Below are 72,089 nucleotides of genomic sequence, written 5' to 3' on the forward strand. Positions count from 1 at the left end.
TGTATAATGACTTGCAATGAAAGCCCTCTTCTTTACCAATATTATATGTTCAAGATTTATTATGCAAACAGGATCGAGTTCGAGCAAGCGCTCGCTCGACCATTTCGCCTACGGGCTACATTATTTCGAGTTCGAATCATTCACTCGACTACTAAGCCTACGGACTACTCTTATTTCGATTTCGAGCAAGCACTCACTCGACTATTACGCCTACGGGCTACATTGCATCGAGTTCGAATCATTCACTCGACTGCTAAGCCTACTGGCTGCTTTTATTTCGAGTTCGAGCAAGCACTCACTCGACTATTACGCCTACGGGCTACATTATTTCGAGTTCGAATCATTCGCTCGACTGCTAAGCCTACGAGCTGCTTTTTGTTTCGAGTTCGAGCAAGCACTTACTCGACTATTACGCCTACAGGCTACATTATTTCGAGTTCGAATCATTCACTCGACTACTAAGCCTACGAGCTACTTTTATTTCGAGTTCGAGTAAGCACTCACTCGACTATTACGCCTACGGGCTACATTGCATCGAGTTCGAATCATTCACTCGACTGCTAAGCCTACGAGCTGCTTTTATTTCGAGTTCGAGCAAGCACTCACTCGACTATTATGCCTACGGGCTACATTATTTCGAGTTCGAATCATTTACTCGACTACTAAGCCTACTGGCTACTTTTATTTCGAGTTCAAGCAAGCACTCACTCGACTATTACACCTACGGGCTACATTATTTTGAGTTCGAATCATTCACTCGACTACTAAGCCTACGGGCTACTTTTATTTCGAGTTCGAGCAAGCACTCACTTGACTATTACGCCTACGGGCTACATTGCATCGAGTTCGAATCATTCACTCGACTACTAAAGCCTACGTGCTACTTTTATTTCGAGTTCGAGCAAGAACTCACTCGACCATTATGCCTACGGGCTACATTATTTCGAGTTTGAATCATTCACTCGACTACTAAGCCTACGGGCTACTTTTATTTCCATTTCGAGCAAAACTACTCACAAGGCTCGAAGGCAACAGAGATTTAAATTCAAACTATCTATTTAGTTTGAAAGGCTATTTTTCTTCAAAAAGAAGAAAGATTTATATTTATAATTTTTTTGTACAGAGGCGGCTACTCTTCCAAAAGGAGGTTCTTTATACAAAAATCGAAAGCGGTATCAAAAGAACGCAGCGATCGACCTAAGGCCCTAAATGACTCAATCTTCATAGGAGGTCGTATTCTCGGCATCGCCCTCGTCTTCAGACTCCCCCGAGTCATCGGAGTCCTCCTCAAGAAAGGCCAACCTCCGAGCTTTGTTCTCCTCAGTCCTGGCGACTTCAATCTCGGCCCCAACATCGAAGCCCTGAACTCTGACCTCCTCTAGAGCCTCTCTCCGAGCCTGCCACTTTGCATGTTCGACCATGCTCGCAGCTTTGGCTTGATTAACCTCGACATCGATCCTGAACTGAGCCACTTTGGCATCGGCTATCTTGTTGGCCTCGACCACTTTAGATCTAGCCACTTCGAGTTCTTTGGCCAAATATGCTTTATCTAAACTGGCCGAATCCAACCGATGCTGAAGCTCTTTCATCTTTTCGATCAGCCTCAAAGCATTTTCTTTCGCAGATCGAAGTTAGGCATCTGACAGCTCTAACTGAGCTTCGACGGTTTCCTTTTTCGAGGCAAGATTATCCATACACTTTTTAAATTCTTCTGCCTCAACCAGTAGCGCATCTACCTGTGAGTTAAGCCGTCCAATCTGCTCGATCCTCTACCGAACCTGAAGAATCGTATCGTTAGAGGTTATCTCTTTTTCATCTTCACTATCATGGAACATTCGGAATACCTGCTCAGCCATCTCCTCATGTTCTTCCCGAGTCACTGTCAAATCTGCTCGAAGTTTTTCACTAAGAAGCTTGTACGTCACTCTTCTCAGTGAGGCTCCGAACCTCGACGTCATGCTCTTACCTGATTCGAAGAAAGGCCTCGTAATGTAACACCGAAGCCTTCAAACAAAAGGAGAAACATTAGAATTACCTGCAACTATGTGTAAAAGAAGCGACAAAAACGCCATCAGAGTTACCCGATTCAAAGCATGTTGGGCCTCGTTGAAGAGACAGGCGGGCCCCACCGCATTCATCACTGATTGATCTTCTTCGGTCACTAAGGACCGAAGGTAACTGGCAATCCCCACAAGGGAAGAAAAAATTCGGGTATCCGCAGGTGTGGAGAGCACTATCTTCCGCCTTCGGTCGGGATCGATACTCGGGGCCGGAAATCGGTCCACCAGTTTATGAATCGATGAAGGCTCGGTGGAGCCCGACCACGACGCTTTTTTGGGTACCGGTATTCCACCAAAACCGGTAACCTCCTCCCAGGCACCTGACTCGAGCCCCTCCAGAAAATTATGGATATCGACCGACTCCTGAATACCCTCATAGGACCGATCCTCCAACATGACGGCCTCTCGAATCGTGGCATCTGAAATTTGAGGGGATCCGCCAATGTCAACTATCCTGAACTCATCCCTTGAAACATATTCTACTGCCCGAGAAGATCCACCCTCGGTATCCCTTCCAATCATCTTAGCTCGAGAAGGGATAATCTCGGCTTCTTCTTGTTTTGGGATTATGGCCAAGGTTCCCTGATCTGCTTCCACCAAATTGGAAGACTGTTGAATCACAACATTAGCCCGTACGCAGGCTAAATTCTCCTCTCCTTCTTCGAGCTCGTCCCTTGAATGGCGGACCGCTTCCGAAGACATAACACCAGAGCCCCCCTTCGGCTTTCGAGATCTCTTAGCCGGTTTCTTCTTTTCCGAGCTCGGGGAGCCCGATACGTCTTTTCTCTTCCTTTCTTTCACCTGCTTCAGGACAGGAACTTCTTCGCCACTAGATGGCGGCCTCATGACTACATCTTTTCCAAGTCCTACAAAAGGGAAGAGGGAGATTTACCATACAAATTGATGAAGAGACAAAGCCGACAAAAAGATTTACCATGACTGCTGGCCTCCCATCGACCCTTTGATAATTCGACCCAAGCATGCTCGGAGTACGGTCTCTGCAACACCAGGCTTTCAACCCATTGTCTAAGATCCGGGATCGGTTCCGACATTCGAGCTACGACTGTGATAAGGAAAAATGGATCAACAAAATAGAAAGCAATTACAAAATCAAAACGGGCAAAAAGAAACGTTTACTCATGGCTCATATTCCATTTCTCGGGAAATGACAAGTCATCGGGAGGGATCAGATCCGAGGTTCTGATTTGAACAAAACGGCCCATCCAACCCCGATCCCGGGTCTCGTCTATGCTCGAGAATGACGCTTTGGTTGCTAGGCGAGCAAGCTTGATCAGCCCTCCTCTATAAAGTCGGGGACTGTAAAGACGCATAAGATGATCGAGGGTGAAGATACGCCCCTCGACCTTGCTCGAGAAAAATCGAAGAAGAATCACTATCCTCCAAAAGGAAGGGTAGATTTGGCCGAGGGTCACATCGTACCTCTTACAAAAAGCAACGATGACAGGGTCTAGGGGTTCTAACGTAAAAGGATAAGTATAAACACTTAAGAACCCTTCGACGTAGGTAGTAATTGATTCATCGGGCGATGGGATTACTAAGAATTTATTATCCCAGTTGCATTCTTGTATGACTTATTCGAGAACTTTTTCGGTGATTGAACATTGGTACCTCGACATCGGCTCACACCGACCCGGTCTCGGAGAAGGCTTTTCAATTTTAAAATCACCTACGGTCGAACACCCAACTGGAACGAATTCCTCAGGGTGGGGCTCTTCCACATCCTCTCCACCAGCAGGTCGAGATGAAGAAGCGGTCTCTTTTTGCGAAATAGTTTTAGATGTTTTTGCCATTTAAAATTTCGTAAACAAAGAACGAAAGTATTTGGTGTTCTAAGGAAGAGTTTGAAGTAAAACTCACAGGCTTACAGGCAGAAAACTCAGAAAAGACGAAAAGGAACTTGCAAAATTTGGAATATTGAAAACGTAAAAATGATGAATGGTGAAAGGAAAGGCTATTTATAGATTGAAGCAATGACGGTTCAATATCAGAGGTGGCCGACCACCGTCTGACACATTAAATGCCTCGGTAAAACCGAACCGATGGGACAGCTATCACATACATCATGGTCGGGATCGATGAAAATGTCAGTATATATCTGATCGAGTTGTTGGGAAATCATATCGTTTCTCGCCACATCCTTTTCCGAGAAACGAGGGGACTATCTGTATACGGTCAAAACCGATTTGGGTCAGTCGTACGGACTGATCGAGACGATAATGTTTCGATCAAAAGATATCTGCATGACAAGCTCGGTCGAGATCCGAAGTAAGAGCGGCGAGCTTCGAGCTCTAAGATCGATCAATGACAAGCTCGATATCATTATCGAGCCCATATTCAAATCGAACTACGAGGCAAAGCGGAGATTATCGAAGATGTATGGACCGACCAACACTCACCCCGAATACCGAGACCCCGAGTCAGAATCGAGCTCGGGCTAAGGCCGAGGGCTCGATCCAACACCAAGCTCGAGCCAGTATCGAGATCGCAGATTAGGGCCGTTGCAACCGCACTATGGGAGAGCATCTTGGCGGAAATCGAGGAAAAGACAATACATTGTGGACTCTCCACTAACGTATTTTTTTATTGTATATAACGTATGATCCCTCTATTATAAAGAGGGACATGGATTGTAAGCAAGGAGGACACACTGTAACAAAATATCACTTTTCATATTGAAAGATATCCCTTTGTGCTTGTTTTACTTTATCTTATTCATTCTTTTTGCTCACTATTTGCATTCTCATAATCAAGAATACACATATCTCTATTTCTCTACACGATTTATATCAAATTGTATCGCATATCCTTAGAACCATACACAAATCTAACGTTATCCGATTTTTCCGGTCAACAATAACATTTCAGGAACCAACAGTCTTTTTACTACGTACAAGTTCTTTTAAACATAAGACAAGTTAAAAAAAGAATTCGTGTTAAAAATATTAAGATTTTGACTATCAGAAAGTAAAAGTTCCAAATGTATTACATAGAGAGCTCAATTTTGTATAACTCAAAAGGTTTGGTCAGACTTTTTCCTTAAGATTTAATACAGCCTTTATCTATTTATTCTGCAAATGTACAAAGTTCAATGGCCATTTGTTCACACTTGCATGGAACTTCCAAATATTCTTGGGACAACATATCTTATTATAAGTCCAGTAAAGAAAGGATTGGGTGCCAAATTAAACAAACTTATATGATAAAGCAGAGATTCGAGACAGAAAACAGATTCTGTCCTGGTTGAATAAACAAAGGCATAAAACAATAAAGCAACTCTTAAGATTCCTTTCTTTTTGAATAAACACAATTAACAAAAGAAAAAGGAATTAAGGAAAGTGTTCGTCTGGATTTTAAATAATCAGAGCAAATCAAAATAATGTGATAACAAAAATAAAATAGATTCACACCATAGCAGAGGGTTAATTATTTTCATTACTCCTCAGGAACAAGGGGAAGACGCTGAATTTGAAAAACTTAATTTTGGCAACAAAAGCAAAGAAGATAAACTAGGGATCTTCCTCCATCAAGTATTAATCAACTCATATTTTCAACACTTCTAGAAGAATTAATGAGTTTGTGTGTTAAGAACATCCAACTACATTCGATCATCATTTTCCTAAAGACCTTTTAATAAATACTTTTAAAATTGACCATCAATCCAACGCGTTAAATTATTTGTTCTTTTAACCTTTTGTGTTTGTAACATACATTTTCGAGTAAATAAATTGCAAATATTTCAACATTGGTAAGCGACGAACGTGTTTAGCTTAACCATACAACTATAGTTAGCAGTTAGTTAGAAAAGTTATACGTATATAAAAGTAGACATTCCATTGTACAATGATCAATTAATAGAAATGAAATTCCTTTCTTCCCCAATTTTCTCTTCTCTGTTCTTAGCTCCCAAACTCTGTCTCATTCCACAAATTTAACATGGTATCAGAGCGGATTACTAAGCGATTCTAGGGATTTCTTTGCAAAGACGAAGCAAATCGAGAGAATCAGCTTTAATTTTCTTAAATTTCTTCAATTTCTTTCAAAATCGGGAACGACGATTTTGTGATCGGAACCCTAATTTTTGCTTCAATTGCGTAACTGCGTAATTGCTTCAATTCCATGGCGATCGATGACAATTTCGGTGATAGCACCACCGCAGCAACACCGACTGGAACTATTCTCGACCATAATCACCCACTCTACTTGCATCCATCTGATGGACCAGGTTCGTTGTCGATTGGTTTATTATTAACTGGAATGGAAAACTACACATTGTGGAATCGAGCTATGAAAGTAGGTCTTCTAGGAAAGAATAAACTCTGTTTGGTAGACGGTACTACCTCGAAAAGTGATTTTGGACCAGGATTAGCTCACCAGTGGGATCGTTGCAAAGCCATTGTTACTTCGTTGCTGATGAGTAACGTTAATTCACGCCTCCTTACCGGTGTTCTGTTCTCAGAAAATGCTCAAACTGTTTGGGCACAACTTAAGGAACGATTTGACAAAGTAAATGCTTCGAGGTTTTATTACCCGCACAAAGAAATTTTCACTTCTACACAGGGGATATCGTATATTTTCGTCTATTTTACAAAATTAACTGACCTATGGGCTGAGTATGATGCTATATTACCACCACATCCTGTTAAGGATTATGTTAAATAGTTGGAATTTCAGAGGTTACTGCAGTTCTTAATGGGGTTGAACGACGATTTTGAGCAAGCTAGAAGTCAGATTTTGATGATGCCTAATGTCCCTTCCATTAATCAAGCATATGCTATGATAGTTCAAGATAAAAGCAGAAGAATAATCTCAGGTAACCACTTCAACACACAGAGGACAGGTTGAGCCCACTGCCATGTTCACCACACAGTCAGGGAATAAGCCAAGGAAGAATTTTGGCGTAGAATGTGAGTACTGTCACTAGAAGGGGCATACAAAGGCAAGCTGCTATAGGTTGATGAAGTGTGAATTCTGTAACAAACCAAGTCATTCAAAGGAGAATTGCTACAAAATAGTAGGCTATCCATATGATTTTATGCCTAAGAGAAGAGCTAATGTAGCGTAGATAGAAAATAATGTCTCACAGGAAGCAAACAAAGGAGTTCCAACACACATGTTCACAAATGAACAATACTCTCAGATCCTGCAGCTATTGAACAAAAGCTTAATTGGTGAATCAAGTGGCACTATGGCAGCAATGGCAGGTACTTTTCTTTACAACAATATTAGTATTCTTAAGTGGATTGTGGACACACGAGCTATAAACCACATGATAGGAAATAAAGATTTATTGCACCATGGAACACAAACAGAAAATGCAGGTCAAGTTCAGCTGCCAACAGGGGATTCTGCCAAAATTACTCACATAGGGGATTGTCAATTGTTAGGAGGTGACACTATTAAGAATTTTCTATGTGTTCTTGCCTTCAAGTTCAATCTGTTGTCTGTCTCCAAGGTGACAAAAGACCTGAACTGCTTTGCTTCATTCTTTCCTACATTTTGCGTATTTCAGGAACTATTGTCTGGGAGGGTGAAGGAGATTGGTCGGAGGAAGATGGGTTGTACACCATGACCTCAGTGGAGTCACACAATAGGTTGCATTCTTCCAAAGCTTTTGCAGTTATCAAACAAGAAGATCCAGATATATGGCACAAGAGAATGGGTCATGTACATCTGCTAGTTTTTAGGAAATTACAATGTTTCAGAAATAGTATAGACTTTAATAATGCTCATAGATGTGAGATTTACCCCTTGGCAAGGCAAACTAGAATATCATTTCCAATAAGTACTACTAGAAGTGTTGAAACTTTTCAACTAATTCACATGGATGTTTGGGGACCATACAAGATTGCTACCTATAATGGAATAAAGCTTTTTCTTACATTAGTGGATGACTACACTAGATGGACTTGGACTTTTCTGTTGAGACTGAAATCTGATGTAGTTTTCATCCTTAAAAACTTTCTTACTATGATTAAAACTCAATTTGGCAAGTCTGTCAAGATGTTTAGGTCAGATAATGAAAGTGAATTTTTCAATACTCATTGTAGAGAACTGTTTCAGTTACATGGGATCTTACATCAAATTTCATGCCCTTACACACCCAACAAAAATGGGTAGTAGATAGAAGACATAGACATATTTTAGAAATTGCAAGGGCTATCAGATTCCAAGGTCATGTACTAGCTAGATTTTGGGGAGATTGTATTGAGACAGCTGTATATCTTATAAATAGAGTCCCATCCACTGTCCTTGGCAAAAAACAAATCACCCTTTGAGTTGTCGTATCACAAACAACTATCACACCTCCTTTTTCCCGAGGGGATAGGGGAGTTTTTTCAATTAAAGTGACATTAATCGAAATGAGATTATTTATTCAATTTCAGAGTCGCCACTTGGAATAATTTATGGTGTCCCAAGTCACCGGTTTATTTTAAATCCCAAATCGAGGAAATTTGACTATGTTCTAAAGTTTGCGAAACCAGAAGACCGGATAAGGAATTCTGTTAACCCGGGAGAAGGTGCGAGGCACTCCCAGTTTCCGTGGTTTTAGCATGGTCGCTTTACAATCATATACCTGGCTTAATTATTTGTTGAATTACGTATTTTTAGAACCTATGTGCGTTTTACCTTTTATCGCTTTTAATTGCTTGATTATTCATGATTATGGAATTATCTTGAAACGAGTCACGCGTACGTGTACTCTTTTTGTTTGGCGGGTCAAGAATCATGTCACGCGTACGTATACACAAATCACAACACTTTATTATTATTAAGGTTGTTTTGTCAAAGTCGCGCGAACGCGCACCTTGATTTATTTTGGAAATCGCAATTATATCACGCAAACGTATACATAATCACGATAATTTGATTCAGAGCATACCTAGAAGCATACTAACGATGTGAATTACTTATTTCCTAAGTTTAGGATTATTGCAAGGCCATGAGGTATGGATATAAAATTATTGTAGGACATGGTATAGTTTAACTGCTTTATTTAATGACTCTTTATGTGGATTATCTTGGTAAGGATAAGAATATAAAGTATGGATGAGAAGTATTTTCTAAAGGGCTCAGAGAGTGCAAATCATTTTAAACCCCAAAATCGAGTCCGACTTCATTTTTTCAACCTTAGACCCAAGTTTTATTTCATTCTTTAAGTGTCCAGCAACAACCAATGTCCTAAATAACTTGAGGATCCAAACTTTACGTTTCTAACACTATCGATCAACACTTTAAAATTGAGGTCAAATTATGTAATACTCATGACTAACAAAAACGAGACAAAAGTAATTTATAAATAAACAAAGATAACAAGATAAAACTAGAAGTAGAATAACATAGCACCTCGTCCAACTTAGCCTTTTACATCAAATTTACTCATTAGTCGTCGGGCCTCAAAATAATATGGATCAACTAATTTTTCTAATGGATATTCAAGATTAGAAAGGGTCTTAGCGAGTGAGTCATAGTAAAGAATCCATGGATCAATCATATAAGGCAAAGACATCAAAATTGCATTAAACTCATCAAAAACCAATTGTCATGAATATTTGCAGAAACTTAAGAACACAAAAGGGAGGAAAAGAACCTCGATTTCGATTCCTCGACGACAATACGAACCAACTTGAGGGACTTTCAAACCAAGGACCAAAGACTCAAGCAGCCAATCAGAAACCTCAACCGGAAAAACTCGCTGGTAAACTCGAAACTATGCAGCGGAGAAGCTAAAAGATGAGTTGTTTGCGACTGTTTGTCGAAGGAACACGGAGGTGTTCGGCGTTGATCTTTGCTGGGGGTTTTAGGTGGTGTTCGATGGACTATTTTGAGGTGATTTTAATATGGGTTTGGGTCTGATTTTGAGGTGCTTTTGCAGCTGGTTTTGGGGGAAATTTCAACTGTATTTTTGCAGGTATGGAGACCAGTTGTTGGTGTTTGTGTAATAGTGAGCTTTCACGGAGAAATTGGATTGAGGAGAGAAGACATGTCTGACAGTTACCATCTTTCACTACTGCAAAAATATTTCTTGGTAATCCAATCCTTCCTTCTGATTCTATCCTCTGGCCACAAGTCGTGACTTGAATCTTTCAACCTCTCCAGTTGCCTTGTACTTAATTTTGTACACCCATTTGCACTCTATAGCCCTTTTTCTTGGGGGTAATGGTACTATCTCCCAAGTTTTGTTATCCTCCAATGCATTTATTTCTGCCTGCATAGCCTCAATCCACCTTTTATCTTTTGCAGCCTCATAGTAGCGGTTGGGTTCTTGTTCAGATGAGATTTGAGATAAGTAGCTTTGATACTTGGGAGACAATTGATCATAGCCTATGACAGCAGCTATTGGATATCTGCAACTATTGCTTTGTGTAGCTTTGTCAGCTCTGACATAATTCTTAAGCCAGATGGGAGGCCTAGAAGTCCTACTTGATCTTCTAACATCATCAACAGGTGGTACATGTAGTTCAGTACTTGATCTTCTAACATAATCAACATGTGATACATGTAGTTCAGGAGTTTTAGTTGATACAGGAATTAGAAGAGACTGTGAATGCCCCTGGTTTGAATTAAGCATTGGTGAATTCTATGAAGAAGAGACAATGGATGAATCTGAGAATTATTCAACAGCATGAGCTGATGCAGGAGGAATGTAATTCTCATGATCTGCATTATGATGATCATGGAATGCTCTCATATCTAGATTATCTAGAAAAATTTGTCAGCCCCCACCTCTGGATTCTGAAAAGGAAATGCTACATCAAAGAAGGTTACATCTCTGCTGATAAAAAACACATTGTGCTCAAGATCAAGTAGCTTGTATCCCTTCTGAAGTGCTGCATATCCCAAAAACACACATTTCACAGCTCGAGGTCCAAACTTGTCAGTTTTAGGTAGTAAGGAAGCAAAGCACAAGCATCCTATGATCCTTAGACGAGATAGGGAAGGCTGTTTTAAGCACGTAATTTTTGACCCGCGCAACTTTTAAAAGTAGTATTTCAAAAATATTTACTTATTTTTATTTTTATAGGATTTTCCATCAACTTTTATTTTTATTTTTAAAACATAAGTTTAAAAACATAAAAATAGTTTATTCTTATTAACTAAGATTAATTAATTCAACGAGAAAGAATTGAATTTGGGCAAAATAATTTATTGGTGAAGCCCATTTTCGGACCTGAGCCCACTCCTCCCCTCAGCCCATTTACCCATTCCCTAACCCACAACCCTTTTATAATCCCTAAATTAAACCTAATTCCTGTACACTTTAACACCACCCAACAGACACACATACGCGAAAAGAGAACGGAGGAACGAAATAGAGATACAGAGAATTTGGAGAGCAACAACGAGAGGACGGAGAAACAGAGTAGCGGATCCTTAACATCACAGACTTTCTGCCTCACCATGAATTTAACTGAAGAAGTGTTCATGTGCATTCCACCTGGCTTTGTAGGCTCTAACAACAAGTCATTGGTATGCAAATTGCATAAGTCTCTCTATGGACTTAAGCAAGCATCTCGACAATGGAATATCAAACTTACTACAACACTCCTTGCCTCAGGATTCCAACAGAGTCACCTAGATTACTCCTTGTTCACAAAAGAACTTCAGGGCAGTTGGTAGTGGTACTTGTATATGTAGATGATCTCATTATCACTGGAGATAATCTACAGCTAATACAAGAGACCAAATCACAGTTGCAAGATAGCTTCAAGATTAAAGATTTGGGAGAGCTAAAATATTTTCTAGGAATTGAATTTGCCAGAAGTAAAGAGGGTATCTTGATGAATCAGAGGAAATGTAGCTTGGAGTTGATTGCTGATTTCGGTCTATCAGATTGTAAACCTGTTACTTCACACTTGGAGTTGAATGCCAAGCTGACCACATTGGAGTTTGATACACACATAGGTTATACAACTGATGACACTCTACTAGACGATCCTGGGCCATACCAAAGGTTACTTGGAAGGTTACTGTATTTGACAATCACCAGACCTGACATCTTATTTGCAGCTCAAACCTTAAGTCAGTTGATGCACAGTCCTAAATCATCTCACATGGAAGCTGCCCTCAGAGTTGTGAGGTATATTAAACATTGTCCTGGTCTAGGGGTGTTGATGAAAGCTGAATGTTCTGGATCCCTAGCATCCATATGAAGACAATATTGCATGCATAGCCCAATTGAAGGGAGGATTTATAAAAGGAGATAGAACGAAGCACATTTTACCAAAATTATTCTACACACACGATCTTCAGAAAAATGGTGACATTGATGTGCAGCAAATCCGTTCAAGTAACAATCCGGCAGATTTATTCACTAAATCTTTGCTAACTTCAACTTTTGAGAAGATGGTATACAAGATTGGAATGCGGAGACTCAAATATTTGAAATAAAGTTTTCATCAGGGGGAGTAAAATACGCGATGTGCTCTTTTTTTCCTTACTAATATTTTTTCCCAAAGGGTTTTTCTTATAAGGTTTTTAATGAGGCAGCTAGAAATGCGTATTACTAAATATGTGTACTCTTTTTCCTTCACTAGATTTTTTTTCACTGGGTTTTTCCTAGTAAGGTCTTAACGAGGCACAATACCTTTTAATGAACATCCAAGGGAGAGTGTTATGAAAATAATTATATTGTGGATGTTCATTTATTACTCCACTATAGATAATCTTCCTGAAGAAGATTATCCATTTAGTACTCTGTTGAAGTTTATCTACAAGCAGCTGATGCAGGCAGGTTGCAAGCAGCTCAATGAAATGATTTGCAGCAGCTCAATGAAATGATTTGCAGCAGCTTCTTATTAAACAGGCAGGTTGCAAGCAGCTCATGCAGATAGCTTACAAGCAGCCAAAGAAAAGTCTCGCAGCTGCTTCCTTTCTTCTATAAATTGAGGAGTTTTCAGTTCATTATGTACATAAGTTTGAAGTTTGAATAATATATCAGTTTCTCTCTATACTTGTCTTTACTTTACAGTTTTTATTTTATAACATTTTTAATATATTTAAGTCAATTAAACACAAAATTTAAAATTAAATTCAGAAAACACACCCTAGGAGGAATCAACCCAGCAAATTAATTGACTCACGTGTGCAAAGTATTATTCAAGTATAGGCTTAGCGTGTAGGTTCTAGAAATCATGTATTGAGATTTGGTTGGTAAGCCTCCTCAAAAAATTTATTTGATTTGATGTCTTTATCCAGCCTCATAATAAATATTATCTGCTTTAGCTTAGTAAATTTTGCAAACTTGTCTCTTAGATTATGCCACATCAAAGCCAAAAAATATGCATAACAATAAATTTGTGATCCATCTTATATAAGTAGCACTTTATGACTTTCTCCCTTCTTAATAATGTAAGATTTATCAAAAATGTCATATGCATTTCTTCGAAAGTTTGCCAGCATATCCTTGTTGATACACCGCTATCATCATCTTAATCATGAATGTTACATCTGCACACTATTACTACACTAAATTTTATTTTTTTTTAAAAAGTTTTAATGATCAACAACCGTGAATTAAAGTCTCATGTGAAAGTAAATCAATAAAAGCACACGTTTAAACCCAGTCTGCTTCACATTTACAAGCAATCCTCTATCTCTTGCTAAATAGTATTTGAAGTGATAATGAAAGATAACCCGATGAAAAGTCATTCAAAAGAAAAAGGGAAATATGGGTAATCAAAAAAAACAAAAAAAACAAAATTGAGGAAGAAATCAAGAACTGTAGAAAGTGGACTATGAGTTACTAGGTTATGGCACTTTTGCCTAGCATTCTTGATGATTAATATAAAAAGGCTCTTTTAAATTATTGATGGGTGCAGTTTCACTGCTTTGCATTTTAGGTAAGTGGCCAACACATTAAAATTATTTAGACTAACCTCATGCATTTGGATAAAACTACCAAAAAGTCGCAATAAAGATACTTTTGCTAGATTGGAGTATTATAATCCAATACAAACGCAATGTGCCAAAGAGCATTCACCACGTTATTGACTTCACTTTCCCATTTTCCATCTTCTTTTTCTTTCTTTTTTTGTGCAGCTCCTACTACCAAATACTATCAATTAAACGATTTCTGTTTGTACACTCTTTTAATTTATTATTAAATTTGTGGAATGAGACAGAGTTTGGAAGCTAAGAACAGAGGAGAGAAAATTGGAGAAGAAAGGAATTCTTCATCTCTGTTAATTGATCACTGTACAATGGAATCTTTACTTTTATACACGTATAACTTCTCTAACTAACTGTTAACTACAGTTGGCTAAACTATAGTTAAGTTAAGTTATACCACTAACCACATCACTTATATTACGACTGCTACTCTCAACAACCCCCTCAAGCTAGAGGAGGTGAAGATATTCTCCATCCCTAGCTTGGATAACAAGTAGCCATGCTGCATTCTGCTCAAGCCTTTGGTGAGGATATCAGCTATTATCTCAGTATGATTTGAAGACGTAGTAACAATTGACTGCTTTGTGGAGCGCCATGATATGACAGTACCTCCACATGTAAGCACGTACCCGGTTTGAGATCGAGCTTTATGGGGATCAGATAAATAACCTGCATTTGCATAACCAAAAAGATCTCCACTACCTTTGTTAGCATAAAAGAAACCCATATCAAGAGTTCCCTTTAAATATCGCAAAATATGCTTAATCTCATTCCAATGTCTCAGAGTAGGAGAAGAGCTATATCTTGCTAGTAAATTAACAGAAAATGTTATGTCAGACCTTGTAGCATTAGCAAGATACATAAGTGCACCAATTGCACTGAGATATGGTGTTTCAAGACCAAGGAGTTTCTTATCCTCTTCTGGAGGTCGGAACGGGTTCTTATTCACTTCAAGTGATCGAACAACCATTGGTGCACTCAATGGGTACGCTTTGTCCATGTAAAAGCGTTTTAAGACCCTTTCTGTATAGGCAGATTGATGCATAAAGATCATGTTTGCTAAATGTTCAATTTGCAATCCAAGACAAAATTTTGTCTTTCCAAGATCTTTCATCTCAAATTCTTTCTTAAGATATTCAATTGCCTTTTGGATCTCTTCTCGAGTTCCAACAAGATTTATGTCATCAACATAAACAGCAAGTATAACAAATTTTGATGTCATTTTCTTTATAAAAATACATGGACAAGTAACATCATTTATGTAACCCTCTTTCAGCAAATATTCACTAAGGCGATTATATCACATGCGCCCAGATTGCTTTAAATCGTATAAAAATCTTTGTAATCTGATTGAATACATTTTTCGAGATTTCAAATATGCTTCAGGCATTTTAAATCTTTTAGGAATTTTCATGTAAATCTCATTATCAAGTGACCCGTATAGATAAGTTGTAACCACATCCATCATATGTATTTCAAGTCTTTCACGTAAGGCTAAACTGATGAGATATCGAAATATTGTGGCATCCATAACTGGTGAATATGTTTCTTCATAATCGACTCCAGGTCGTTGTGAGAATCCTTGTGCGACAAGGCGAGCCTTGTATCTTTCAACTTCATTTTGGTTGTGAGCACGTGATTTTTGCCCGACTAAAATATTCCTATAGAAATTCACGAATAGAGTTTTTCTTAATTGTTTTTAGTTTTTATAGAATTTGTAGGAATTTTAGTTAAAAGTTGCTTGCATTTAGTTGCATATTTAACATTCTAAAATCATAAGAAAAATACTAAAATGTCTAAAGTATTTCGCGCATAACATCTTAGGACTAATTGCATTTAGAATTTAATTGCATGAGTTAATTGCATTATTAAATGAAAATCACAAAAAATATGAGTCATTTTTATATTTTAGCTTTAAATTGCAAATTAGTAATCTTTCTTTCATTAATTTAAATTAATTAATTATGGTAAAATAGATAACTAAGTTCATTTCTACAAATTAGATTGATTTAGGACTTAATTTAGGTTTTTTTAATTTTATTTAGATTTTAAAAAAATCAAAGAAAAGAAAGAAAACAAAAAAGAAAAAAGAGAAAAAAGAGGCTGCTTTGCATTTGGGCTAATGCTAAAGGCCCCGAATCAATTTGTTGCCCAGGCCCAAACCCCTCACCAGGTCCAGCCTCATCAAAACGACGTCGTTTCATTAACGACGATCTCAGCCGTTGATTTTCTTTGATCGAACGGCCCGTAACTCCCCCCTAACCCTTATACCTGTCGGAGCCCCCCTCTCCCCCAAAACCCTTCAGACCCCTTTCATTTTCCTCTCCCTCTCGTTCACTCACCAAACCCTAGCCGCCCCCAAACCCCTTGTCTCTCTCTCTCAAACTCACTCGGAACCCTAGCCGCCCAAAATTCCCACACCGGCGGCGCCACTCCAAATCTCCTCAAACTCGCACCCTATAACCCTCATACCCTCCTAATCCCTACTATCCCCCATCAATCTCATCAGAAACCCCACCAAAATTAGCGAATTTTATATCTAAAATTCCAGAAAAATCCTAGTTTGATTTGTTTTAAATTGCTTTGGTATTTCTGTTTGTTTTGGTTCGAGACTCACATGAATCGAGTGATCTTGATGAGAGAAATTATTTCAGGTTAGTTTCGACCCATTTCGAAGTTATCGGGGTCCGGTCTATTCATCGTTCGCGGCTAGAGTTCATCATTCCCGTTGCTCGTCGGTTTGTTTCGTTTATTCATTTCTTTAGCGTTTAAATTAGTATTCTTTTTCCTCATTTGTTCTTGCTCTGTTTTTTTTTTCTTTCTCCCTTCCTTTTCTTTTCAGTTGGTTAATTAAACTTCGTTGTTAATTGCATGGTCAATTAGTTTAACTAATAAACTGATTTAGATTAATTAAAAGTTAAGTATTTAGTAAAATCTCTGATTATATTTGAAATTCAAAATATGGCATGTTTTGTTTCATTCTCTTTGTGGGCTGTTTTCTTTGAGGTCGGATCTGGACTTGGTCTTGGGCTATTTAGGTCATAGCATTTGGCCCAAACCTAAGCAGATAGTCTGCTTCTAGAAGTGGCAGCTGGCATTTTTCAGTTAGAAAAAGATTCCCTCCCCTCGGCCATTTTTCCTAAATTCACGCTGACAGAATATTCTCACACTCCCTCTCCCTCATACAGAGGACACTCTTACATTCTATGAAAGATGACTCTTCCTCACATTCTGGGGGACGGAAAAAAGGGATTGGCATATTCACTACACACACAGAATTCACTCTTTATTTTTCATTTCTACTCTCATCTCATACTGATTTTGAGTCATTTCTGGATTTCTGGGTTTGAGTTTGAAGCTGTTGTGTTGTTGGTTTTCTGCTGCTGCTTTTCTTGCTGCTGTTTCTGCCCAGTTTTTCGGAGATTTATTTTCTCTTTTACTTATCTTTGCTGCTCTAAGCTGGACTTCGCCAAAACCAGTGACTTATTTTCTTGTTACTTTTGTTCCAGTCCAGGTATTTCTTTGAACTTTGGATTGCTTTGGATAGGAAACGTATCTCTGATGGAAGACGCATGTGGATAATGAAGTTAATAGAATTAGTTTCATTCAGCTCTAAAGCTTTGTTGCTTTATCTCTGCTTTTGGCATTTTGAATCCCTAGTGTCGTATTCTGCTTTAAGGTTTGCATAAGCAGAAACATAGATTTATTGCTTGTTGTAGTTTATTTATGGTTGTAATTAATTAATATGTAAATAATTATGAAGCTGCCTCTACTCCTCGTCATTTTAAAATGCTTCGTCTGTCAAAGATCGAGTATTTCACGTGGTTAGTCTTTGGTTATTTTTTTTATTGCTTGTTAGAACACTAAATGCCCATAATTTTACACACCTATGTTTGATCGTCTAACCCCTCCCCCTCATTGATTAAATGTCAAATTGTATTTCCTTTTAGAGTGTGATTTAACTACTTTTGGTAGTATCCTACTAGCTTATTGTAAATGGTTTTACTGCAAGCTTGACTGTCTTTTGGACTCATGTATTAATTTAGTAGTTGTGTTAAAACTAAAAGCTTTTCCTATAGGTTAGCGTAAGTTAATAGATTATAATAATGAGCAAATTCTTATGCATAAAGACTTCACGTTTAAGATCCATACTCGTTCCCGTTTTAATCGAATCCCATACCTCATCCACAGATGATGCTCATACTTAAATGCCCTCACAACGATCTCAAATCATAGTCAATAAATTAATTCTTATAAACATCGTAGTTTGCTTTAGGTGCGATTAATAAATTTTCGTGACTATGGGTACGGTTCCCGTGGCATAGTTATGATACGTAACCCCAATTCGAGTGTGCGTTTCACGTGACTCGACTATAACTTCAAACAATAATAAAAATAAGCATGTCGTCAATCGCGGGTGCATTTCATGTGGCGCGGTTTGCGACGTGTGCCAAAACGACAAGTGTACGACATCGTGACTTGTTCCAGAAATAATTCCATAAATAATTAAAAGCGGATTAGAAGATAAAAATGCACATTAGATTTTAAAAATATGTATTAAATCATATAATTAGGCCAATTATTAATAGTCGAGCGACCGTGCTAAAACCATGGAACTCGGGAGTGCCTCACACCTTCTCCCGGGTTAACAGAATTTCTTACCCAGTCTTCTGTGTTCGCAGACCATAATAAGAGTTAATTTCCTCGATTTGGGATTTAAAATAAATCGGTGACTTGGGACACCATAAATTATCCCAAGTGGCGACTCTGAAATAAATAAATAATTCCATTTCGATTAATGTCACTTTAATTAAAAAAACTCCCTTATCCCTATCGCCCTTCGGGAAAAAGGAGGTATGACAGCTCTGGCGATTCTGCTGGGGATCGAACCCAGAATCTCTGGTTCAGGGTTCAGAATTCGAGCTTAGATGACTGTTATACTTGGCTTTTACTTATTGTCTGGTTTTTACGTGTTTGAGCCTAATGTGCTAAATGCCTCTTTTTACCGCTTTGATATTGTTTGGACTGTATATAAACTATCACGAAACCCTTCTTCTCTCTGAGTCTTATAAATCTTCTGGGAAGTGCACGCTGGCGTGACTTCTTTTCTGTTAATGTCATATCCTAATTTAGAACGAGGATCGGATCAGTTACAAAGCCGGATGGCCTTTTGGTTACCGGTACGTTGCCCCCCTCGGCTCGAGTTGTCCGCTCGGGTAACCATACACCCAAGGTTTTAAGCCTAGAATAACATAGTCTCATGCCGGATCCCTAGTAGGTACGTTTGTTTGCATCACGTGCATTTGACTTTGGAGACTCAACACAGGGGTTGGGTCTGTCTAGGACAGGTGTACCCAATTTAAAAGACAATTCTGATGCATTTTTAACATGCTACTTGTGCATTTATCGGTTTCGGCTTGTATGTTGACCGGCTTTTAGAATAGGGAAAGAAAATCAAGCAAAATCAAGAAGTGAGGTAGGAGAGAGAAATATCCGAAAAACACCAGTGTTCAAAATATCCTGAAACTCTACCGAATTTTTAAAAAAAGAGAGAGAAAAGAAAACGATGAGTCTTTGAAAAAAATAAGTTCTTTTTTTTCACGAGTCAAAACTCACCGAACTACGCGGGTTTGATTCCCACCAGGTGTGGGATACGTAGGCAACCCTCATCGGGTCCAGTCCCATTTTTGCAAAAATAATCAAAATAGGGAAATGTTGTCATAAATAAAGTTCGGCGATGCCATTTTTGCCCAAATAGCCAAAAATATCCCGAAGGGACGCCGGAAGGCTGTTTTGCAAGAATAGCCACTCATGTTTTTTTTAAAAAGAGAGGAAAAAAACAAGGAAAAAAAGAAAAATTAGCCACTTAGCAAACACAGCCCTAAAATCTTCTCCTCCGAAGTGTTGAAAGGTCGTATTTGCAAAAGTAGCCGTGATTTATTTTCGGTCGTATTTTGCAAAAAAATATCTTTTCATGGTCAGTTTTGTACAAAATTTTAATCTGGTCACCCTAATTTAAAAATGTGCAGAATGAGCACCGTTCAGAACTTACCTATGAAGGTTATGGATCAGATTCCACTAGCACTTCCACATGTGGTGGGAGGATTTGGGAAAACAAGGACGAGACATGGTCAACCAATACCTGGGGGCGCTCACTGGACTATTGAAAATTCAACCTAGAAGGGACCTGATAGAGGCATTAGTGGCATTCTGGGACCCCGCTCATAATGTTTTGCACTTCTCAGATTTTGAGCTTACGCCTACTTTGGAAGAAATGGCGGGTTATACTGGGAGCACAGAGGGATTGAGACATAAGTACCCGGTATCTCCAAGGACTGTTACTCCCCATAAGTTTCTGGACTTACTAAAGATAAGCAGACAAATCAAGACTGGAAGTCTAGCAGGTGGAACTTCCACTTTTCATTTTCTATATCAGCAATACGGGCATTTAAGGGGATTCGAAGACCCGAAAAATGGACTTTGCAGTAAAGGAAACCGATCAAAATGGGAGACCCATAGATGTTTTGCCTTCATGGTGGCGTTTTTAGGCCTTTTGGTGTTTCCAAGGGAAGATGGGCATATTGATTTACGGGTAGCCGGGGTTGTCCACGTTCTGACTACTCAGGCCAAGAGTACTCTCGCACCCATGATCGTATCAGATATATTCCGAGCCCTCACATTCTGTAAGGCCGGAGTCAGTTTTTTCGAGGGATGCAACCTGCTGTTGCAAATGTGGATGATCGAACACCTTTGTCATCGTCCTCGATACATGAACTATGGGTCTACGGGGAAAAACTGCATTGAAGAGTTTGGCACACGAGTAACAGGATTCGAAATGCCGAAAGGGGTCAAAGATTGGATTACCCGCCTTCGATCTACGACCGCAGATCAGATAGAGTGGACATTGGGTTGGCTTCCCGTTGATGAGATTGTTTATATGCCCGCCACTGGTTCCTACTTCTTGCTAATGGGTCTCCGAAGCATCCAACCCTATGCTCCGTACCGGGTTTTGAGACAACTTGGAAGATGCCAGATAGTTCCTAGAGATGAAGATCTTAGCACTTATGTGGTCGAAATCCGCTCTGATGCCCAATTTCCCGAAGAAGCGGTTCGCCAAATTTGGAGTGAATGCCAGTATTTGGGGGCAAACACCCGAGTACGTGATTTGTCTAGGGGTGAGGTCTTACCTAGTTATGTTGCCTGGTATGGAAAGAGAGTCACAACGAATGGTGAATCTGAACGGCCAACTAAAAGACCTCATATCCAAGAATTTGTTGACGCATCGCTGGAGCAGTAGGCTTGGTTAGCCAAAGAAAAGGAATACCGGGCCACCATAAGCAAATTAGAACAACAAATCGAAAAAATCAAATTTGATAGTAGTTTGCAAGCTGTCGAGGATGAAGGAGAAAAGAAGAGATTGGTTCGGGAAAATGAGGCGCTCCAAGCCAAACTCCGGGACATGAGGATAGTCGCTGAAACGCCGGTGAGGAGCGAGAGAGATGAAAAACTCATCGGCAACCTAAGGATGAAGGTGCATGACTATGCGGCTGACTTGACAAAGGCTGAAAGAGATTTGTTAAATGCTCAAGCAAAGTTGGCCAAAGGTGCGGAAGAACAAGCTAGATTAGTCCACCAGTTGAAGCAGAAATATGATAAAGAAGCAGCAATTTTACAGAAAAGGATGGTTGTCCTTGAGAATGAAATGGTCAAGCAAACAAAGGACTTCAAGGCAGAAAGAGAGCATTGCTACGCATTGATTTATCAATTACAAGAAAGCATACAACAGTTACAAGACCAAAACAACACAGATGCAGAAGTGTTGGAAGCTCGGGCCCAGCAGATTGGACGTTTACTTCAAGAAAAAGGTGTCATCAGAATGAGGATTAAAGTGATAGCTGATTATGTTGTAATGAAATGCCATGAATGTGAAGACGTGACCAGGTCTATGTTTTTTGCTTCTGTGATGACATTTGTTCGCCAGGTGATGGTTGACCTAGACCACCTTCAAGAAGATATTGCCCGTAGGCCCGTGCGGAGACCGACCGATGTCCCGCAAGCCCCCAGAGTACCAGTGGAGGCTCTTATGTATTTTTGATTGTTCAGTTTTTGAGTCTGTATTTTACTTTTATCGAGTTTTATTCGTCTTTGTCAAGGTTGCGTATTGCTTTATTTCGAGTCTGTAGATTTTCTTTTGTAGTCATCACTACTTTTAAGTCCTTGTTATAGAAAATCCAAAAAGATGTCTTTCATTAATGAAATATTAAACTTCTTTTCTTTCCTTTCGCATTTATATCCCTGAACTACGTAATGATCTGATTCATGCGGCGTCATGATACGTAGGCAATCCCCATAGGATTCGATCATAGTCTTAAAAGAAAATAGAGAAAAGAAAACAAAAAAAAAGAGAGGAAAAGAAAAAAGGGAGGGAAGAAAGAAAAGAGGGGCCAAACAAAAAAAACAAAAAAAAAGAAGAAAGAATGAGAATTAAAATAGCGAAACACAGCAAAAGGAGAAGGAAAAAAATCAGGATTCGAAATTTGGGAAAAAAGCCGGGATGAAGCACATAAGCCGTCGCAAAGCATTTAGAAACGTTTAACTGCTCAGGTGCATTGCATCCCCAATATGCGATTCCCTATCTGTTAAATGCTTTAAAACTGACCAAGTTATTGTGTGTGACTCAGAGTCAGGTTCTGTTTAGGTGGTTAGTTTGTTGGCATCCTGGCAAGTCACCCCTATAATACCAGATCAAAGTGCAAGGCAGTCATGACTAGCAAAGATTCGGACACGGGTGTTGTCGACCCACCGAGGGAGATTGTAGAATCGTAGTCTGAATTGAAAGAGAAGGTCCACAGGTTGAAGCATCAAATGGCTGAAATGTATCAAGCCTGGATCGGGGGCATCCTCCACCTTCATTTCCCGTTAACTACACAGAAAATCCCGCTTTCATCCCACCACTGGCACAAGCCCAGAATCCCACTACCGTTGATCTTTCCCCTCAGCATGCACCGGGTTTCACCCCTTTCCACCACTACCCCGGCACCTTGTCCCAAATTTTCCATGCTCCACCAGCCAAAACAACCACATACCCGGCTCCGATATCTGCTCCTGTTTTCGTAGCCCCTCCGTGAGCTACCCTCCACCGATCTTCTGGTGAACCCTCGTTCCAAGCTCCAGACACCCAATATTATGCTCCGGAACCAACTTTCAAAGTCATGGATACTTATTCCTACACCCCTCACTTTGAACCTCCTATTGAAACTGAGAAACCATCCCGAAACGTGGAGCAGGATGAGATATTCAGGAAAGTGAAGATTTTAGAACAATCATTGAAGAACATGCAAGGGATAGGAAACCAAGTAAGTGTGGCTTACAAGGATTTATGCTTATTCCCTGATGTCCAACTGCCCGCTGGGTTCAAGATGCCCAAGTTTGACTTGTATGATGGACATGGAGATCCCGTGGCCCATTTGAGAGGCTTTTTGCAGCAAGATGAGAGGCGCCGGTGGGAAAGACGAATTATTAATGGCGTATTTCAGTCAGAGTCTGAGTGGGGCAGCTTTGGAATGGTACACCCGCCAAGACACTAGCAGGTGGTACACATGGGATGACTTGGCTCAGGCCTTTGCTCGGCACTTTCAGTACAATATAGACATTATCCCGGATCGCCTATCTTTGACTAAGGTAGAGAAGAAGCCCAGTGATAGCTTTAGGGAATATGGTTTCAGATGGAGAGAACAAGCTGCACGGGTCAATCCTCCAATGGAAGAAGATGAGATGGTCGAGTACTTTCTTCAAGCCTTAGAACCTACTTACTTTGGCCATTTGATCTCAGCCATAGTTAAGTCCTTCAACGATGTGGTAAAGATGGGAGGAATGGTGGAAGAGGGACTCAAGTCAAGCAAGATCATGAGCTACTCCGCCATAAAAGCGACCACACAGGCAATTCAAAGTGGCACCAAAAGCCTGTTAGGCAAAAAGAAGAAAGATGATGTCGCTATGTTTGTCTCTGGATCAGGGCGTGGCCCAAGGGGTTCGCCTCACCAGTACACCCAACCTCAACCCCAACCTCAAGCCTACACCCAAGCTCCATATAATCTATCCCAACATTATTTCCCACCACTAGACCCTCAATATTCAGTCAGACCACCCCAATACCATGTTCACCATGCACAGTCATATGCGCAACCCCCTCCTTACCCGCAATGGCGTGCTCCAACTCCACAAAATCCTTATCCACCCCCACAACCATACCGAGACCCTACTGGTCCAAGCTTTCGATCAAGGCCGGATTATAGAAAAGAGAGGCAGTAGCAGAAAGAAACCTTCACCCCTCTTGGAGAGTCGTACACCAGTTTGTTTCAAAGGTTGAGGCAGTTGGACGTTTTGAGGCCGATTGATCCAAAGACACCAAATCCACCTCCAAGGAACCTTGATTATTCCCTCAGATGTGCATATTGTTCTGATGCCCCAGGGCACGACACGAAGAAGTGTTGGCATTTGAAGAGGGCGATCCAAGAGCTTATTGATACAAATCAAATTGTGGTCCAGAGCCCGGAGGCACCAAACATCAACCAAAATCCTTTGCCAGCCCATGCTGAGACACATATGATTGAGATAGTTCATAAGGACGGGGAGCCCAAGAATTCTTCCAAGTCTGTCATGATGATCCGGGCTAGCGAAAGTAATCCAGCTCCAGATTTTGCAAAAGCAATGCCTTTGACAGTTGAAGGGGTGTCGGAGAAGCTAAGCACGCTCAACGTGAAGCCATCTGTATTGGTTGTGAAAGGGCCTCCGATTGATGTCGAAGCGAACCAGGAAAAGCAAAAAGTGATCGTACCAGGGGTCCCGGGCAAACCTGTCATAATCGTGGAAGGGGCTCGTATTACCCCCGTTATTAATAAGCCAGTGACCCAATTACCAATGGTTGACACAAAAGCCGTCCCGTGGAATTACAAACAGGTGATAGTAACATATAAAGGGAAAGAAGTAGAGGAAGAAGTCAATGAAACCGGAGGACTGACTCGTTCTGGGAGATGTTTTACCCCAGAAGAACTGAGAAAAGCCAAGCCATTCAAGGATGGCCACATCCCAGTAAAGAAGCCGGTCACCGAAGAAGAGGCTGAAGAGTTCAAGAAAAAGATGAAAATGCAAGACTATTCCATTGTAGAGCAGTTAAGGAAAACAACAGCTCAGATCTCTCTTTTGTCTTTACTGATACATTCAGATGAACACCGCAAAGCCCTGATGAAGATTTTGAATGAGTCCCATATTCCTGATAAGATCACGGTGAACCACTTGGAAAAGATTGCTAACAAGATTTTCGAAGCAAACAGGATCACTTTCTCAGATGATGAACTTCCTATGGAGGGTACAGAGCACAACCGAGCTCTTTATCTCACAGTTAAGTGTGAGGATTCTGCTGTCTCAAGGGTACTGGTTGATAACGGTTCTAGTGCAAATATTTGCCCTCTTTCCACTTTGCTAAAGTTGAAGATCGGCACTGAAAGGATCCACATGAACAATGTATGTGTTCGAGGCTTTGATGGAGGAGGGAAAGATTCGGTCGGTGATATAATGCTCGAATTGTCAATAGGGCCAGTTGAGTTCACTATGGAGTTCCAAGTGCTAGATGTGGCTGTCTCTTACAACCTGTTGTTGGGCAGGCCCTAGATACATGCTGCCAAGGCAATCCCGTCTTCTCTGCATCAAATGGTAAAGTTCGAATGGGACAGGCAGGAAATAGTTGTGCACGGTGATGAGAACTTATCTGCTTACAATGACACAATTGTTCCATTTATTGAAGTTGAAGATGATAAAGGGCCTTGGGTGTACCAAACGTTTGAGGCAGTGTCTGTCGAGAAGATTCCTGAGGGAGAATGCATTCCAGGTCCAAAGTTACCCTCCGCGTCCGTCATGGTAGCAAATGAAATGTTGAAGAATGGTTTTGTGCCGGGCAAAGGCCTGGGTTCGTCTCTGCAGGGTATTGCACATCCGGTGTGTCCACGTGAAAGTTTCGGCATATTTGGTTTGGGATTCACACTCACGGGGAAGGACATGGAGAAGGCTAAAAATTTGAAAAGAAAGGCATGGTCACTTCCTAAGCCTGTTCCACATATCTCCAAGTCTTTTGTCAAGCCAGGGGTCTCAAAACGCCCAATATCAGCGGTCCCAAAACCTGTGGTCAACTTTGATGAAGAGCTGATCAAGAGGTTCCAGAGTCTGTTTGATGAGGTTAGTATGGTAGAAATTGGGAAAGGTTCCAGTAATGCCGGTGTGCAGCTCGTTGGGCCAAATGTGAAGCTTAGCAATTGGAAAGCTACTCCTCTCCCCACCCGGAAGGAGTTTTGGTAGTTTGCTTTGTTTTCCTTTCTGTTATCTAGTTATTCCAGGGTTGTAATCTAGATTTTTTTATTTTTTGCTTGTTTTGATGTACAAACCCTTCTATCCTTTTATTCTCAATGAAATACAACTTCCCGTTTTTCCATTATTCCTGATAGCGTTTCATTTTTGTTTTGTTTCTTTTTTCGGTACAGTTCTTTTGATGCTGGTTTCAATGACATGACATGCATGAGGAATTTTCAGCCAAATCTTAAAAGCCAATCTAATTCTGAAATAATAATCCAAGAAGTAGAGTGTGATGATGAAACAGAATATGATGAAGAAGCAGCATTTTAGGAAATCAATAGAGAACTAAATCACTTTGAAGAAAAACCCAAGCCTAATTTGAATGAAACTGAAGCAATCAATTTAGGAGATCAAGATAATCTCAGGGAAACCAAGATAAGTGTGCATCTGGAACCACAAATCAAGGAAGAAATAATCAAAGCACTGTTTGAATATAAAGATGTTTTTGCATGGTCGTATGACGACATGCCAAGTTTGAGCACTGATTTGGTAGTTCATAAATTGCCAACTGATCCGGCATTCCCTCCAGTCAAGCAAAAGTTAAGGAAATTTAAGACTGACATGAGTGTGAAGATCAAAGAAGAAATCACAAAGTAGCTTGACGCAAAGGTCATTCGGGTCACTCGATATCCCACTTGGTTAGCTAATGTCGTGCCAGTACCAAAGAAGGATGGTAAGACCAGGGTCTGTGTTGATTATCGTGATCTCAATGAGGCAAGTCCAGAAGATAACTTTCCATTGCCGAACATCCATATTCTGATCGACAATTATGCCAAGCACGAGATTGGGTCTTTTGTGGATTGCTACGCCGGATATCACCAGATCCTGATGGATGAGGAAGATGCAGAAAAGACAGCATTCATCACACCATGGGGGACATACTGCTACCGGGTAATGCCATTTGGTTTGAAGAATGCTGGGGCAACTTACATGAGGGCAATGACTACCATATTTCATGACATAATGCACAAAGAAATTGAGGTTTATGTAGATGATGTGATCATAAAGTCAAAGAAGCAGTCCGACCATATTGGAGACTTGAGAAAGTTTTTCCAAAGGCTCCGCAGGTACAACCTCAAGCTCAATCCGGCAAAATGTGCATTTGTTGTCACATCCGAGAAACTGTTGGGATTCATAGTCAGTCGACGCGGTATTGAGTTGGACCCATCAAAGAACAAAGCCATCCAAGAATTACCACCGCCAAAGAACAAAATCGAGGTAATGAGCCTTCTCGGAAGGTTAAACTACATCAGCAGGTTTATTGCTCAACTCACGACAACTTGTGAGCCCATCTTTAAGTTGCTGAAGAAGAATGTTGCGGTTAAGTGGACTGATGAGTGTCAGGAAGCATTTGATAAGATCAAGAGTTACCTGTCAAACCCACCTGTGCTGGTCCCGCCAGAACCTGGAAGACCTTTAATTCTCTATTTGACGGTATTGGATAATTCTTTCGGTTGTGTGTTGGGTCAACACGACATCACGGGCAAGAAAGAGCGAGCCATTTATTATCTCAGCAAGAAGTTTACTCCTTATGAGGTTAAGTATACTCTTCTTGAAAGGACATGTTGCGCCCTGACTTGGGTGGCACAAAAGTTGAAGCATTATCTGTCATCCTACACTACTTACCTCATTTCTCGCATGGATCCTTTAAAGTATATCTTTCAGAAGTCTATGCCCACAGGAAGATTGGCAAAGTGGTATATTTTACTCACAGAGTTTGACATCATCTATGTGACTCGGACCACGATGAAAGCCCAAGCCCTGGCCGATCACTTGGACGAGAATCCGGTGGATGAAGAATATGAGCCACTGAAGACTTATTTTCCTGATGAAGAAGTGATGTATGTTGATGAGGCTGATCATGATGAAAAGCCAGGTTGGAAACTCTTCTTTGATGGAGCTGCTAATATGAAGGGTGTCGGAAGAGGGGCTGTACTCATTTCTGAAACAAGGCATCACTACCCCGTAACAGCTCAACTTCGATTTTATTGCACTAACAACATGGCTGAATACGAGGCATGCATTCTGGGTTTGAGGCTAGCTATAGACGTGGGAGTTCAAGAAATATTGGTTTTGGGAGATTCAGATTTGTTGGTTCACCAGATTTAGGGAGAATAGGAGACTCGTGATTTGAAGCTCATACCGTATCGACAATGTCTGCATGATCTTTGTCAACGATTCAGGTCGGTAGAATTCATGCATATTCCCTGGATTCATAATGAGATTGCCGACGCCTTGGCTACTCTGGCGTCGATGTTACACCATCCGGATAAGACTTATGTCGACCCTCTGCATATCCAAATCCGTGATCAGCATGCCTATTACAATGTGGTTGAGGAGGAACTTGATGGTGAGCCTTGGTTCCATGATGTCAAGGAATACATCAAATCGGGGGTATATTCGGTACATGCCACAGGCGATCAAAAGAGAACCATTCGACGTCTGGCTAGTGGATTTTTCTTAAGTGGGGGAATATTGTACAAGAGAACTCCAGATCTAGGATTACTAAGGTGTATAGATGCTAAACAAGCCTCGACTATCATGGCCGAAGTGCATTCCGGGGTTTGCGGGCCACATATGAGTGGGTATGTCTTGGCGAAGAAGATTCTTCGAGCAGGTTATTATTGGCTCACCATGGAATGTGATTGCATCAGCTTTGTTCGCAAATGTCATCAATGCCAGGTGCACGGTGATTTGATTCATTCCCCGCCATCTGAGCTGCACACAATGTTGGCACATTGGCCCTTTGTTGCTTGGGGCATGGATGTCATTGGACCAATTGAGCCGGCAGCATCAAACGGGCATAGGTTTATTCTGGTGGCCATTGATTACTTTACCAAGTGGGTCGAAGCTGTAACTTTCAAGTCCGTGACCAAGAAGGCGGTGGTAGATTTTGTTCATTCAAACATCATTTGCCGGTTCGGAATTCCCAAGGTAATCATCACAGATAATGCTGCTAACCTCAACAGTCATTTGATGAAAGAGGTATGCCAACAGTTCAAGATTATGCATCGAAACTCCACTCCGTATCGTCCTAAGGCAAACGGAGCTGTTGAGGCTGCTAACAAGAACATAAAGAAGATACTTCGTAAGATGGTGCAAGGTTCTAGGCAATGGCATGAAAAGTTACCTTTTGCTTTACTGGGTTATCGCACTACTGTTCGCACTTCAATAGGTGCAACTCCCTATTTGCTGGTATATGGAACCGAGGCAGTTATACCTGCGGAAGTTGAGATTCCATCCCTGCGGATCGTTTTTGAAGCTGAAATTGATGATGATGAGTGGGTTAAAACCCGGCTAGAGCATTTGAGTTTGATTGATGAAAAAAGATTGGCAGCAGTGTGTCATGGTCAATTATATCAGAAAAGAATGGCAAGAGCATACAACAAGAAGGTGCGTCCCCGAAAATTTGAAGTGGGTCAGCTGGTATTGAAACGCATCCTTCCACATCAGGCTGAAGCTAAAGGCAAGTTCGCCCCAAACTGGAAGGGGCCGTTCATTGTGACAAAGGTGTTGCCCAATGGTGCTTTGTATTTAACAGGCATAGAAGGTAAATATGTGGATATGGCTATCAATTCTGATGCAGTCAAGAGATATTATGTATGATTTCTTTGCTTATCTTCGATCGCATTTTGTACTAGGCATGTTCAAAGTTGGAATGACGAAGGCATTTTATTCTGCTATCCCAAACACTTTTATCATTTGTTACCCCTTTTGAGCCTTATTTATTTTCTTTCATACCCCTCTTTTGGAATCAGAAGCAGAGTTAGAAAAAAAAAAGAAAAAAAAAGAGAAGGAAAAGAGAAAAGCAAAGAAAGAAAAGAGAAAAGCAAAGAAAGAAAAGAGAAAAGAAAGGAGAAAAAGAAAAGCAAAGTAACAAAAACAAAACTCTTATGTTGGAACTACGTTAGACTTGATTCCTTTTAAGGATACGTAGGCAGCCTTACTCTGAGGTTCAGTCCCATCAAATAAAAAATTCAAAATTCCCCAGATTCAAAAAACTAGGGCAGAAGTTTTAGTTTTGCAATAGGTTTGATTCCAAAAGTTGTAATTTTGAACCCTTTCATCTTAAGTCATGTTGAGCCTTATACCACCTTTTCTTTCTAACCCTTTCCAAAAGCCTATACTACGGTCCAAAGAAAGACCTCCCGATCAATCTTTGAGGATGCCAAGTCAAGTAAGATAGAGTTATGATTTCCATCATGGGTAACACTTTGTTCATTGGGTACAAGGAAAATAAATAAAATGAGAGATTCTTATTGGTGAAAACCCTCACGGGCATCGTAAAGCGGCGGTGAGTTGAGAGATGAACAAATGAGAGAGGCTTGTTGGTGAAAACCCTTCGGGGCACTACAAGTCGAAAGAGGTTGGTGACTTTACAGAAAAGTTGGATCGTTGAAAGCCCGGTTTTTGAAGTATGAAGACATGACATGAACATAAATGTGATTAGTTGGATGGATTAGGCTGATCAATCCGAAATGCATGTCATGATTATTAGAGCTAGCTGATTCATTCAGATAAGTCTCTTTTCCATTTTTCTTCAAATAGTCATCTCAGTTTTTCTTTTTTTATTCCTAATTCTCGAAGTCACTTCGCTTCGTTTCTTTTGGGTCTATTTTTCTAAGTCTTTGTCAAATTAGTCTTTTGTTAAGCAAGCAAGAAAGGATTTCAAAGCTCATTACCAGCTTTTTATTTGCACCAAGCGAAATTCGGCCAGGCACATCACAAGGGACATGATTTAGAATGAGCAATGCGGTGATAACTGAAGTTCATGCGGTCAAGTGATTCGTGAATTTATAGGAAATGCAAAGGTTCAACAGTTGTTAGAATGAAAGTGTCATACGACGAGTTAAGTGTAAGGGATGCAAGTCATTCAGAGGTTTTGTGGTCGAGGTCCGATTGAAAGGTCAAACAATTCTTTGTAGCCCGAAGCATCTAATCAGAATGAAGCGAGATAGTGGCAGAAGCAGACACTTTCAGAAAGGATGCCACAAACTAACCGCCACATTTTTAAACTGACAAAATTCTCTTTGTTTTAAGCAGGGGCAAGATATCTTTTTCGCTTTGCCAGGAAATCCCCATGAGGAAAGCATGTTCCAGATAAAAAATTTTCTATGTTTTGTCTGTGTTGTTGTGATAGCAGGCGCCCACCTGGAGAATGAGGGAATTTATTTCAAGTTTTAAGTCATCAGGCGCCCACCTGGAGAACGAGGGAATTTATTTCAAGTTTTAAGTCATCAGGCGCCCACCTGGAAAATGAGGGAATTTATTTCAAGTTTTAAGTCATCAGGAGCCCACTTGGAGAACGAGGGAATTTATTTCAAGTGTTAAGTCAACATCAGGCACCCACCTGGAGAACGAGGGAATTCATTTTAGCTTTAAGTCAAAATCAGGCGCCCACCTGGAGAACGAGGGAATTTATTTCAAGTTTTAAGTCATCAGGCGCCCACTTGGAGAGAGAGGGAATTTATTTCAAGTGTTAAGTCAACATCAGGCACCCACCTGGAGAACGAGGGAATTCATATTAGCTTTAAGTCAAAATCAGGCGCCCACCTGGAGAACGAGGGAATTTATTTCAAGTTTTAAGTCATCAGGAGCCCACTTGGAGAACGAGGGAATTTATTTCAAGTGTTAAGTCAACATCAGGCACCCACCTGGAGAACGAGGGAATTCATTTTAGCTTTAAGTCAAAATCAGGTGCCCACCTGGAGAACGAGGGAATTTGTTTCAATTTTCAAGTCATTAGCAGGCGCCCACCTGGAGAACGAGGGAATTTATTTTAAATTTCAAGTCAGTTGCAGGCGCCCACCTGAAGAACGAGGGAAGTTATCTCAAATTTCAATTCAAGTTAGAAGTACAGAAGATCTCCTCAAGAATGCAAGTCGACAGTCCGAGATAACCTAAAGAAGAAGTCTCAATCTAGAATAAAAGAAAAAAAGAAGTAAATCCAAAATGCAGAAGCAGTTGAAAGATGTGAACTGCTCAAGACATGACTGAAGTCACAAGCTTTGCATGTCGCGGCTTGATGCAAAAAGCCGAAGAAGAATGAACTAGCACCCGCAACTAGCGAGCATCGAGGTTCAGATCAGAATTTGCCAAAACTCAAGATCCAGCTTCAAAAGACTCATAGATAGAAATCTTGTAATTCGTAGCTGATAGGCTTAGTTAGTCTTTTTCATTTTGACTTTTGTGTAATAAGGAGCTCAGCAAGCGGTAAACAGCAGCAACAACAGTGAAATCCCAGTTTCTCGGTAGTCCCAGCTACCAAAACTTCCAGAACTACACTGACCCGATTCCTCCATAGTCGAGGATATGTAGGTAACCTCGGAAGCAAGGTTCGGTCAAACGTTTTTCAAAATGCTTCCCACGGAATATCCAAACGGGCAAAAAATCGCTCGTATTTGCTCAATGTATCTTTTTCCGAAAACTCTTCGTGTTTCCAAGCAAAGAGGGGCAGCTGTGAGCACGTGATTTTTGCCCGACTAAAATATTCCTATAGAAATTCACGAATAGAGTTTTTCTTAATTGTTTTTAGTTTTTATAGAATTTGTAGGAATTTTAGTTAAAAGTTGCTTGCATTTAGTTGTATATTTAACATTCTAAAATCATAAGAAAAATACCAAAATATCTAAAGTATTTCGTGCATAACATCTTAGGACTAATTACATTTAGGATTTAATTACATGAGTTAATTGCATTATTAAACGAAAATCACAAAAAAATATGAGTCATTTTTATATTTTAGCTTTAAATTGCAAATTAGTAATCTTTCTTTCATTAGTTTAAATTAATTAATTATGGTAAAATAGATAACTAAGTTCATTTCTATAAATTAGATTGATTTAGGACTTAATTTAGGTTTTTTTAATTTTATTTAGATTTTAAAAAAATCAAAGAAAAGAAAGTAAACAAAAAAAAACAAATGAGAAAAAAGAGGCTACTTTGCATTTGGGCTAGTGCTAAAGGCCCCGAATCAATTTGTCGCCCAGGCCCAAACCCCTCACCAGGTCCAGCCTCATCAAAACGACGTCGTTTCATTAATGACGATCTCAGCCGTTGATTTCCTTTGATCGAACGGCCCGTAACTCCCCCCAACCCTTATATCTGTCGGACCCCCCCCCCCCCAAAACCCTTTAGACCCCTTTCATTTTCCTCTCCCTTTCGTTCACTCACCAAACCCTAGCCGCCCGCAAACCCCTCATCTCTCTCTCTCAAACTCACTCGGAACCCTAGCCGCCCAAAATTCCCACACCGGCGGCGCCACTCCAAATCTCCTCAACTCGCACCCTATAACCCTCATACCCTCCTAATCCCTAATCCCCCATCAATCTCATCAGAAACCCCATCAAAATTAGCGAATTTTAGATCTAAAATTCCAGAAAAATCCTAGTTTGATCTGTTTTAAATTGCTTTGGTATTTCTGTTTGTTTTGGTTCGAGACTCACATGAATCGAGTGATCTTGATGAGAGCAATTATTTCAGGTTAGTTTCGACCCATTTCGAAGTTACCGGGGTCCGGTCTATTCATCGTTCGCGGCTAGAGTTCATCATTCCCGTTGCTCGTCGGTTTGTTTCGTTTATTCATTTCTTTAGCGTTTAAATTAGTATTCTTTTTCCTCATTTGTTCTTGCTCTGTTTTTTTTTCTTTCTCCCTTCCTTTTCTTTTCAGTTGGTTAATTAAACTTCGTTGTTAATTGCATGCTCAATTAGTTTAACTAATAAACTGATTTAGATTAATTAAAAGTTAATTATTTAGTAAAATCTCTGATTATATTTGAAATTCAAAATATGGCATGTTTTGTTTCATTCTCTTTGTGGGCTGTTTTCTTTGAGGTCGGATCTGGGCTTGGTCTTGGGCCATTTAGGTCATAGCATTTGGCCCAAACCTAAGCAGATAGTCTGCTTCTAGAAGTGGCAGCTGGCATTTTTCAGTTAGAAAAAGATTCCCTCCCCTCGGCCATTTTCCCTAAATTCACGCTGACAGAATATTCTCACACTCCCTCTCCCTCATACAGAGGACACTCTTACATTCTATGAAAGAGGACTCTTCCTCACATTCTGGGGGACGGAAAAAAGGGATTTGCATATTCACTCACAGGGAGACACACACAGAATTCACTCTTTATTTTTCATTTCTACTCTCATCTCATACTGATTTTGAGTCATTTCTGGATTTCTGGGTTTGAGTTTGAAGCTGTTGTGTTGTTGGTTTTCTGCTGCTGCTTTTCTTGCTGCTGTTTCTGCCCAGTTTTTCGGAGATTTATTTTCTCTTTTACTTATCTTTGCTGCTCTAAGCTGGACTTCGCCAAAACTAGTGTCTTATTTTCTTGTTGCTTTTGTTCCAGTCCAGGTATTTCTTTGAACTTTGGATTGCTTTGGATAGGAAGCGTATCTATGATGGAAGACGCATGTGGATAATGAAGTTAATGGAATTAGTTTCGTTCAGCTCTAAAGCTTTGTTGCTTTATCTCTGCTTTTGGCATTTTGAATCCCTACTGTCGTATTCTGCTTTAAGGTTTGCATAAGCAGAAACATAGATTTATTGCTTGTTGTAGTTTATTTATGGTTATAATTAATCAATATGTAAATAATTATGAAGCTGCCTCTACTCCTCGTCATTTTAAAATGCTTCGTCTGTCAAAGATCGAGTATTTCACGTGGTTAGTCTTTGGTTGTTTTTTTTATTGCTTGTTAGAACACTAAATGCCCATAATTTTACACACCTATGTTTGATCGTCTAACCCCTCCCCATCATTGATTAAATATCAAATTGTATTTCCTTTTAGAGTGTGATTTAACTACTTTTGGTAGTATCCTACTAGCTTATTGTAAATGGTTTTACTGCAAGCTTGACTATCTTTTGGACTCATGGATTAATTTAGTAGTTGTGTTAAAACTAAAAGCTTTTCCTATAGGTTAGCGTAAGTTAACAGATTATAATAATGAGCAAATTCTTATGCATAAAGACTTCACGTTTAAGATCCATACTCGTTCCCATTTTAATCGAATCCCATACCTCATCCACAGATGATGCTCATACTTAAATGCCCTCATAACGATCTCAAATCATAGTCAATAAATTAATTTTTATAAACATCGTAGTTTGTTTTAGGTGCGATTAATAAATTTTTGTGACTATGGGTACGGTTCCCGTGGCATAGTTATGATACGTAACCCCAATTCGAGTGTCTGTTTTACGTGACTCGACCATAACTTCAAACAATAATAAAAATAAGCATGTCGTCAATCGCGGGTGTATTTCATGTGGCGCGGTTTGCGACATGTGCCAAAACGACAAGTGTACGACATCGTGACTTGTTCCAGAAATAATTTCATAAATAATTAAAAGCAGGTTAGAAGATAAAAATGCACATTAGGTTTTAAAAACATGTATTAAATCATATAATTAGGCCAATTATTAATAGTCGAGCGACCGTGCTAAAACTACGGAACTCGGGAGTGCCTCACACCTTCTCTCGGACTAACAGAATTCCTTACCCGGTCTTCTGTGTTCGCAGACCATAATAAGAATTAATTTCCTCGATTTGGGATTTAAAATAAATCGGTGACTTGGGACACCATAAATTATCCCAAGTGGCGACTCTGAAATAAATAAATAATCCCATTTCGATTAATGTCACTTTAATTGGAAAAACTCCCTTATCCCTATCGCCCTTCGGGAAAAAAGAGGTGTGACATTGGTCATTCCTCTTTCGCACAAAAATCCATTTATGACCAACTGATTTTACACCAGCAGGTATTTGGACTACTGGTCCAAAGACCTCTCTTTTAGCAAGTGCGTTCAAGTCTAATTAAATTGCCCCTTGCCATTTTGGCCAATCAGATCTTTGTTGACATTCTTTGACAGATCGGGGTTCACAATCCTCACTATCTTGCATTATATTAAGTGCAACATTATATGCAAAAATATTATCCACCACTATTTCAGATCGATTTAAATTAATCTCATAACCAGTAGAACTTATTAAAAGTTCCTCACTCACTTGAGTCTCGGGTTCATTGATTTCTTCAGGAATCTCAGAACTAATCAGATCTTGGGTCTCTTCAGGAGATCCCTTCATAATATCATTTTGATCATTTGTCGATTTTCGTTTTCTAGGATTTCGATCCTTAGAACCCAAAGGCCTACCACGCTTCAAGCGTGCTTTAGGTTCACTAGCTCTTATACTAGTAGATGGTCCTGCTGGAAATCAATTCGTATAGGCACATTCTGTGCAAGGATATGTGACTTAGTTATCCTTGTCAAATCAGTAAACGCGTCTGGCATTTGATTTGCTATATTTTATAAATGGATGATCTTCTGGACCTCCTGATTACATATAGGGGTACGTGGATCAAAATGAGATAATGATGAAATTTTTCACACAATTTCTCTTTTGATTTCCTTTTTCTCTCCCCCTAATTGTGGGAAATTTGTTTCATCAAATTGACAATCTGCAAATCGAGCAGTAAATAAATATCCCGTCAATGGTTCAAGATAGCAAATAATAGAGGGTGATTCAAACACAATATATATTCCTAACCTTCTTTGGGGGCCCATCTTACTGTGCTGTGGTGATGCTACTGGCACATATACAGCACATCCAAAAATTCGTAGATGGAAAATATTTGGTTCATGAGCAAAAACTAATTGTGACGGAGAATATTTATTATAATGTGTCGGTCTGAGACGGATAAGTGATGTTGCATGCAAGATAGCATGTCCCCAAATAGTAGTGGGCAATTTTATTTTCATAATTAGTGGTCTTGCTATCAATTGCAGGCATTTAATAAATGACTCTGCAAGGCCATTTTGAGTATGAACATAAGCTACAGGATATTCAACTTTTATCCCAACTGATAGACAATAATCATCAAAAGCTTGAGATGAGAATTCTCCAGCATTATCAAGGCGAATAGCCTTTATAGGATAATCTGGGAATTATGCTCTTAATCGAATTATTTAGGCTAATAGCTTTGCAAACGCCAGGTTGCGAGATGATAGTAGGCACACATGAGACCATCTTGAAGATGCATCTATTAAGAGTTAAGACCATAAAATATCTAAACAACCCACTTGGTGGGTGAATAGGTCCACATATATCCCCATGTATACGTTCTAAAAAGGCAGGGGACTCAATGCCAGCCTTCATTGGTGATGGTCTAGTGATCATTTTGCCTTGATAACAAGCATCACAAGAAAATTCATCATTTGTAAGAATCTTCAGGTTCTTTAATGGATGCCCACTCGAATTTTCAGTAATTCGTCTCATAATTATTAATTTAGGATGGCCCAAACGGCCATACCAAAGCACAAAAGTATTTGAATCAGTAAACTTCTGGTTTACGATAGAGTGTGCTTCAACTGTACTAATCTTTGAATAGTATAAGCCAGAAGATAAAGTTGGTAACTTTTCTACAATGCATTTCTGGCCAGAAATATTCTTTGTAATACAAAGATATTCCGCGTTCATTTCATCTATTGTCTCAACATGATACTTATTTCAGCGGATATCTATAAAACTCAATAAGTTTCTTCGGGACTTGGAGGAGAATAATGCATTGTCTATAATAAGTTTTGTTCCCTTAGACAGAAATACAATAGCTCTTCCGGAGCCTTCAATCAAACTTATATAACCAGAAATTGTAGAAATATTTGCTTTTTCCTTATGCAAACAAGAAAAGTATTTCTGATCTTTGAATATGGCATGAGTTGTTCCACTATCAATTACATAAATATTTTCATGATTGGTCTTTGATCCAAACATAATTTGAGAATTATCCATATTCTTCAAAATGACATAAACAAAATAAATATGATAGTAAACATTATTATCAAAGCATAACTTTTATTTATGTACAACAATTACATAACCATACTATCTACTAAAAATAACAAAAATTAAAATTTTTACATTTCTACATATTCACTATCGATCGCATGACTTGTTTCTCCTTCTGGGAGTGCAAAATAATCAGCTACATCCAAATGCATGAAGTCTAAATTATCTTCAAAAATAAAATTTGATTCAACATTTTTCTCTGTCTTCTTCAGGGAGGCTTGATACAGCTCAACCAGGTGCTTTGGCGTATGACATGTACGTGACCAGTGCCCTTTTCCTCCACATCTATAGCATGGATTTTCTAACTTTGTTGATTGCACCGCTTCATGCTTTTGTTCCTTCCTTTTCCACTGCTGGTGGTGAGGAGGGTTCTTTGGTGCATTATTATTACCACGATTAGAGTTTCCTCCCCGACCACGGCCATGACCACGACTGGGGCCACGTCCTCTTCCATGCTTAGCTTGGTGGAAGTTCGTCTCATTCACTTCAGGGAATGGACAAGAACTAGTAGGTCGGCTTTCATGGTTTTTCATTAATATCCCATTATGTTGCTCGGCTACAAGAAGATGTGAAATAAGTTCAGAATACTTTTTAAATTCCATCTCTCGATATTGCTGCTGAAGGAGCATATTCGAGGCATGAAAAGTGGTGAAAGTTTTCTCCAACATATCATGATCAGTAATATTATCACCACATAGTTTCAATTGGGAAATAATTTTGAACATAGCAGAATTATACTCACTGATAGATTTAAAATCTTGTAGCCTTAGATGAGTCCAATCATAAGGTGCCTGTGGAAGAACGACCATCTTCAGGTGGTCATATATATCTTTCAAATTATTCCACAGTATGACTGGATCTTTAACGGTAAGATATTCCATTTTCAGGTCCTCATCAAGGTGATGGCGTAGGAATATCATTGCTTTGGCACGGTCTTGGTTTGATGCCTGATTTTTATCTTTGATGGTGTCTACCAGATCCATCGCATCAAGATGAATTTCAGCATCAAGCACCCAAAATATGTAGCTTTTGCCCGATATATCTAGGGCTACAAACTCAAGTTTAGAAAGATTTGATATTATTTAGAAAAAGAAAGTTCGTACCTCTGATACTTTCAAAGTATTTTCTCGAGATGGCAGAGTCCCGTGTTGATAACGTGATATAAAATAAAAATTGTAAAGTAAAGACAAGTATAGAGAGAAACTGATATATTATTCAAACTTCAAACTTATGTACATAATGAACTGAAAACTCCTCTATTTATAGAAGAAAGGAAGCAGCTGCGAGGCTTTTCTTTAGCTGCTTGTAAGCTGTCTGCATGAGCTGCTTGCAACCTGCCTGTTTAATAAGAAGCTGCTGCAAATCATTTTATTGAGTTGCTTGCAAATCTTCTTCAGGAAGATTATCTATAGCGGAGTAATAAATAGACATCCACAATATAATTATTTTCATAACAAAAAAGATATTTTTCTTTGAAACACATTTACCTCTAATTTCTGGAATAACATCGCTGGAAAGAGGAGGAAGTCATTTTCCGAAACTCTCCCATGCCATTTCCAACTGAAGAATTTGAGATACAACTTTTAAATTATGGCATCTTGACCAATAATTTGTTTCTTTGAAATTGTCTCCATTGTTGCTCTGAAAGGAGAAGTAGGTTTGAGTCTATTAAGGGAAAAAACAAAACAAATCTAGAGTCTTTTTAAAATTGGCCCACATTTTAAGATGAAGAAAACAAGGTCAATTGGACTTCAAAAGACCTTGTCAATAATTTTCGGAGGATTTGCAGTCGTACCCTATATTTATGCCACCTTTTAATCTGTACCTTATTTTTAAAAAAAATTTATTTGGTAGCCACATGGCAAAAAATTCGTAATAATATGACAATTATATCCCTAACAAAAAGATATAAAACCTGCATCACGCATTAATCGCGTGATCTGCAACCTCATTCAGGAAAAATTTTACATTGAAGCTAAAACTTCATGCTAATGCATGCTGAAATTATTTATCCTACGGTCTACAGTTTTGTCATGAGTTTTATCCGAAACTTCAATCTAAACATGCTGAAGTTTTTTAGTTCATTTGCTAAAATTTCAGACTAAACATGCTTAAGTTTTTGTCCTGCAGTATGTAATTTTCTAATGAGTATTTGCTAATGTATGCTGAAGTTATTTAGTTCATTTGCTAAAATTTCATACCAAAACATGTTGAAGTTGTCCTGCCGTCTACAGTTTTGTCATGAGTTTTATCCGAAACTTTAGTCTAAACAAGCTGGAGTTTTTTAGTTCATTTGCTAAAACTTCAGACTAAACATGCTTAAGTTTTTGTCTTGCAGTATGTAATTTTCTAATGAGTTTTTACTAATGCATGCTGAAGTTATTGTTCATCTGCTAAAACTTCATATCAAAACATGCTGAAAATTTGTCCTGCAGTCTACAGTTTTGTCATGAGTTTTATCCGAAACTTCAGTCTAAGCAAGTTGAAGTTTTTAGGTCATTTGCTAAAACTTCAAACTAAACATACTTAAGTTTTTATCTTGCAGTATGTAATTTTGTAATGAGTTTTTGCTAATGCATGCTGGAGTTATTTAGTTTATTTGCTAAAACTTCATACCAAAACATGCTTAAGTTTTGTCCCGCAATCTACAGTTTTGTCAATAGTCTTTTATTAAAGAAGGGCAAAATCGTCTTTTTAAAATATTTTAAACAAAAAAATAGGTACAAATACAAACAAAAAAAATAAAACGGGTACAAGTTAAAAAAAGGGCGACCAAATAAAGCGCCACATCCAATTTTTACGTAATTTTCATTCTAAGTGGGCCATTTTTATGAACGGGCTATCATAATTCAATAAGAGGTCCCTTCACCTGAAGCCCCGTTTACAAGAAGACCCAAAAAGGATGTGTTAGGAAAACGTGCGTGCTAATTAGGGATGTTTTGGACGATATGATTTTACAATACAAAAATATATATATATATATATATATATATATATATATATATATATATATATATATATATATATATATATATATATATATATATATATATATATATATATATATATATATATATATATATATATATATATATATATATATATATATATATATATATATATATATATAGAGAGAGAGAGAGAGAGAGAGAGAGAGAGAGAGAGAGAGAGAGAGAGAGAGAGAGAGAGAGAGAGAGAGAGAGAGAGAGAGAGAGAGAGAGAGAGTTTGACTAAGAATTATTGTTTATCTATTTTGACCTAGCCTAATTCATTATACTCAATCTGTTTTGATCCGTCTAAATTCATTTAGCACGTCCATTTGACATCCCTAATACAAAGTATACGATATTACTAATTATATCAGAAATATTTGGAAATTTTCAAAAGATTCAAAGCAGGCAAATCAGTGAACACTTCCAACTCATTAAGGGGAATAGTTCTAACTCGCTTCTGATTCCATGTCTTTCTTGTTTAATCTTCTTTGGTCGTCACATAATTGACACTTTATGACTATTACATAACTTTTCTTTTGTTTTCTGATTCATTTTCATTTTTGTAAATTAAAAATTACTTTTATCCATCTACTGTCACACCTCCTTTTTCCCGAGGGGTATATGAGAGTTTTTCCAATTAAACTGACATTAATCGAAATGAGATTATTTATTTATTCAGAGTCGTTACTTGGAATAAGTTATGGTATCCCAAGTCACCGATTTATTTTAAATCCCAAATCGAGAAAATTTAACTCTATTTTTTTTTGGTCTGCGAACACAGAAGACCGGGTAAGAAATTCTGTTAACCCGGGAGAAGGTATGAGGCACTCCCGAGTTCCGTAATTTTAGCACGGTCGCTTAACTAGTAATAATTGGCATAATTATACATATTTGAAACCTATTGTGCATTTTTATCTTTTAACCGCTTTTAATATTTATAAAATTTTGTTTGAACAAGTCGTGATGTCGCACGCTCGTTTGTTTTTGTACACATTGCGAATCGCGCCGCGTGAAACGTAACTGCGATTTACAACATGTAAATTTTTATTATTATTTGAAATTCTGGTCGAGTCACGTGAAACGCACACTCGAATTGGGATTTATGTATCGTGACCATGCCACGGGAACCGTACCCATGGCCACGATGATTTATTAATCGCGCCTAAAGCAAGTTACGATGTTCAAAATTGCTCTTCCTACTTTAAGATTATTGAGGACGGCACAGTACGGCAAAAGAAGTGTTGGAGTTAATGTTTGATCTATTCATATGATTAAAGAATTCTTAGTACGTTCAAATTAATTCAAAGGCTTGTGATGATTCTGGTTCTTCGATTCCCGGCTGAAAATTCCATTGGAGCCCACACATTTGGGATTACACAGTAGATGACAAAACAAAATATGCCACTAAATAAACTAACTACATATTTCAACAAATTAATACTAAGGAGATTAGCTTTTTCATGCCATTATCCAATATTTAGGTGAGAACAGGTCTATAATGGACCTTGAAACTGATGGACCATATTTACTTAACATACTCAAAATGAACCTTTAACAGGTCACCTGTGAGCACAAAAATGGTCTCACAATAAATAAAAAAAACTGTGCAATCAACCACTCTATATGCATGACCCAAAGGAACAAACAGAACAAAATGATCCTCACTAAGCTGAATTTCACATTGAAACAAACTTATAGCACATTTAATCATAATAAGCCATTAATTTCAACAAGGATGCATAGACATAACTTATTTCAATAACACTCAATCTACAATAAGCACAGTCCATGTATTTACACACAATTATAAGATCAAAGTTTAAGGAATACCTTAAAACAAATGAGTAAGGAAGAAAAGAAAACAGTGGAGAAGTGAAGAAGTGGCAGTAATTTCAGCAGAACAGCAGATCCCAACCAAACAGATAGCCGTTCTATAGCTCAAATCCCTTTGAAATCCCAGAAAATATCAACCAAGTGTACTAAACATCGATCAAAACAAGGTAAGGTCTGAACAGAAGATGAAGTTCAGCAAATAGCAGTTCCAAATCGGAGGAAGAAAAATTCGAAACCTAGGCGAATCAATTCGAAATCAGCAGCAAACAAATACAACTTCGATTCTAAATTGTTCGAATCCAAAATACGAAGCAATCTACCAAAACTCTATTATTCTTCCTTTGTTTTTCAAGCTTTGTGATATTAAGATCTTCATTCGAATTATCCAGCTTTGTTTCAGCGGTTTGTGTTCAAATCATGAGTAGGTGAGCCTTCATCTTCGTGTGAGTGTGATGGTGAGTTTGTTTTCCGATAGGAATCGAGGGAGGGGGAGTCGTGAGAGAGAAGATGAGAGATGGGGCGGGTAGGGTTTTTAGGAAAGGGGGATCCGATTGTGTTGTTCTTCTCGTCTCCTCTTTAGGGTTTGGAAAAATGGGTGTTTTAAAGATAGGGGGAATCCGGTTGGGCCAGGCGGGTAATGAAAATTGGGCTTCTAAAGAGATGGGCTTGACTAAACTAATTTTTGTGGCTAAACTATTATATATATTTTATTCCTTAATTGACTAATGACCTAATTAATTAACTAGTATAAGAATGCATGTAGAGTTACTAATGTATTTTTTGGTATTTTAGTGTTTTACAAACGCAATTGATTATGCAATTAAAATTTAAAAAAATAAAAAATCAAAATATTTTTTGTATTTTCTTTAGGATTTAAAACGCAACTTAAAAATGCATCAAACATGAATACGTACAAAGCAAACTAAGTAAAAACATAGAAAAATAATTTAAAGCTATTTTTTTGGATTTTTTAGGAGTAATTTTATATTAGGGCAAAAATTAGGTGCTCAAAGCTACCCCTCTTTGCTCGGAAACATGAAGAGTTTTCGGGCAAAGATAAAGTGAGCAATTACGAGCAATTTTTGCCTGTTTGGATACTCCATGGGAAGCGGTTTTTTAAAAAGTTTGACCGAACCTTACGTCGGAGGTTGCCTACATATCCTTGACTATAAAGGAATCAGGTCAGTGTAGTTTTGAAAGTTTAGGTAGCTGGAACTACCGAGAAGCTATGATTTCACTGTTGTTGCTGCTGTTTACTGCTTGCTGAGGTCCTTATTACCCCAAAGTCAAAATAAAAAAGACTAACTAAGCCTATCAGCTACGAGTTACAAGATTTGTATCTATGAGTCTTTTGAAGCTTGATCTTGAGTTTTGGTTGGTTCTTCATGCAGACTCTGATCTAAACCTCGATACTTGCTAGCTGTAGGTGCTAGTTCATTCTTCTTCGGCTTTTCGGATCAAGATGGGACATGCAAAGCTTGCGACTTCAATCATGTCTTGAGCAGCCCATATCTTTTCATCTGCTTCTGCATTATGAATTCACTTCTTTTTTTCCTTTTATTCTGGATTGAGACTTCTTCTTTTGGTCATCCCGGACTGTCGACTTGCATTCTTGAGGCGAGCTTCTGTACTTCAAACTTGAATTGAATTCTAAAATGACTTCCCTCGTTCTTCAGGTGGGTTCCTGCAACTGACTTGCAATTTAAAATAAATTCCCTCGTTCTCCAGGTGGGCGCCTGCTAAGGACTTGAAAATTGAAACAAATTCCCTCATTCTCCAGGTGGGCGCCTCATGCTGACTTAAAACTTGAAATAAATTCCCTCATTCTCCAGGTGGGCACCTGCCGCTAACTTAAAACTTGAAATGAATTCTCTCGTTCTCCAGGTGGGTGCCTGATGCTGACTTAAAACTTGAAATAAATTCTCTCGTTCTCCAGGTGGGCGCCTGATGACTTAAAACTTGAAATAAATTCCCTCATTCTCCAGGTGGGCCCCTGCTGACTTTAAAAACTTGAAATGAATTCCCTCGTTTTCCAGGTGGGTGCCTGATGTTGACTTAACACTTGAAATGAATTCCCTCATTCTCCAGGTGCGCGCCTGATGTTGACTTAAAACTTGAAATAAATTCCCTCATTCTCCAGGTGGGCGCCTACTGACTTTAAAAACTTGAAATGAATTCCCTCGTTTTCCAGGTGGGTGCCTAATGTTGACTTAACACTTGAAATGAATTCCTTCGTTCTCTAGGTGGGCGCCTGATGTTGACTTAAAACCTGAAATGTATTCCCTCGTTCTCCAGGTGGGCGCCTGATGACTTACACTTGAAATGAATTCCCTCATTCTCCAGGTGGGCTCCTGATGACTTAAAACTTAAAATAAATTCCCCAATTCTCCAGGTGGGCGCCTGCTGACTTAAAAACATGAAATAAATTCCCTCATTTTCCAGGTAAGTGCCTGATGACTTAAAACTTGAAATAAATTCCCTCGTTCTCCCGGTGGGCGCCTGATGACTTAAACTTGAAATGAATTCCCTCATTCTCCAGGTGGGCACCTGATACTAAAACAAAATAGACAAAACAAAAGAAACTTTTCTACCCCAGTTTGCACTAGGAAGATTTGTGAGTTGTTAGCAGAACTATAAATCACCTATGCTATTGATGAATGATGCAATGACGAGAGTAAAATTGAAGACTCGACTAGGATATACGTCTCCTAAAGAAATAAAAATCTGAAAAACCCAAACTAGGAAGTGCGTCTCCTAAATTTGAGATTGAGCTTGCGGAAAACTATAAACTAAGCTTGACTAAACTAAAAACTAACCCTATTCTCCAAGCGGGACCCCTGATTTCAAGAAAACTAAAGATTGATAACTTAAGAAAACTAAAAATTGACCCTTTTTTTAATCCAAACTTCCCTTTTTTTAAAACCTATTATCCTAGGAGAAAATTCATTAGACTAGGTCTTTTTTTTTATGGTATCTTAGAAGAAAGATTTATCAGACTAAGATTTTGATCCTAGGAGAAAGTTCATCAGACTAGGTCTTCTATCTTAGGAGAAAGATTCATCAGACTAAGAATTTGATCCTAAGAGAAAATTCATCAGATTAGGTCCTCCTTTTTTCTTATCTTAGGAGAAAGATTAATCAGACTAAGATTTCTATCCTAGGAGAAAGTTCATCAGACTAGGTCTTCAATCTTAGGAGAAAGATTCATCAGACTAAGATTTCGATCCTAGGAGAAAATTCATCAGACTAGGTCTCTTTTTTATTATCTTAGGAGAAAGATTCATCAGACTAAGACGTTAATCCTAGGAGAAAATTCATCAGACTAGGTTTTCTATCTTAGGAGAAAATTCATCAGACTAAGATTTTGATCCTAGGAGAAAGTTCATCAGACTAGGTCTTCTATTTTATGAGAAAAAATGTGAAAAGCAATGGAAATATTTTATGCACACTAGTAAGACAGATAAAGGCAAAGATTTGAGAAACTTCCTTTTGTCGGCTCTTCTCTTCTTCTTTTTTTTGTTCTTTCTTTTCTTCTCTTTTTTTTTTGAACCAACTTCCTTGCACTGCTTTGTTGCTGTTTCAAACAAAGAAAATTTTGTCAGTTTTAAAAGTGGTGGTCGGTTTGCGGCCTTGAGTCTTGGGCAGCTTAGCTTTTGCTCAATCAGCTTGAGTCAGTTTCAAGAGACTTTTTGCTTTACATCAACCCTGATCGTTTCACACCCAGTGCCATTTGTATTTGTGGCTCAATCAGCCTTATCCTAATTGGAGATCTTTGCTTAGATGACCTTTTCTATGTCTTGAATGTCTTTCTGCTTTTTGAGCAATTTGTCTGTCAGAGTGAATCACCAATTATCTTTGCTTGCGCCCAGTAGGTTGATACGAGTCTTTTGGGGGCAAACATTTTCATGAACCCTCAAGGCATGTTGACAATAACGACTAAGTGTGCTGGCCAAATTTACTTTGTACAACTGAAAAGCTGGTAGCAGATTTTGAAATCTTTTCTTGCTTATTTTGACAAGGACTGACTCAGAGTGAAGGACACAATGATACAAAGAAACAAGTATTAACAAGAAATGCCCCTGTCGGAAGGACAGAAGGATGAGTTTTTTTTTTCTTTTTATTTTGCGGTAACTAGCCTTAATGATCATGACATGCATTTTGAACTTAACAGTCTGATCTATCAAACTGACCAAATCTTCCCTTTTACCATTCTTATGACTTTGAAGTCGGGCTTGTTCGTGCCAATCCTTTGCATCAGCTTCACGACTCACTTTCGACTAATGGTGCCCCGATGGGTTTTCACCAATAAGTCTCTCTCATTTATTCATCTCTGCTTACCGTCGTCTTACAGTACCCGTAAGGGTTTTCACTAGTAAGACTCTCTCATTTTTTTTTTCTTTATTTTTCTTTTTCTTTTGCTTTCTAGTGTGAGCAAATTGACAGTGTTCTATGCGTGTGACAACTGTTGCTCATTGCATGCGTCTCTTGGCATTCTTGAACGCATATCGGGAGGTCTTTATTTGAAAGGTTTTTGGATAAGGTTAGAAAGAAGGGTCGGCGTGGAGGCTCTAAGTATACTCAATATGATGGGTTGTACACTTTACAACTCTTGGAATCGACTCTTTCAAAAGTGAAATAAAATTTTTGCCCCAGTTTTTGATACTGGGGATTTTTGTATTTTTTTTCTTTCTTTTTTTCTTCTCTTTCTTTTTTTTCTTTTTTTTTTTTTGAATTCTTATTTGGTTGGACCGAACCGTGTAAGGATGCCTACGTATCCCCTTTTTAAAGGAATCAGGTCTAACGTAATTCAAACATCTGACCTAATATTATTATTTTTTCATCTTTCTTTCTTTTTCTTTGTCTTTCTTTTTTTTTTTCTCATTTTTTCCTTCTTTCTTCTTTTTTTTTCTTTTTTTTTCAAAACAAGTTGTCCCAACTTTTATTTTCTGGGGGCATGGACTTTGACTGTTCTTTTCTTATTTTTTTTTTCACTTGAACTTTCTAAGAGTCGGCCCATTTTGTACTCTTGGTACATGGACTTTTCTTTTTATTTTTTCTATTTTTTTCTTTGTTTTTCTTTTCTTAGACTTTTGAGTCTAAACTTGATTCCAAAAGTGGGTGGTCAAAGAAAATAACACAGGCTCGAAAGGGGTAACGAAGGGTATAAAGTGTTTGGATAGCAGAAAAAGGGCCTCCCAGCCTCGAGAATGCCAATCACGTTAGCCCTTCACAATCACGACATTGATGCACATGTTGCTTTCTGGTCTTTTTTAGTGTAAAGTTATATGAGCAATTCTTTCCTCGCAGTGAATGCCCCTTGTCAATTTGGGTGACTTTTCTTTGATTTTGTCTTGATGTAGAAGATGCATTTTGCCAATAAACTGATCCATTTCAAGTTGACTGGGATACACCTTCTTTTGAAATATACTTTCTATTTCTTAGTGCTAAACAGACTTCAACCCGTCCGATTATCCTTAAGCCCGATCTCATCAATGATTCAAAAGGTAGAGATCCTTAACTATTATGAGCATGACTGCTTTTGTTCCATGTAAACTTGGTTCATGCTTATTTTCCAAATATTTCATGTCTCTATACATCTTCAAAAGTCTCTTTCTCAGTTATCCAATTCAAGACTAAATCAGTTTTCTAAGATCTGACCAAAAATTTCGCATGCATGTCATGTCACTAGAACTAGCGTGAAAAGAACTATGCACAAAAATGGACACAAAATGACTGACTGCGTTTTATTGAATAAAGGATAGCAGGGTCCGATAACACAAAAAGAAGAAGAAAAGAAGACAAAATAAGCTACCATGACTAAAAGAGGAGTGATTTTCCAGTTGCTAAGCGACATCTTAGCCACACATTCGCACATCAGCATTACTACGACATTTAACCGTTTTGATTGCTTTGGATTCAACACTCAAATTTTGACAATCATCCCGAGCAAGCCATGTCCTATTGCTCAAATCTGGTAAAGTCAACCCCACATTTGTCTCCATTTTTATTTTTCACCGCCAACTTGCCTATTTGCCTTTCCGTGACCTTGGATGAACAACAGTTGTGTTTGTTCCATTGGTTGAAAAAATGCTTTTATTTCCGAAGGATCGTGGAATCACCATTGCAAACCAACAAACCGACCACATTTAACTAGCTTTTTATTTCAAAACAACAAGCATGTTAGAATAAACACTCTCTTTCTTTTTTCCTTTTCTCTCTTTTCTCTCTTTTTTTTCTTTCCTTTCTCTTTTTTTTTTGTTTCTTTCCTTTCTCGTTTTTTTTCTTTTCTTTTTTTTTTCATTCGATCGAACCTGATGTGGATTGCCTACGTATCATGTAGGAACATGAATCAGATCTTGCGTAGTTCAGGAGGATTATGAATAGGTAAATAAGCTGACACTTTTTTTTACTTTTGAAAACACTCAGACAATGAAAGCATTTAGAAAAAGAATATGTACTTTTTTGCAATTTGTTTTTGTTAAATTTTCGAAAGAAATGCTTTTAAAGAGGAAAGAAAATATTTTTGGATTTTTGGTTTTGATTTTTGATTTTTTTTTTAAATTTTTGAAAAAAAAGGACTTCTAAAGAAGAAAGAAAATATTTTTTTGTATTTTTGATTTTTTATTTTTTTAATTTTGGGAAAAAGACTTCTAAAAAAAGGTAGAAAATATTTTTTTGGATTTTGATTTCATTTGTTTTCTTTTTCTAATGAAAGACTCCTACAAATAAAATATTTTTTGGTTTAAAAATTTTCTTATTTTTTATTTGTTTGGGATTTTCTAAAAAAAAGATTCCTAAAGAAGGAATTAAAGGAAAATATTTTTGGATTTTTAAAAAATAGGGCCTGGAACCGATTAGGTTTGCTACGTATCTCACACCCAGTGAGAATCAGACCCGCGTAGTTCTGCCAGTTTTGACGAAACAGGGGAAAATGTGACTTTTTGAAAACAACGGCTTATTTTCTTTTCTCTTTTTTTTTTTTCAAAATTTTGGCAGCGTTTCGGATTTCAAACACCTACCTCTCACTCTTTTTTTCATTTTTTTTATTTTCTTTCCCTATTCTAGAAGCTAGTCAATATGCAAGTCAAAACAAACAACTGCGCATGTAGCACGTAAGATGCATCAGGATGGTCTTTTTAATTTGGGTACACCTGTCATAGACAGACCCAATCCCTGTGTTGAGTCCCCAAAGTCAAAATACACGTGACGCAAACAAACGTACCTACTAGAGATCCGGCATGAGGTTATGTTATTCTAAGTTTGAATCCTGGGGTGTATTGTTCTAGACCTGGCTTACCCGAGCGGACAACTCGAGCCCGGGGGAGGGGGGCAGCGTACCGGGAATACAGAAGCTTCACCGGCTTTGCAACTTGTCCAATCCTCGTTCTAAAATTAGGGTATGACTCTAACAGAAAAGAAGCCACGCGAAGCGCACGCTTCCCAGAAGATTTAGAAGACTCAGAGAGAAGAAGGATTTCGTAATAGTTTTATATACAATTCATACAATATCAAAGCGGTAAAAAATGACATTTAGCACATTAGGCTCAAATATGTACAAAAATCAGATAATAAACCAAAGCCAAGTATGACAGTTATTCTAATCTCGAATTCTGAACCCTGAACCAGAAGTTCTGGGTTCTTGTCCCCAGCAGAGTCGCCAGAGCTGTCACACCTCCTTTTTTCCGATGGGGATAAGGGAGTTTTTCCAATTAAGGTGACATTAATCGAAATGGGTTTATTTATTTATTCAGAGTCGCCACTTGGAATAAGTTATGGTGTCCCAAGTCACCGGTTTATTTTAAATCCCAAATCGAGGAAATCTGACTCTATTTTTTTGGTCTGCGAACACAGAAGATCGGGTAAGGAATTTTGTTAACCCGGAAGAAGGTATGAGGCACTCCCGAGTTCCGTGATTTTAGCACGGTCGCTTAACTAGTAATATTTGGCATAATTATCTTATTTATACATATTTAAAACCTATTGTGCATTTTAATCTTTTAACCGCTTTTAATATTTATAAAATTTTGTTTGAACAAGTCGCGATGTCGCGCGCTCGTTTGTTTTTGTACACATTGCGAATCACGCCACGTGAAACGTACCTGCGATTTACAACATGTAAATTTTTATTATTATTTGAAGTTCTGGTCGAGTCACGTGAAACGCACACTCGAATTGGGATTTATGTATCGTGACCATGCCACGGGAACCGTACCCATGGCCACGATGATTTATTAATCGCGCCTAAAGCAAGTTACGATGTTCAAAATTGCTCTTCCTACTTTAAGATTATTGAGGACGGCACAGTACGGCAAAAGAAGTGTTGGAGTTAATGTTTGATCTATTCATATGATTAAAGAATTCTTAGTACGTTCAAATTAATTCAAAGGCTTGTGATGATTCTGGTTCTTCGATTCACGGCTGGAAATTCCATTGGAGCCCACACATTTGGGATTACACAGTAGATGACAAAACAAAATATGCCACTAAATAAACTAACTACATATTTCAACAAATTAATACTAAGGAAATTAGCTTTTTCATGCCATTATCCAACATTTAGGTGAGAACAGGTCTATAATGGACCTTGAAACTGATGGACCATATTTACTTAACATACTCAAAATGAACCTTTAACAGGTCACCTGTGAGCACAAAAATGGTCTCACAATAAATAAAAAAAACTGTGCAATCAACCACTCTATATGCATGACCCAAAGGAACAAACAGAACAAAATGATCCTCACTAAGCTGAATTTCACATTGAAACAAACTTATAGCACATTTAATCATAATAAGCCATTAATTTCAACAAGGATGCATAGACATAACTTATTTCAATAACACTCAATCTATAATAAGCACAGTCCATGTATTTACACACAATTATAAGATTAAAGTTTAAGGAATACCTTGAAACAAATGAGTAAGGAAGAAAAGAAAACTGTGGATAAGTGAAGAAGTGGCAGTAATTTCAGCAGAACAGCAGATCCCAATCAAACAGATAGCCGTTCTATAGCTCAAATCCCTTTGAAATCCCAGAAAATATCAACCAAGTGTACTAAACATCGATCAAAACAAGATAAGGTCTGAACAGAAGATAAAGTTCAGCAAATAGCAGTCCCAAATCGGAGGGAGAAAAATTCGAAACCCAGGCGAATCAATTCGAAATCAGCAGCAAACAAACACAACTTCGATTCTAAATTGTTCGAATCCAAAATACGAAGCAATCTACCAAAACTCTATTGTTCTTCCTTTGTTTTTCAAGCTTTGTGATTTTAAGATCTTCATTCGAATTATCCAGCTTTGTTTCAGCGGTTTGTGTTCAAATCATGAGTAGGTGAGCCTTCATCTTCGTGTGAGTGTGATGGTGAGTTTGTTTTCTGATAGGAATCGAGGGAGGGGGGTCGTGAGAGAGAAGATGAGAGATGGGGCGGGTAGGGTTTTTAGGAAAGGGGGGTCCGATTATGTTGTTCTTCTCGTCTCCTCTTTAGGGTTTGGAAAAATGGGTGTTTTAAAGAGAGGGCGGATCCGGTTAGGCCAGGCGGGTAATGAAAATTGGGCTTCTAAAGGGATGGGCTTGACTAAACCAATTTGTGTAGCTAAACTATTATATATATTTTATTCCTTAATTGACTAATGACCTAATTAATTAACTAGTATAAGAATGCATGTAGAGTTACTAATGTATTTTTTGGTATTTTAGTGTTTTACAAATGCAATTGATTATGCAATTAAAATTTAAAAAAATAAAAAATAAAAATTCAAAATATTTTCTTTAGAATTTAAAACGCAACTTAAAAATGCATCAAACATGAATACGTACAAAGCAAACTAAGTAAAAACATAGAAAAATAATTTAAAGCTATTTTTTTTAGATTTTTTAGAAGTAATTTTAAATTAGGGCAAAAATTAGGTGCTCACATCTACGACCAACCTCGTTGTTTTGCATTTTACCTTCAACGCCACGATTTCAAATTTATTATGCCATTTGTCCTCAATTGTAGTTTAATTTGCAAGAATTGTTGAAATGCTCTTAGGACTTGAGTTTTTCTTTTTCTTTTTCTTTTTCTCTTTTACTCCTGCCGTTGTGATCCGTAACAACTTTGTGATTCTGCTCATTATTTAAGAAAGGAATTTTATTTAATATCAAAGTTAATAACAGAAAACAAAATGGTGCTAATGCATAACTAAAATTTCAACTGCCCACATAATCACAAACATGAATTCATCTACAACATTTCGAGAGGAAATACTAACCATTTCTCTAAACATCAGTCAATTGAATTTAGCTAGGATCAATTAGGCTAAAAAATAATAAGTATAATAATTGCACAACACCTGCTTGCTGTTATTACAAACTTGCAAGGGGTACTTATCTAATGTCTAATTATTTGAAAAATTCTTCAATGTCAAATGTAACACTAGGTTCAAATCCCACAGACAAATCCCAATCTCCATCAAATGGGGAATTAGATATTGAAGTTGGGGTCGAGATTAATTCAGTAACATCTGACTCTGAGCTCTGTAGAATGTTGTCCATTGCAAATTCCTCAATTTGATTTGTCAACAGTGACAAATAGGAGGACAATTCTGAGGTAATTGGAGGTGAAAATGGTACCATGGAATTGGAAAAGAATTGGGTTTCTTCAATATTTTCGAGATTCAGTGGGGTAGGAGGGAATGAAAAGGGAGTGAAAACTTCTTCTTTTGTGAGGCTAAAGTTTTCAACTTTATGGTTTGGTCCAGAGTTGAATATTACCATCTCTTGTTCTTGTCTTTGATAACCCAATTCTTGTTTTTTGTTGTGTTTCTGACGTTTTTGGGTTACAAGTGAAAATATTTCTGATTGTGCAATTTTGCAACTGTGCCTTCCTTTATATGTGACCTCAAAAGTTGATGAGTTTCCAACTGATCTTTGGACTTGTTTTGTTGCCAAGCAGCCCTGTGTATTCCTGTGAGTGCACCTATAATAAGCCCTGCATTTACAAAAAAAATCTATTAGGCCAACAATATTAAGCAACTCTAATATTAACTAGTCCATAATAAGTGGAATCAACAACTCAGAATAAAAATAATGATGGTGTAAAATTTGTATTGAATTAAATCCAAATAGATTTACTCCTTGCATTAAAGTAATATATGAATGTTTTCCATATGCTCTTTATCCATTCCACTATGAATTATTGTCACATAGCACAAGAAGTTGCCAAAAGAAAGAGACCTTTCAAACTTTAAGTTGTTGTCTGGACTCTGAAACTTAAAAGTTCCATATGTGTTGTGAAATCATATTGGTTTGCTTTTAATAAGAAATAAAAAAAGGTACTTTCTTCAGCTACTGAAAGGACATAATATTTGGAAGTGTTTTATTTAGGAGGGGACCACATGAAATGATCCAAAACTCATGCACTGAATGTAGCCTAAACAGAAAGAAGAAATTGCCAAAAAAAAAAAAACCAAAATTGTCAAAGACAAAACCTAGGACCTACTATAGGGGTCGCAATATACTACACTTCTCTCGCTTTTACTTATTTACTATACTAAAAATATATTTTTATTTTTACTTATCTACTATACTGAATTAAGAGAAAAACAATCTTTTTTTTTCTATTTTACCATTATCATAAATTACTTATTCCCTGAATTATTTCTATCACTATTAGGGTAAAATTGAAAAATGCACTCTTTTTTTTTTTTTTTTTTTTTTTTTTTTTTAGGGAATACGAAATCAAAAGTGAACAATTAAAACCGTGAGGAAGGAGTAATAATAATGAAAATAAAAAGAATGATTCAGGGATCCCATCTACTGCCATCTTGTTCCCTGTAATTTATATTTGGAGCAACTGGCAAGTGGCCATTACAGTAGCTGCCTACCTCCTTATTTATTACTACTAACTTCCAGGTAAAACTGAGTTTAAGCCATTAAATTAGTGAAATGAAATTATATTAAATTCAATTGTTGATTACGTAGTTTGTATATGAGAGAAAAAGTCCAATTTTAGGATATTTAACAATTAAGCAAACAGCTAAAAAAAAGTATAGTAGGAAAAACCAAATTATGGTTTTGTTTTGGTGCATAATCCTAGTAAAAATTGGTGATCAAATGTGAGTCGACTCCATAAAAGATAAATATTAATGTTAACACAGGAAAATATAAAGGGAAATAAAAGCAAAAGGATTGTTACCTTGGATGAATAGACCCTAAAATATCTTTCTGGCCATATTTTCTCCAACTATATCCATCATCATGTTGACTTTCAAGTCCTGTTCCAGAAATGCTAACTTGTTTACTCCATTGTTCTGGTGTCTTTCTGTAAGCCAAAAAAAGTTCCAAATTACAAATATGGACCAAAAAAAAAGAAGAAAAAGAACCTTAATCCAAGAAATGATTGATTTGCAAGAAACCACAAAAAAATTGTCAAAAGAGTCCTAAAATTACCTCTTCTTGCTGAACACATTTTGGCCAACCAATTGATCCTTTGAAGAATCCAAAACCTCACTCTTTGGACTATTATTATTACCAAGAAATGAAATTGATGAACATGAAGATGTCGAATTAGCATTTCCACCTTCAAAAAGTAGTGCCTTCAAATTCAGAATTGACAAAGATTTTTCAAGTGAAGATAGTATTTTCCCAAGTAGTAAATCACATTCTTCAGGAGAAGCCAAAGGACCAATCTGTTTTTTCAGCTGATTAACAAACTCCCTCCCTTGTGTTAGCTCAGTGATCAGTTTCTTTTTCTCCAAAGCTTTAACTTTTTCCATTTTGGAATCTTCAACTTACAAAAAAGATGATGACAAATTAAATAGGTATTATTTGAGATGAGTAAGAACTATATAAATGGTGACAAAAGGGTAGGAAAAAAACAAGAAAGTAGAAGATAAAGGAAATTGTGTATTCAAATCAATTGCCAAGAAGGAAGCAGGAGGGAGCAAGTGAAGAGTTGTAAGTTTTAGAAAAAAGAGAAGGAAGGAAAGGAATATAAAGAGGGAAAAAAGTGGAAAGAGAGAGGGGGAGCAAATATTGACTGTGATTATGCTTTGTTGGATTTTTCTTTGTAATGTCTTGAATTTCTTTTCCTTTTCCTATGGAAGAATTAAATTCCAGAAAATATTCAAGAGACCCTACTGCTGACTGATTCAAAACGGCGTTTTTTCGGGCCACCACGGTTCACATCTCCCTCTTTTTTTCCCTCTTTTACTCGGTTTAGTCTTTTATCATTCTTGATCACTAATTGATGTTGAAGTTTTAATCGATCAAATACTAATAATAGTCTAAATTTGAAGATTATGTCGGGTTTTATTTGATTTACTTATTCATGAGAAGGAAATTCCAGTTTAGGTACAAATGTCACATCTAGAAAACAAACACAAAACCTCCCTAACTATTATATTGGCGAGCATGGCCATGTAATCAAGCATTATAAGATATTTATCACAAATTATTAGACCTCAGATTGAATAATTTCTTACTTAATAATCTGATTTAATTAGGTTTTGTATAAAATATGCGCTAGTAGATTTTTTCTCCCGGTATAATATTTGCAACATCATATTATGTCTTATAACAAATTTAAGAAATATATCAAGGATGATTTTGTTTATCAAGGTGCTCTCCCATATATGATTCAAATTGACTAAACTACACTTATAGAGATTAGCTTATTGGTTTACAAATAAAATCAAGTTAAGTGGACATTAGTAATAATTTCCTTTAATGTTTAACTAAGTGGCACTAAATAATTCATTTCATTAATTTATTATTTGTTTATGTTATTAACTACATTCATTTCTTCATTGAGCAAATTTCTGTTATATATTTTGAAAAGCTTAGGCATATAATTTACCTTTCTCTCTCTCTCTCTCTCTCTCTCTCTCTCTCTCTCTCTCTCTCTCTCTCTATATATATATATATATATATATATATATATATATATATATATATATATATATATATATATATATATATATATTCAACACATGACCTGCCCTTTTAATAAAGATACAATATGTATATAGTTGTATAAATTATATTAAAATCATCGTTTATTAGGATTTATATATTAATTTTCTTGCTGTCCTCATAATGTGATTCGTTAATCCTAGCGTCATATATGACTATGGCTTATCCTGTCTTAATTAAATCTATTTTGCATCTCTCATCGTCATCTTCGTTAGCTAAGAGACATAGGGAATCCATTTTTTATTTTATATGTCCAAGTTATGTGTGAACGTGGAAACACGTGCTTCAATATTCAACTACATTTAGATTATATAGAGAATAGATTCGCTTTTGTTTCGTTTTGGAAGAATAATCTTTTTTGAATTACTATTTGGAAAAATAATTTTTAGTGTTTAATTAATTTGATTTCGATAGATATGTCTGTAGATTTCCTTTTCAAAAGAAAACAACGTTAAAACCCTAAAGGTTTTCATAATGCGAACGCGAAACAACTGAAAAATCATCTTTGGCTACTAATAAAATGTATCTCCACAAAATATTTCCAACTGTTATATAAGAAGAAATTCGATCAAATAAATAGCGCCGCAATTTTTCAGCTAGAAAAAAACCTTTACCAAATACACTATGTTTTTTTTTTGTTTTTGTAAAACACATTTATAAGATAACATATATCACTATCTCGACCATATTATTTATCTTCTAATTAGACCACATATTAACCATTAATTATCTCCATATATTATTTTTAGGACTCAGAAAAATGAAAAAGGATAAGAGAAAAAAAAATGCATTGAGATAGTGATAGTGTATAAATAATGGGTGAGATAATTGGATAAACGTAAGAAATGGGTTGTATATATATGACGCCACCCCATAAACGTCATTTTTCTCTCTTTCTTTGTCACTTAGTACTAGCAATATTTAAAGGCAATAACGCGGAACCACGTTTGAAGATTCTTCATTTGACTTATTTTCGCATTTATAATATCATGTAATATAATCTTATTATAATTCTGTGGCTTATATTATTTTGTTGTTATCTCAAAATTAAGCCAACAAGAAGCTTCTTGCGTTTTGAATTTTTTGTTAGACTAACACCGAGAGGCAATTCAAGATCTTAAGCTACTAACAGTGCATTAATTTACTATTATCTGTGTCCATATATATGTTCTCTTTTCTTCTTCTTTTTTTTTTTTTTTTTTTTGCCTACCAATTAATAAAATGTTTGATAGCATATATATATATATATATATATATATATATATATATATATATATATATATATATATATATATATATATATATATATATATATATATATGAAATGTCTCACTTAATAACACTTAACAAATTAGAAAAATGATGGTAGATTTGAACAAAGAAGTAATAAATGATTCAATTTTTTCTAAAGTGTCCAACATTTAAAATAAATTTACGTACCAAGTACCAACTATCAGAATTTAAATATCTATGTGTGTGTCTGTGTGTGGGCCGGTTTTAGTTTCATTGGCTTTGTCCGAGAAAGCGTATGTAGCTAACGTGTTAAATTTTATGTAACTTGATATATATTACTTATCTGCTTATTGACATTCGTACAATTAAATGCTTTAGAAATTTATTCAAATTTCACGCACCTAGTAAATACATTTTCATGTATTTGACTCATTCTCTTGAAAATGGTTTGTTTGCACTTGACTTGCCATGAAACATCCTACTGCTGCATTCGAAAAATATAAACATCTGGGGTCAGCAAACAGCGAGTGTCTGCTTCTTTAATTTTTTGCCGTTTCACTTTGTTTCGATAATATTGCTTATACGGGTGAAACCGGACACATAAGCCGGCCCGGTTCCCGATAAAATAAATTGAGTAAGGGACACGATGACAAGGAGCCGGAATCGAGGTAAGGGACTTATCGAGGCAGGCACCGGGGGCACGACACCCGCCCTCGAGTATATCGAGGCCATGACCCCGGGATCGATCAAAATCCCAAAAGACCTCGGAAAGTATTATTGGGCAATCAAACACGATTAACGGAAGGTCGTAATATCCGTGATCAACCGGGTATCACGGCGCGGATCTCGGCACGCACCGACGGGAATTCAGTAATTAGTTAAACGGGATATTTTTACCTTTTATGGAATTGTACCTAGAATGGGATTCCCCTATTATATAGAGGGGGATCTCATTATTCATTGAACACTTTGTAACACGCAGCCCAAAGCAATATACTATTATTTTTACTGTTATACATAACTCTTATTCTCGTTCATCAGTGCTAGCCATTGTGAATCCGGATCGAGGGTGGATATTTCATCAAGGCTAGAATTATCCTCCTCACGTGATTTGAATTTACTATATCTTTATTTGTTTAATCTAACGCAATTTATCGTTTGTATCGAATTAATCCACGTATCCTTAAAACCACTTAGAAATTTAATTGTTATCCCTTTTTTAGGGTAAACAGTTTGGCGCCCACCGTGGGGATAAGAATAATAGTGGCAATTTGATACAAATTTTCATAACACACCCTATTTTACACTTGTTCTTTGGAGTGCCTTTAATTTCAGGTCAAAGTTTAAAATGTCGAACTCCCAATCTGCCCCTCTAAACGTGGATGCTGAGTCTAGTCATCATGGTGAGAACAACGATATGGTACCCAGTAACGAAGTGCCCCCTGTCAATCCCAACGGAATTTCGGCCACTGACCCAATTGACGCTAACTCACATGTGGCCATCAATGCAAATTTTCCTACAGATTCTGAGAACAGCGTCCGCGGGAGAGTCCGATCGGTAACCTAAAATACACACGACGGTGAAGGAGATGTGATCAACTTGCGAGTGATCTTCGAAATGCTACAGGCTCAACATGCAGCGATAGCCCAGCTGGAGAACCAAAGCCGCGCCCCCAGCAGGGTTGAGCCTAAGCCGCCCCCGTGAAATCGCTCGCAGAAACGAACCAGTCATGGAGAGTCCGAGTGATGCCGAATCCGGGACTAACCCCGAGATCATAAAAATGCTCGATGAACTAACAAAAAAGGTAGAATCGTGGGAAAAGAAAATCGAAGTCAATGACAAAAAGGTGAAAACCTACAATTCCAGGGTCTACCAAATCCCAGGGGCACCACCGATATTGAAGGGCCTGGATTCCAAGAAGTTTGTTCAAAAATCTTTTCCTCCAAGCACAGCTCCGAAGCCAATCCCGAAGAACGTCCACATGCCCGAGATTCCTAAGTACAACGGAACAACCGACCCAAATGAGCATGTGGCCTCCTACACGTGCGCCATCAAAGGGAACAGCTTAGAGGATAATGATATCGAGTCTGTCCTGCTGAAAATATTCGAGAAAACTTTGTCAAAGGGAGCTATGATATGGTATCACAACTTGCCCCCTAATTCTATTTACTCGTTTGCTATGCTTGCAGACGCCTTCGTGATAGCACACGCCGGGGCCATCAAGGTCGAGACCAGGAAGTCGGACTTTTCAAAGTGAAATAGAGAGATAATGAGATGCTCAGAAATTTCGTGTCCCGGTTTCAAATGGAATGAATGGACTTGCCTCCGGTCGCTGACGATTGCGCCGTTCAGGTCTTCACCCAGTGACTCAATACTCGAAGCTTGTTGGCTTCACAGTAGTTGAAGCAAAATCTGATAGAGTATCCGGCTATAACTTGGGCCTAGGTATATAATCGATATCAATCAAAAATTAGGGTCGAAGATGATCAGCTTAGGGCCCTTTCCGGGTCCGTTTATCTCGTCAGAGCTATTGACATATCCAAAAGAGATATTGATCGTGAACCACGATCGGATATGGACCGGTATCAACCATACAATGGAGATCGAAGAGGTAATAGGATCGGACAAAACCCTGTGAGAAGTGAAAGGAGAAGCGATCGAGGTCAAAATAACTGGGGACTCATGAGAAGAAGCGATTTTGACAGGCCCATCGGGCCTAAGGAGCGCCGAAGTTATCGGAGTACAACTTCAATATTGATGTCGCTGCCATCGTATCTGCCATCGGGAGCATCAAAGACACCAAGTGGCCTCGACCTTTATAGTCCGATCCAGCCCAAAAGGGACCCCAGCCTAATGTGAAAATACCATGGCACTCACGGCCACATAACTGAAGATTGCCGACAATTGAGAGAAGAAGTAGCCCGGTTATTCAACAACGAATATCTCCGAAAGTTCCCGAGCGATCGAGCCAAAAACCATTTTAGGAATATGGACTCTAATAAGCAGATCAAGCAAGAGGAACCTCAGCACGTCATTAACATGATCATCAGTGGGGTCGACGTCCCCAAGGGGTCGATGTTAAAGCGCACCAAAGTGTCCATCACTAGAGAAAACGGACTCAAGATTACATGCCAGAAGGAGCCGTATCTTTTAACAATGAGGATGTTGAAAGCATCGTGCAGCCACACAATGATGTACTGGTAATATATGTACTCATAAATAAATCTCAAGTTAAGCGTGTGTTAATTGATCCAGGTAGTTCAACCAATATCATCAGATCAAGAGTCGTAGGGCAGCTGGGTCTATAAGACCAAATTGTGCATGCACTTCGAGTTCTAAACGGATTCAACATGGCATGTGAGACTATTAAGGGGAGAAAACACTATCGGTGAACACCACCGGAACCATTCAGGAAGCAAAGTTCTACGTAATTGAAGAAGATACAAGATACAACACTCTATTCGGGAGGCCGTGGATTCACAACATGAGGGCAGTGCCCTCGACACTGCACCATGTATTGAAATTCCCAATGCCAGGGGGGATTAAAATAATTTACGAAGAACAACCGGATGCAAAAGAGATGTTTGCGGTTGACGAGGTGGTCCCGATATCCGCACTTTATACACTAAAGGATCCGAGTTCGGTCGCTAAGGAAGGGACTAAATAGCAATCACCGACACCGGCCCCGACCGGATCGGAGAAGCAGGGGACGGATGAGGACGACGACTATGGAGTTCCCAGATCCTTCATAGTCCCCGACGATTCCGACGCCACCAAATCAACGGTAGAAGAACTAGAGCAAGTCATATTGATCGAGCATCTGCCCGATCGTAAGGTATACCTGGGCACGGGGTTAAATCCCGAGCTCAGAAAAAACTCATTAAATTCCTTATGGCTAACATAGATTGTTTTGCTTGGTCCCACATCGACATGGCATGGATATTGCCGGAGATAACTACCCATAAGCTGAGCCTAGATTCGAAGTTCCACCCGGTCAAACATAAAAGGAGGCTCCAGTACAAAGTCAAGCATGCATTCATCAAAGACGAGGTATCTAAAATGCTTAAAATAGGGTCCATTCGGGAGGTTAAATACCCTGATTTGTTAGTAAACCTAGTGGAAGTCCCTAAAAAAGGGAATAAATTAAGAATGTATGTATACTACAAAGACTTGAATAAGGCATACCCCAAGGACTCTTTCCCTCTGTCCAACGTGGATCGCATGATCGATGCGACGGCCGGCCACGAGATCCTCAACTTTCTTGATGCCTATTTCGGGTGCAACCAAATTCGGATAGACCCGCGTGACTAGGAAAAAATGTCCTTCATCACTAAGTATGGCACCTACTGCTATAACGCAATGCCATTCAGACTAAACAACGCCGGTGCCACTTACCAACGCCTAGTAAATCGAATGTTTGAAGAACAAATAGGAAAATCAATGGAGGTTTACATTGACGATATATTAGCTAAGTCCCTACGAGCAGAGGACCATTTGAAACATTTGCAGAAAACCTTCAACATATTGAAGAAATACAATATGAAGCTGAACCCAGAGAAATGCGTATTTGGAGTTGGGTCCAGGAAATTTCTCAGATTCATGGTGTCTAACCGGGGAATCGAGATCAATCCCGATAAAATCAAGGCCATAGAGGACATTACCGTGGTGAACAATGTCAAGGCCATTCAAAGGTTAACCGGGCGCATAGTCGCATTGGGCCATTAATTTCAAGGTCCTCCGACAAGAGCCATCGATTCTTCTCGTTATTGAAGAAGAAGAATAATTTCTCATGGACCCCGGAGTGTCAACAAGCCTTGGAGGAACTCAAGCAGTACCTTTCGAGCCCGCCTTTGCTTCATACTCCGAAGGAATATGAATAGTTATACCTGTACTTAGCGGTATCCGAGATAACGGTAAGTGGAGTCATAGTCCGGGAAGAGGAGGTTACGCAATTTCCTATCTATTATGTTAGCAGGAATCTAGGAGAGGCCGAAGCTAGGTATCCTCACTTGGAAAATTTGGCGCTCGCTTTGCTAAGCGCATCTAGGAAGTTAAAACCGTATTTTCAATGCCATCCCATATGTATCGTGACTACTTACCTATTGGGATAATAATGCAAAGCCCGAGCTCTCGGAACGATTGGCCAAATGGGCCATTGAAATCAGCTGGTACGATATTGAATATCGAACCCGAACCGCCATCAAATCTCAAATTTTGGCGGACTTCGTGGCCGACTTCACGCTAGCCATGATACCGGAGGTCGAGAAGAAGTTGTTGTTGAACTCGGGGACTTTCTCCGGAATCTGGATCCTCATTACGAATGGTGCCTCGAACGCAAAAGGGTCCGAACTTGGCATTGTGTTGAAGCCACCGACAGGTAATGTAGTTAGGCAATCTATTAGAATTGTAAAATAGACTAACAACGAGACCGAGTTTGAGGCCATGATTGCATGTCTCAAACTGACTAAAGGCCTGAGGGCCGAAGTGATTGAAGTTAAGTGCGATTCCCTACTTGTGGTAAACCAAGTCAATGAAACGTTCGAAGTCAAAGAGGAATAAATGCGAAGGTAACTGGATAAACTACAGGTGACGTTACATCGGTTCAAGGAATGACTTTGCAACATATACCTCGAGATCAAAACAGCGAAGCCGATGCTCTTGCCAACTTAGGATCGTCGGTTGATGACTATGAATTTAACTTGGGAACGGTCGTACAACTTATGAAATCGGTAGTGGAAGAAGGACACGCCGAGATAAACTCGACAAGCTTAACATGAGACTGGAGAAATAAGTATATAGATTACATGAAGACCGGAAAACTGCCCTCGGATCCTAAAGAATCGAGATCTCTACACACGAAGGCGGCCAGGTTCAGCTTGTTCGGACAACACCCTATTCAGGAGAACGTTCGATGGCCAACTCGCCATATGTCTGGGACCCGGAGATACCGAGTGTGTTTTGAGGGAAGTTCATGAAGGCACATGCGGGAATCATTCGGGTGCCGAATCGTTGGTTCGTAAGATAATCAGGGTCGGATACTACTGGATCGACATGTAAAAAGATGCAAATGAGTTCGTTTGAAAATGCGACGGATGTTAGAGACATGCACCGATGATTCATCAGCTCGGGGAGCTGCTACATTCAGTCTTGTCACCCTAGCCATTCATGAAATGGGGAATGGACATTGCTGGCCCCCTGCCATGGGCACCCGGTAAGGCTCAATTTATATTATTTATGACTAACTATTTTTCTAAATGGGTGGAAGCCCAAGCATTTGAGAAAGTGAGGGAGAAAGAAGTTATTAACTTCATTTGGGACCACATAATATGCCGGTTCGGAATGCCGGCCGAGATCATGTGCGACAACGGTAAGCAATTCATCGGCAATAAGGTGAGTAAATTTTTCGAGGACCATAAGATCAAAAGGATCCTATCAACACCCTATCACTCTAGTGGAATCGGCCAGGCGAAGTTTATGAACAAAACCGTACTCCAAAATCTTAAGAAGAGGTTGACCAACACCAAAGGAAAATAGAAGAAACTTTGCCCGAAGTCCCATGGGCATATCGAATGACCTCAAAATCTAGTATCGGGGCCAGCCCGTTCTCGTTGGTCTACGGTGCTAAAGCGCTAATACCGGTCGAAGTAGGGGAACCAAGTCTCAGGTTCCGATACGTGACCGAAGAGTCAAACGATGAATCCATCAGCACGAGCCTGGAATTGTTGGATGAGAGGCGTGAGACCACCCTCAAAGGTAGAAGCTTGGTCCAAAGTAAAAAATGAACAAAGGAAGGAGTATTTATAGGGGCTTAGCGCCGTTTCACATTCAAGCACGACCTGCCGACGTCTGAAATGCGTTAGGGGTCATTGTAACGCGACTGACGGGACGTTTTGGTTTCTTTGTCATTTTGTGTCGCAGCGTGTTGAAGAATAGATCGAAGAACTCATGTCGTTCCTCATCGTTTTCGTTAAACTTACTCTCCGAGAAACGAGGGAACTATTTGTGTACGGGTGAAACCGGACCCATAAGCCGGCCTGGTTCCCGATAAAATAAATCGAGCAAGGAACGTGATGACAAGGAACCAGAATTGAGGTAAGGGACTCGTTGAGGCAGGCACCGGGGGCACGACGCCTGCCCTCGAGTATATCGAGGTTATGACCCCGGGATCGATCATAATCCCAAAAGACTTCGGAGAGCATTATTGGGCAATCAAACACGATTAACAGAAGGCCGTAATATCCGTGACCAACCGGGTATCACGGCGCGGATCTCGGCACGCACCGATGGGAATCCAGTAATTAGTTAAACGGGATATTTTTACCTTTTATGAAATTGTACCTAGAGTGGGATTTCCCTACTATATAAAGGAGGGGGGGAGGGGAAGGGGGAGGATTGATCATTCATTGAACACATTTTAACACGTATTCTAAAGCAATATACTATTATTTTCACTGTTATTCAATTCATAGCTCTTTTCTCGTTCATCAATGCTAGCCATTGTGAATCCGTATTGAGGGTGGATATCTCATCAAGGCTGGAATTATCCTCCCACGTGGTTTGAATGTACTATATCTTTATTTGTTTTATCTAACGCAATTTATCGTTTGTATCGAATTAATCCATGTATCCTTAAAACCACTTACAAATTTAATTGTTATCCGTTTTTTAGGGTAAACATATTGATTAAAGAATATTCAGTGATACTATTTCAAAAATTGTTTAAGAAGATACACCTTAGATAATTCTTATTGTAGATCTCTCCATTTAAGCTAGAACATCTTAATTAGTCCAATATCATATAGGATAAAATTAAAAATTAAAATAGAAATAATAAATCACTAGAAATTCTTTGAATTGTCTAATGTCATATATAGCTTTGGTAAAATTAAAAGATCCTAGATCGCTGAAACACAAGAGAGAGATGTATCATGTAAGTCTAACATAAGATTAAGGCCAATAAGAAGATGACAGTTTATCATTTAATTCTTTAATCTAAACAGAAAAGAATTACATGCATGCACCTAGCTAGACAATTTTATTGTTTTTTAATTTGATGCTGGCAATGAGTTGTGCTTAAGTGAGAGATAATTAACATATCCTCCTCTTGGATTAAGTTACTAGTCCATAATGTAGAGGCCATTTAAAACAAAATCATGAAAACTAGCAAGGGGTTTTGTTTAACAAACATGAACAGTCAACTTCAAAATCATTTGAAGCTGAGCATTAGTTAATTAGTGCTCTATTTATGGAAACTGGGAATCCTTCTCCTGCAACGTAACGTACTGGAACCCCAATTGCCAAATTGCAGTTTTATATTGTCCTCTTCACTTGAAGCATTTACTCCATGTATGTTAAATTTATTATGGTTGGTATACCGATTGTGTGTAACTTTTGTTTTTGTTTCTCTTCTTTTTGGTTTATGATATTTATAAGTTATAACACCAACTGGAAGTTATTAACATACTTAAGTGCAAACTAACCTTTAAGTATACAAGCCTGTATTTTATTTAATAGACTTTAATTTGAGACCCTCATGTCCCAATAATATCTCCACCTTAACTTGTTAACCAAAGGGCACATTGTATTTTTTTTTTTTTGCCACATTCTATCTTCAAGCCGATTTTCACGGTCATGTTTACTCCAAATAAATATAACATGTTTAGTTTGTTGTATTTTGAACAGATTGGGTTAGGGAATTAAGAGATCTATTTCATCTACTTCCTTGATCTTAAAATAATAAATAAATTGTTTCTATTTGATTTGGTAATTATAATAATTATTAAATAGGCACAAACAAGCGAAAAAACAGTTTTGAATTATGACATACTGTTTAGTCCAGACTCTAGATTAATCTAATCCATTGTAATACAAGCAATATTTGGGAAGGTCACTCAACTCATTTTAAGTTACCCAAATTTCATTTAGCTCGCCATTTGCCCAAGGTGTTACTTTTTAAGAATTTAGTTCGTTATGGTAATACATAGTGACGACGTCACCTATCGAACAAAGGATATTTAGGTGTTCAAATATATTAAATCTGCTAGCGAGGATATACTCACCAAGTCCTTATCTATTATTTTATTTAATAAAATTATTCACATACTAATGTTTCTAAAACGTTTTGCCAAGGAATACGCTATTCAACTTCATAGGAAATAACATACTATTCTCTAATGGGTGAAAATCATTCCCCCTTCAACTTTTCTCTAAAAATCAAACTCCCCCCTTAACTTTGAACAATAGTCATTCTCCCCCACTTATCCTATGCAATATCAATTTTGCCCTTGACATTTTTAATTCTCCATCTATGTAATACCTTTTTATATTAAATAGGATAATATTTTATTTTTTAACCTACGTATAGTTTAAATAATTTTCTCTCTTAGTATTAGATTTACTTAAGTTTATTAACATAATAAGTAAAATAATCTTTTTATAATTTTATTACAAAATCTAACGCTATTTTTTTTTATAATTGTTATTTAAATTTTACGTGCATTATGTATGTATGTATGTATGTATGTATGTATGTATGCGTACACATATATTTTAGTTTTGCTCTCTTATTCTCTATCATCTATATAGATAAATGAGTTTTGATCGTCATTAATGAAATAATTTTTAAATTATAATTTAGAATGCATTTACAATATAAATAGGTAATCTTTTAGAATTCTGCTATAACATTTATCTCTATTTTTATTTCATCAGTAACGATCAAAACTGATCATTTATCTATATAGAATTCTATTATAAATTTATCTATATTTTTATTAATTATTTTGTATTACTTCCATTCAAATATGTTTATAAAGTTTTTACTCCTTTTTATTGTCACTTTATAAATATATATTAGAGCTTTGATTGCTATAAATAAAATAAAATTATTTGTATTCTGCTCATTTATTTTACTATAGGATATATTACTTAAATTACTATTTCTCACTCTTCTTTTTTCGTCTCAAAAATAATTTTTCTGCTTTCTACAGGTACTTTTGTTATATAACTTTTAATAAACAAAAGAAATTTTTCATGATTTTAAAAAATTTAAAGAGAGAGAGAGAGAGAGAGAGAGAGGGGGGTTGATATGTAAGGGTAAATAGGTATTTTAAAAAGTCAATGGACATAAAAGGGGGAAGGGGAATGATTATTGTTAAATGTCGAGGGGAGAGTTTGATTTTTAAAATAAAGTTGAGGGGTGTAAATTATTTTCACCCTTTTCTAATTAATCGATAGATTAAACGAACATAGTTGAAAGAGATCGAACTCCTTCGATCCTTATCCACCTTTCTCTCTCCATTGTATTTGGATTTGTTTTTCATCCCTTCCTTTCGAATACAACAATAATATATCAGGTGTATTTTCACAGCTAGAAAAGTTGGTATGTACGCAGACATTATCTTACCTTGTGGAGTTAGAAGGGCTGATTCCGTTAGATCCTCAGCTAAAAAAGTATTTTAAAGCAAGTTTGAAAAGGAAAACAGTAGTGATAAAGCCATGTTGAGATCAATGAAGATAAGAACAATAACAATAGCAAAATAACAAAGCAATAAGATAATTGAAACAAAAGAAACAACAAATAGTTATTAATATACAAGGTATGGGTCTAAGCCAAACCTCCATCACCACAAGAGATGAAATCCTAGGTGGATGGATTGATTAAAAAAAAAAGTAGTAATAGAAATCAAGAAATAAGATAATAATAATAATAAAAATGAAGAACATATACGATGTCCAAAACTCGACTATCTACTAACCATTTACTCGAATCCTCCGCCGTTAAAATTTTGAAAAAACGTAATATCATATAGATTACGGCCATAACAGTGTGGGACATAGTGACTTTAATTTAACAGTAGAGTTTCAAATTAAGATGATTCTGTTGTCGGATAGACAAAAATTGACAAACAAATCCTCAAATCTCATTTCCAAAAAAATAAATAAGGATGCACCAAGTAAAACGGAACAGAAACAACTTGTAAGCTGCAACCCACTATTGCTTTTCTTTTTTCTTTTTAAAAGAAAGAGCTGAACCCGAAGTGCACGATACGGCCAATTCGAGATCTTTTTGGGCAATCTTTTTGGTTTATTGGCTATAACACCCCCACCACTTACAAAATTAACAGTTTCTTTAGCTTACACTTGACGTGACTCAAACTTTCAATGTACTAAATGATTGTAGAGGTGATCTACCACTATAGAGATCAACGATACCTCATTTAGAAAGTTTCTTTTTTTACGGGACAATTCGTAGAATAACAGTATATAACGATCGGTCTCACAAGGCAACATCTAGTCCAACATATCCGATGTTTAGTCCCTATTATCCAGTCCTTGGACAAAGATTTGGGTAATAGTATTAAATATGACATAAAGCAGTTATTGGAGTTTTGTGTTTAGATTTTGTGAGATGCTGTAGCATGATTCTAAGAAGCATCCAATAAGAGTTAACACGTATTGGGTCACACTTTAGTTTTCAAGGAAAATACCAACCAACCATAATTTCCATATGGAAGGAAGCCTTCTATATCAATTTCTCAAACGCGTGGGACAAAAAACTCAGCAACTTTACTGTATAAATGTTTGCTTTAATTGTTTACTAGGTCTAAGGAAAGAAGAAGACCCCCAAAAGGAACATTGATTGCTAACAGTGTATAGACATCTTCTTCCAATCTGCATAGATTCCCCTCTATATGAATTATATATATAATTCACTTTTACAACTAACCAATGGATAAATGTTACTCGCTTATTTTGGCAAAATATGAAGCATTAACTCAATGGCAGGAAATTGTATGCTTGAAAGAGATTTTAACCTTTAAGTATAGTAATACTTTATGAGTACATCCCAGAATAAAAGATTATTAATTGCAAAGGTGACGACAGTCCCATTTTTTAATTTTTTATTCTGTATCTAGTATCCGCATTAAGTAAGGCCGGCTATAGGGTAAAGCGTCTAAAGCAAATGCTTGAGGCCCCCAAATTTGAGGGCCCTATTTTTTTTAATACCAAAATAGGTTTATAGGCTGTTTTAGAAAAATAATGAGTAGATTTTACCTTGAAAATTAGATATTTTTTTATAAAAGGAAAGAATAGATGTGTAACTAATTGAAGTGAGCGTAATATTTTTTATAAATGTGAATTTCTTTCAAACTTTTTTTTGTATGAACAAAAAATCTAACAAGTGAAATTATTATATTCCACTTTTTACTCATTTTTTCATCAGAAAATATGTAGTACTAAATCATATTTTTACACTATTCATTTTCTTTCTTGGTTTGTCTAAGAGTTAATCGCTCGCATAACTTTATACTCTTATATATTCTCTTTCTTGCTTTTTTCGGGGGTTAAGTCTGATAACTTAGTAGAAGTAGTATTATTCGAAAACCCATAGCTTAAAAGTACTATTGATATCATATATTGTGCATTCTTTTTTGTTTTTTCCTGAAGTTTCAAGCATTTTGTGTTATTGAAGGAGCAAATAGATATCTTGAAATCAAGTCATCATTTTTCTTGAATTAAATTCTATTATTATAACTTTCAAGTGTTATTATCATCTCATTTTATTCTTACTTCATAGTTATATATTGTCTTTTATTCATTTATTAGAATTTAAATATGCCACGAAAAATATGAATCAAGTTGTTCAAAATTAAAATAAAAGAGTTAAAAACTATTATAATATTGTCCAAAATATTTTTAGAAGAGATCGATTATAAAAAGTTATTAATAATTTTCTATCTCAAAATATTAGAAAAATAAAATTCATATATATATATATATATATATATATATACACACACACATGTATGTGTGTATGATTTTTTTTTTAAAATAAAGTTTCTAACATTGGCTTTAGGCCACAAATACTGTTAAGCCGCCCCTGGCATTAAGGCCGACTAAATTCAGATTCGCGCCAATTTTTTTTACATTAGAGGTAAAACATTCCCTAATAAAGACGAGTCGCACAGCCTAATGTGACGATTTTACCGTAATTTTCCCTACCCACAAGTTTAGGAAACGTTATCATTGCGAAGAGAAAAAGTAATTAAGAAAAAAAAAGGTAATGATGAAATTTGGAATTTGGATCTAGCATATACGGATATGAAACAATTGGTATGAATTGCGTTGTGAGGACTTTCATATTCGACTTTGAACTTTTTCAATGTATGTTTGTGAAGGTTTTCTTCATATGATGTTTGTGAAGGTTTTCTTCATATGTCACCACCAGCATTTATTGGTCCGTTTCCAAGACATTTCCTGTTTTTTTCCTTAGTGTTGCTGCTTCTTTTAACAGTTAGGTATTCTCAGTTTAGCTTTCCATATTCGAATCAACTCTCCTCATTAGTTGGATTAAAGGACAATTATAGAAAGTCCACACTGATTACTCTAACAAGCTAACTCATATATAAAAAAAAATCTGACCTACCATTCATGTACTTACTTAAAATTAAACTACCACTACTACAAAACTGCCAAAAATCGTGCGGGAAAACCGACCGAAATCGATCGGAAATATAGGAAAACCGATCGATTTTCGATCGATTTTAATTTGTCGAAACAATAGTGGTTCTAAGGTGTGGCAACCGAAAACGGTCGCAATTTTCCGACCGAAGTCGGTCGGTTAATTCAACCTTTGGTAGACCACCTAAACTGACAATTTTTGTTGGAAAAATAAATATACTGACCGAAATTGTTCGGTAATATGTAAATTAATTTTTATTTATTTTTCAAAATAGCGTCCGATTTCGGTCAGAAATATAATTATTTGATAATTTTGTATTTCTTTTTAAATTTTAACAGACCGACCGAAATCTGTCGGAATAATTTAAAAAAAATAAATAAATAAAG

General features: G+C 37.7%; 1 protein-coding gene across 1 annotated transcript; it reads right to left on the minus strand.

Moving 5' to 3' along the window:
* Positions 1-53,215: 53,215 nt before the first annotated feature.
* Positions 53,216-55,987, minus strand: LOC107787302 (putative WRKY transcription factor 41). The gene is made up of 3 exons (XM_016608851.2): positions 55,481-55,987; positions 55,227-55,352; positions 53,216-54,020 (listed from the first exon to the last, which is right to left on the minus strand). Exons 1-3 carry the CDS (start codon positions 55,804-55,806, stop codon positions 53,432-53,434), a joined length of 1,041 nt encoding a protein of 346 aa, XP_016464337.1. The 5' UTR covers positions 55,807-55,987; the 3' UTR covers positions 53,216-53,431.
* Between the last annotated feature and the right edge of the window lie 16,102 nt (positions 55,988-72,089).

Source organism: Nicotiana tabacum, chromosome 19 (assembly GCF_000715075.1).
Source record: "Nicotiana tabacum cultivar K326 chromosome 19, ASM71507v2, whole genome shotgun sequence".
Classification (NCBI taxonomy): Eukaryota; Viridiplantae; Streptophyta; class Magnoliopsida; order Solanales; family Solanaceae; genus Nicotiana; species Nicotiana tabacum.

Bases quoted from the DNA above. Each gene is read 5' to 3' on its own strand.
- LOC107787302 (XM_016608851.2), bottom strand. From the start codon at position 55,806: ATGGAAAAAGTTAAAGCTTTGGAGAAAAAGAAACTGATCACTGAGCTA. The intron at 55,353-55,480 runs GTAATTTTAGGA...TTTGGCTTACAG, and splicing joins AATGTGTTCAGCAAGAAGAG to AAAGACACCAGAACAATGGA. The intron at 54,021-55,226 runs GTAACAATCCTT...TTGTAAATGCAG, and splicing joins TTAGGGTCTATTCATCCAAG to GGCTTATTATAGGTGCACTC.